General features: G+C 36.5%; 1 protein-coding gene across 1 annotated transcript; it reads right to left on the bottom strand.

Annotated features, from left to right (window-relative positions):
• Positions 1 to 21,033: 21,033 nt before the first annotated feature.
• On the bottom strand, positions 21,034 to 56,519 carry mge (translocase of outer mitochondrial membrane 22 homolog mge). Its single transcript, XM_090415477.1, has 3 exons — positions 56,173 to 56,519; positions 33,428 to 33,670; positions 21,034 to 21,299 (listed from the first exon to the last, which is right to left on the bottom strand). Exons 1-3 carry the CDS (start codon positions 56,305 to 56,307, stop codon positions 21,186 to 21,188), a joined length of 492 nt encoding a protein of 163 aa, XP_090271603.1. The 5' UTR covers positions 56,308 to 56,519; the 3' UTR covers positions 21,034 to 21,185.
• Positions 56,520 to 59,297: the final 2,778 nt, after the last annotated feature.

Below are 59,297 nucleotides of genomic sequence, written 5' to 3'. Positions count from 1 at the left end.
ATTTTATTGTATTTTATGAAGCAGACGAGATGATTTCAATTAATTCACAACTGTTGACAGTTGTCAATTAATTGTTGACAACTGTTATCAATTGACATGATAACTTCAATGCTTTACGTTGAAGTTATCATTCAATCCTCGATTATTTAAATATCGAATTTCGATGCTCTAAATGTCTTCATGTTTCAAATGCGTTGCTGTTTCAAAATTATCAAAAATGTCACTTCCTGGATAAATCCTTAAGGATAAACACCAGAAATGACGATGGGTGAAAATTTTTATTCTTTGCTTGGACACCTTGAAGCTATGAGCCCAGGAAAACGTCTTCTGAACTTTCATGATTTTTCGTCTAGCATTTGAAATAACGCTAACACACATCTGGCTGTTAAGCCGTCAGTGATTCTCCATCTCGCTGATGAATGGTCCCCTTGTTTCTACCATCAGTGTGACACTAAAGTAATGAAGATGACATTGAGTACAGTGCAAAACATGCAGCACATCCCACCTTTTATTGCCAGATTTATGCAGACACTCCCTGAATATTTGCATTGCATGTAAGGTGTCCAAATGCTTTTGTCACCATAGTGTAGAATAAATACATACAGCATTAAGTACACATCCATTTTGGAAAAATCTGAAATGCCAGGAGTTAATGTTTATAATATAATATTAGCACTTCATGCAAATTATAAATATCAGCTGGATTTGGCAATGATTAACAGCAATAAATGAGGTAATATTTGCATAAATAGTATTCAAATTAAATATCTTGATGTAAAGCATAGCTCTTTATAAATCTGTCAATATTAAGATTTAAGTTCTTTAATATTAACTTAATTTAATTTATAATAATTAACTCATAGCCTCACAGGTACAATGTTACCTCAAGGCTTCACACTAGGATGAATCTACTCTAGACTGCAAAGGAACATACTGTGACATGATAGCTTCTTATGATACTATATATATATATATATTTTTTTTTTTATTATTTATTTATTTATTTATTATTTTTTTTTTTTGTGATGGAGAAAAGGGCAAGTAAACTTTCCACAGCAAAAGGAACTGCTAAACTTAAATATGTTAAGAATTGGATTCTAGAAAAAATCATAACATGTGGAAATTTTCTTAAACAGAACTTAAAAAAAAAAAACAGTAAATATTTTCAATTACATGTTTAAAGATAGCTCATATTTTAAACAATTCATCTACTGCTAATTCCAGAAATGAGATAAACATTTATTTCTTAAAACACCTCTGAAAAAACAGGTGATTATGAATGAGAATAAAACACATTAGACACAGTATATAGCTATACTAAAAATTAGCAAACAAATTAGTTGGCTAGTTTTCAATCAGTGCAAAACAAGATTCAAAGAGGACTGGTTAAGTATTTGATGTGATCCTTCTAAATTGTGAAATTTGTTGTTATTGGTAACCAACTGTTGTGTTTATCTTATATTCTCTTTTAATACACATAACATCCAGTTAACCTACAACAAGTGCCACAAGCTAAAAGGATCAAATAAATTACTAATAATCAAATATTTATATAAATTAGAATCTCTCAAAATTTCAGAAGGCAATGATCATCACACTATCATCGAATTCCTGATATATACTCTCAGGGGAATGTACAAGTTATGATAATACTACATGAAAAGTTACATTACAAACTTCTTATCTTCTGTTATCGGTCAAGACTAGAATATTATCAGATATTCAATTTCTCTTTTCTAGGGCACTTCTTACTGTATCAGTCAACCTAAATCTTGGTCTTCCATTGGTTCCCCCACACCCCACCAGAGATAACCTGCTTTGCTAACCTTTGCTCACTCTCTTCCATTCTGTTTAAGTGACCTGACCTGAATAAGATCTGAGATTAGCTCTGCTAATATATCCATGAATGCTACAATGTCAAGTTTTTTTTAATATCCTCAATACTGCCATATGTTTACTCCCCTAATCTTTCTAAGAAATCTCATATCTGCAGTCTTTGATCAAGTGTTTTTTTTTTGCTCCCCAAACCTAGCTCTCAGATCTGTAAGTTAAAACTAGTTTAAACACCTTGTACCATATATATTTATTCAGTTGATAAAATACTATACCATCTTTGTCAATTCTGTTGTCTATTTCCATATTAAATTTGTTATCTTCACTAAAACTGTGCCTAGATAGCTAATATGTTATATTTGTTCCACAGGTTCTGCATTCAAGATGCAGTTAATGTTCCCAATGTTTCTGAATATTTAATCGTCTTTTTATTGCTGATTTTCGTAGAAATTTTATTACAATAGTTGCTTAGTTTGGTCAGGGAATCCTGCAGACACATACTGGATTTATTTAGGAGTATAACATCATCTGCATAAAGTAAAGAGCTCAGATTAACATTTCAATTTTAATATCAGGTTTAATATTACTTTCCTTCATAATGTGATCCATACAGATTATGAATAACACTGGAGATAATGTGCAACCTTGTCTCAGATGTGATTTAACACCAAACCATCTTGTAACACCTTCAACTCTAACTGATGACTTACAACTCAAATATATGTATTGGCCAATATAATGTCCCTCACACTGTAGCATTCTGGCAGCTTTTCTCTTGGCACCTTGTCATATGCTTTTTGCAGATTTACAAAATCCAAAAATTGTTAAATTCTTTTCTAAATCACTTAGGGAATTGAACAATGTAGATCCAAATATAAATTAAATTATACGTTAATAAATATTTCCGATATTAGCAGAAATTAACGAAGCTATTCGTGCTTTCGAAGATAAACTTTCATGCACTTTAAATCACGAACTCTGGTCTATTTTACATGACATCTCGTGTACCGCTGCAGACAAAGAATTTGAAAAAATATGAGGCCAACAGATGAAAAAATTTGAAAAATTAAAAAAGAATTCTACCGTCAATCTGAAACTTGCTACCAACACCGTAATCAACCTTTCTTCAGTCACCCTGAAGCACTCAACGCGCTTGCATGTGGCCACAACTTCGCCATTGCTCCCAGAAAAATACCCAGTGAGGATATTATGATCCAGATCGAAAGGGGAATCCGCCACCTTCCACATCAAATCGCCAACAGTGTAAGACTGGATGTAGCTTATGTCCTTTCCAAAGCAAGACCACCAAAAACCAACATATCCAACAAGGAATTTAAAGCTCTACAGGAAATAAGGAATAATAAAGAATTAGTTATCACCAAAGCGGATAAGGGAAATGCAACTGTAGTACTTAACCAAAAGGACTACAAAGGTAAGCTTAATGCTCTTCTATTAGATTGGGCTACTTACCTCCCCATCGAATATAATCCCACCAACTCACAAATCAGAAAACTTCACAGGCTCCTTAAGAAAGTTACTTCTTGGCCTGTAGAAGTTACCAACAGATTAAAGCCGTTTAACTCTATACCCCTCGTATTTACGGACTCCCAAAAATACATAAAGAAAATGTGCCATTACGTCCCATAGTGGATGGCATTGATTCCCCCATTTACAAATTAGCTAAACATCTGGCCAAAGAGCTCACACACCATCACACACAAAAAACTCAGCCCACTTCAAAGCCAGCATACAAAACCTTACACTCCAACATATTGACCTAATGGTGTATGCTTTGACGTCTCCTCCTTATTCACAAATGTCCCACTCAAGGAAACTTTAGAACTAATCCAAGCTAAATCCTGATATCTCAGCCCTATTTCAGTTCACAATGAACTCAGGCTATTTCGTTTGGCAGGGAAAATTCTACAAACAAATAGAGGGGACAGCCATGGGTTCAGCACTTTCCCCACCCTTGGCCAATTTCTTTATGGAGACCTTTGAAGAAAAAGCCTTAGCCTCTGCCCCACAAAAACCAACCATATGGCTCTGCTACATTGATGATGTGTTTCCTATTTGGCCACATGGCTCTGAAACACGCCTCTCCTTCCTTACACACTTAAACAACCAACACTCCAGAATCAAGTTCACCCTGGAAAAAGAGGAAAACAACAGCCTTCCTTTCCTAGACACACTAGTCACCCACCAGCCTGATGGAACCTTGGTTTTCTCAGTTTATAGAAAACCCACCTATACAGGCAAATACATTCACCAACAATCCCACCCCGCCCCCTCACAACAATATGGAGTGGTGAAAACACTATACAACATGGCAAAACTGATCTGTTCTAACGACATGGCCCTAAACATTGAACTAAATCACATCCTCAACACTTTGCAGCCAATGGCTACCCCCCCCCCCCCAAATCCAAAAAATATTAAAACCTACAAACCACAGGCCCCCCCCACAACAAAGATTACTCTAAATCCATCACCATTCCCTGCATCCGAGGCACCTCGGAAAAAATTACCAAAATTTTTAAAAAAAACATGAACTCACCTCCTGTTACAGGCCTTACAGAAAATTGGCATCCCTTATCCGCTCCACCAAAGACCAACCACTTCCCCTAGACCTACCTGGTGTATACCAGGTCCCGTGCAGTTGTAAACTGTCATACTTTGGCCAAACAGGCAGGACAGCGAATATCAGAATTTCTGAACACAAGGACTACATCCGGTTTCACAAGTACAACCATTCTGGTCTTGCAGACCATGCTCTGGATACACGCCACAGAATATGGTGGAAGAAAGCTACACTAATACACCGTAGCAAATACAAATTTGAAAGACTATTTATGGAATCAGCCTCAGCCCTAAGAAACTCCCCAAACCTCAACAAATTTGGTTCTATGCGACTGCCTCAAATTTGGGAGGCATACATCAGCAGACCTTCAGCCCAACGGCCAAGAACACCTACTTAGCCCACTAGAGGGCACCATCAGGACTTCTAGGAGAACGACAGCTTCATACCTTCATTCTCATTTACTGTATTGTAGTGCCTGAGTGTACGTGCCTTTTTGTAAGTTCCTTTTGAAAATGGCATCGTAAAGTTGTCGAAATATCGGAAATATTTATTAAAGTATAATTTAATTTATATTCTGATCTACGTTATTCAATTCCCTAAGTGATTTAGAAATGCATAACCAACATATAAGCCTGTCTACGAGAATCTTTGTTAAATTCCTATGATTTCTTAACTATTCCTGACAACCTTTATTTGGCCTGACCAAGCTTGTTCTTCTCCAAGTTTCTCTTCAACAATTTTTCACAATGTTTTCAAGAATGCTTGTATAAATCTTACCTAGAACACATAGAAGATCAGAATATAATTTAATTTATATTCTGATCTACGTTATTCAATTCCCTAAGTGATTTAGAAATGCATAACCAACATATAAGCCTGTCTACGAGAATCTTTGTTAAATTCCTATGATTTCTTAACTATTCCTGACAACCTTTATTTGGCCTGACCAAGCTTGTTCTTCTCCAAGTTTCTCTTCAACAATTTTTCACAATGTTTTCAAGAATGCTTGTATAAATCTTACCTAGAACACATAGAAGAGAAATTCCTCTGTAATTCTCACATTCAGCTTTATTCATTTTTTTTTTATAGATGGGAACTATGATAGCTCTAACTCCAATCATCAGTAATTCGACCGACCTTCTGAATGATGCAGTATAACTACTGCAAAACTTATTAACTTTTATACTGATCCCATATCTCATAAATTCGCAGTTCACACCACAGCAGTGCTAGGGGGGGGGGGGGGGAATGAGGACTAAAATAGAAGCTTATTGATGATTTATATCTCCATATATTTAAGAATTTCTGATTGAATCAGTTTTTTTTAATAGATTTTTCTACCTCATCATCAAATTCCTGCCATGTACCCTCAAGGGGTGTACAGGATATGATAGTACTACATGAAAAAAATTACATCATTATTAATTTCCTATCTACAATTTTCCTCCAAATCAGTCTGTTACTTGTCAAGACTCCAACATTATCAGATCTTATATTTCTATCGTCTAAAGCACTTTGTACTGTATCAATCCACCTATATCCTGGTCTTCCTCTGGATCGTTTTGCTGCCAACCTGGCAGAGAACACTTGTTTTGCTAATCTTTCCTCTCCCATTCTATTTAAGTGACCATACCACCTGAGATTAGCTATGCTAACGCATTCCTGGATGCTGACAAAGTCAAGTTCTTTCCTAATATCCTCGTTTTTAATATGATACTGCCATTGATGCCATCTGTTCACGCCTATAATCTTTCTCAGGACTCTCAATATCTGTGGTCTCTAGTCTTTGGTCAAGTGTTTTACTTTTGACCCAGCTCTCAGATCCATAAGTTAAAACTGGTTTGAACACTGTCTTGTATACAGCTAATTTAGTGTTCCGACTAATTTTTCTCTTATTCCATATGAATTTATTCAATTGACTTCCCACCATACCAGCTTTGCTGATTCTGTTGTCTATTTCTATATTTAATTTACCGTCTTCAGTAAAAATCGTGCCTAAATAGCTGAAATGTTTTACTTGTTCCACAGGTTCTCCATTCACAACACAGTTGACATTTTCAATGATTCTGCCTATTTTCATTGTCTTTGTCTTTTTATTGCTGACCTTCATACCATATCTATTACAACAGCTATTCAATTTAGTCAGAGAATCTTGCAGACTTGTAGCAGATTTATTTAGAAGTATAACATCATCTGCATAAAGCAAAGAGCTGACATTAACATCTCCAATTTTGATATCATGTTTAATACCACTTTCCTTCGTAATGTGATCCATATAGATAATGAATAACAGAGTGGATAATGTACATCCTTGTCTCACACCAGATTTAACATTAAACCATCTTCCTGTACTTCCTTCAATTCTAACTGCTGACATACAACTCAAATAAAGACTAAGTATTGCTTGATATAATGCCCCATTGACACCATATAACTGCAGCGTATTGAATAGCTTCTCTCTTGGCACCTTGTCATATGCCTTTTCCAGATCGACAAAACTTAAATACAGATCTTATGCACATTGTACCATATCAATCCACCTATATCTTGGTGTTCCTCTGGATCGTTTTCCTGCCAACCAGCCAGAGAACACTTGTTTTGCTAATCTTTCCTCGCCCATTCTGTTTAAGTGACCATACCACCTGAGATTAGCTCTGCTAACGCATTCCTGGATGCTGACAATGTCAAGTTCTTTCCTAATATCTTTGTTTTTAATATGACATTGCCATTGATGCCATCTGTTCAAGCCTTTAATCTTTCTCAGGATTCTCATATCTGTGGTCTCTAGTCTTTGGTCAAGTGTTTTACTTCTGACCCAAATCTCAGATCCATAATTTAAAACTGGTTTGAACACTGTCATGCATACAATTTTTCTCTTATTCCATACGAATTTATTCAATTGACTTCCTACCATACCAGCTTTGTTGATTCTGTTGTCTATTTCCATATTTAATTTACCATCTTCATTGGATGGCAGACCGGCACGAGTCTTGCATGAAGCGGCTAAGGAATTATCAGTGCCTTTGACCATGTTGTTTAATCTGAGTCTCGGGTCTGGTTTAGTCCCGAAGGAGTGGAAAGACGGGAAAATAGTTTCACTGCATAAAGGGGGATCCAAGACTATGGTTGCAAATTACCGACCGATCAGCATATCAGGAGTCATTGTCAAGGTCTTGGAGAAAGTAGTCAAGTGAAAAATACAGGAATGGATTGATGAAAATGAGATACTGTACGGGGGACAGTATGGCTTTGTGAAGGGTAGATCATGCCTCAGTAACTTGCTCAAGTTTTATAAGGTGACGGCTGAACTGGATAAGGGTAATGGGTTTACAGTGATACTGCTGGACCTGGCAAAGGCATTTGACATGATACCACATGGAATTCTAATCCGTAAACTACCACATATGGGAATGGATATTGGGTTGGTGAGATGGATAGGTACGTGGTTAATGGAGGGATATCAAAGAGTAGTTTATTCAGGAGTAGAGTCCAAAAGACGGCCTGTGACTAGTGGTGTGCCGCAGGGTTAATTTGTTCAATAACGATATAGGGAAGGATCTAAGAGGTACAGTTCATTTGTTCGCTGATGATGCAAAGTTGGGTAGGGCGATAGTGAATGCAGATGATGTTAAAATCTTGCAGGATGACTTGGATTGATTGGAGTTCTGGACAAAAGAGAATGGATGTCAATTTAATGTGACAAAATGTAAGGTTATGCATTTTGGGGTGAAAAGATTAGCAGCAGTATACCACATTGGTGGAACTGTACTCCAGGAGATTGATGAGGCTAGGGACTTGGGGATGTTGGTGGATAGGGAGATGAAGTTTAGGGGGCACATTGCAAAAGTAGCTGAATCAGCTCATCAACTCACTTCTTCTGCAGCTTCTCCCACTTAAGTGGGGTCATTGTTTGTTATGAGTCTCCTCCACACCTTCCTGTCTTGGGCTGTCACCACATCCAAGTTCCTCATCTTCAAGTCCTCTTCTACCAGCTCCCTCCATCTCTTCTTTGGCCGCCCACGCTTCCGCCTTCCTTGCACATCCATCTGCATGACCCTTCTTCCCACATATTCATCCTCCCTCCTCATCACATGACCAAACCATCTCAGCCTTGCCTCCTGTATTTTCGCTCCTAAGTTCGCAACTTTCACTGTTCCCCTGACATAGTCATTTCTCAGATGATCCTTTCTGGTCACACCGCACATCCACCTAAGCATTCTCATCTCTGCTACTTCCATCCTGCTAATGTTATTTTTCCTCAGGGCCACAGTTTCTATAGCATATGTCATAGCTGGCCTCACTACTGTCCTATAAATTTTGCCTTTCAGATTGATCGGCACCCTCATATCACATAACACTCCAGCCATCTCCCTCCAGTTCCTCCAACCTGCTTGTATCCTGCATCCCACTTCCTTCTCACCTCCTCCTTCCACTGTCGAACCTAAGTATCTAAAGTCTCTCACCTTCCTGATGACATTTCATTCCAGCTCCAGGTCTGTCTCCTGGCCACCGCCCACTGCGCAACACATATACTCTGTCTTACTTCTGCTCAGTCTCATACCTCTCTCTTCCAGTACTTTTCTCCATCTTTCCAGTTTAGTTTCCGCTTCTTCTCTTGTATCTACACACAGCAAGATGTCATCTGCATACAACATTGTCCAAGGTGCATCTTCTCTCACCTCCTCTGTTACCACCTCCATCACAATATTAAACAGAAACGGACTTAATGCTGACCCTTGATGCAAGCCAACTGTTACTTGAAAACTTTCTGTCCCAAACAGGTCCGAACACTTGTCTTCACATTTCTGTACATTTCCTGCACCAACCTGACATATTTATCCGGCACCTTCTTCTCCCTCAGACACCTCGAGACTTCTTGCCTAGGTTCCTTCTTGATGGGAAGGAGGTGGAGAGGATCCAGATGCGACTGACTAAGATGATAGCAGGTCTATGGAATGAACCATATGAGAACAGGTTGAAGATTTGTGGGTTCAGAAATTAGTTGATAGGCAGAAAAGGGGAGATATGATTGAGACATTCAAATTGTTAAATGGTTTCTATAGGATTAATTCCGAGGATATTTTTGAGATAAGGACTAGTGGTGGGAGAACTAAGGGACACCTATGGAAGCTGGACAAGTGTGTGGTTAGCAGGGGTGTTAGAGCTGGGTTCTTTACTTTTTGGGTGGTAAATGAGTGGAATAAGCTGCCAGAGTCTGTTGTGGGTGCTATGACGGTGAGTGAGTTCAAGGCAAGGTATGTTAGATACAGCGAGAACGTTGTATAGTTGTGTGGAAATGATGTTTAGGGCCTCCCTCGATGAGTCTAAGGACTCCCAGGAGTCACCCGTAATAATAATAATAATAATCTTCATTAAAAATCATGCCTAAGTATCTGAAATGTTTTACTTGTTCCACAGGTTCTCCGTTCACAAGCAGTTGACATTTTCAACGATTCTGCCTATTTTCATTGTCTTTGTCTTTTTATTGCTGACCTTCATACCATATCTATTACAACAGTTATTCAATTTAGTCAGAAAATCTTGCAGACTTGTAGCAGATTTATTTAGAAGTATAACATCGTCTGCATAAAGCATCATCATCAAATTCCTGCATTGTACCCTCAAGGGGTGTACACGATAGGATGGTACTATATGAAAAATTTACATCACTACTAACTTCTTATCTACAATTTTCCTCCAAATCAGTCTGTTACTTGTCAAGACTGCAACATTATCTGATCTTATATTTTTATCATCTAAGACACACTGTACCGTATCAATCCACCTATATCTTGGTCTTCCTCTGGATCGTTTTCCTGCCAACCTGGCAGAGAACACTTGTTTTGCTAATCTTTCCTTGCCCATTCTGTTTAAGTGACCATACCACCTGAGATTAGCTCTGCTAATGCATTCCTGAATGCTCACAATGTCAAGTTCTTTCCTAATATCCTCATTTTTAATATGATATTGCCATTGATGCCATCTGTTCATGCCTCTAATCTTTCTCAGGACTCTCATATCTGCAGTCTCTAGCCTTTGGTGAAGTTTTACTTCTGAGCCAGCTCTCAGATCCATAAGTTAAAATTGGCTTGAATACGGTCCTGTATACAGCTAATTTATGTTCCAACTAATTTCTCTCTTATTCCATATGAATTTATTCAATTGACTTCCTACCATACCAGCTTTGTTGATTCTATTGCCTATTTCCATATTTAATTTACCATCTTCACTAAAAATCGTGCCTAAGTAGCTGAAATGTTTTACTTGTTCCACAGGTTCTCTGTTCACAACGCAGTTGAAATTTTCAACGATTCTACCTATTTTCATTGTCTTTGTCTTTTTATTGCTGACATTCATACCATGTCTATTACAACAGTTATTCAATTTAGTCAGGGAATCTTGCAGACTTGTAGCAGATTTATTTAGAAGTACAACATCGTCCACATAAAGCAAAGAGCTGCATTAACATCTCCAATTTTGATATCAGGTTTAACACTACTTTTCTTCATAATGTGATCCATATACGTAATGAATAACAGAGGGGATAATGTACATCCTTGTCTGACACCAGATTTAACATTAAACCATCTTCCTCTACTTCCTTCAATTCTAGCTGCTGACTTACAATTCAAATACAGACTAAGTATTGCTTGATATATATATATAATGCCCCCTTGACACCATATAACTGTAGCATATTGAATAGTTTCTCTCTTGGCACCTTGTCATATGCCTTTTCCAGATCGACAAAACAGATCTCTGTTATATTCCCATGATTTCTAAACTATTTGACGTAAAGTGAAGATCTAACTCTGACAGCCTCTATTTGTGAATCCAACTTGTTCTTCACCAAGCTTTTCTTCCACAATTCTTCTCAACCATTTCTCAAATATACTGTCATAAATCTTACCAGGAACACTCAGTAAGAAAATACCTCTGTAATTCTCACATTCAGTTTTATTTCCCTTTTTATATATGGGAACTATGAGAGCTCTACTCCAATCATCAGGAATTTGCCCCTCTGAACTATGCAGTGCAGCCACTGTAAGACTTATATATCACCACTCTTCAGCATTTCTGGCCGAATATCATCTACTCCTGAGCCTTTCCTCATTTCAAGCCTTTGATGGCTTTTTCTACTTCAAGTATGGATATGTATTGCTGACTGTATGCCTGTTGAGTGTTTTTTACCACTGTACTATCACTGCTTGTTTAGTTTAGCAATTTTTCAAAGTAATTACTCCAAACTTCAAGGATATCTTTTTCTGCTGTTTTCATGTCACCTTTATCATCTCTAACTCCTTTTACAGCACTCTTTCCTCCATTTCTAAGCTTCTTCATTAACCTCCAGAATATTTTGCCACCTTCTTGATATTTATTTTCTATGTTCTTGCCAAAGTCCTCCCATGACTTTTGTTTAGCTAGTTTTACAAAGTGTTTAGCTTTTTTACATTTGTCTCTGTATTCTGTAAGAGCACAAGCTGATTTATTTGCCAGGAACTTTTGATATGCTTTCTTCTTTTCCTTCACTGCCTCTTTAACTTCCTGTGTCCACCATGGAGTTCTGATTTTTCTATCTTTGCAGACAATCTCACCACATGCCTCTCTCTCTGGCTCAATCAATGAGGGTTTGCTTCAAGGCTTGCCACCAAATCTCTAAGGTTTGGTTCCTGTTCTCAACCTCTTTCATTTTTTCTTCAATAATCTTTGTGTATTTTAGTCTACAGTTCACATCTGAGAGCTGCTCAACTTTTGTTTTTTTTCTACCTCAAGTATTGATATGTATTCTTGTCTGCATTCCTCTTGAAAATGTTCTAGAGGAATGCAGACAAGAATACATATTAATGCGTTTTGACAATAACTACTTCAGACATCTAGAATATCCTTATCTTTGGTTTTTCATATCATCTGAAATGAAATCTTTATCATCTTTGATTGCTTTTATATTTTTTATTGCTATGAACCCAGGTCTTAATATAAAATATTAACAGCAATATTTTATATTGCTCTTATTTATTGTTCCCAACCTTTTCACAATAGCCTCCAGAACATTTTGCCACCTTCTAGTATTTATTTTCTATATTCTTACCAATGTCCTCCCAACGTTTATTTAGCTACTCTTAAAAATTAACATTTTTTCTCTGTATACTTTTAGAGTCTGCAAACTTATTTCTAGGAACTTTCAGTATGCTTTTTTCCTGTCCAGAACCACTTCTTTAAGATCTCATGTAGACCATGGTGTTCTTACTGTTTCTATCCTTGCAGACAACTTCACAACATACTTCCCATAACTAATCTACTCAGTAGTAAGTAATATCCATTTCAAAGCCTCCGTAGCACAGTCGGTACAGACGAAGCCCTTTGGTCAGAAAGACTGGGTTCAATTCCTGTCAGTGAAGTGAGAAACCTTTATCTGGTCTCTTATGAAAGGCGAGTTAGTTAGTCTCATACAAAAGTAGGGTTTTTTACTCGGAAACTCGAGATTTTCATCCCCCGCAACAGACAAACCGGCCCAGCGAACACACAGAGATATACAATCAAAAAATACATACTTAATCCATCATTAGTAGGACTCAACCAGTCCTAAGGGATGGTGGAGGAATGGGGAAACCCTATACAAATAAATAAAATGGTCACTTCAAAACTTAAATCCAGTGTACACCGTTGTATCCTGAAGCAGCATGAAGATATCACTATCAACAATGACAGTCAATGAGGCTTTTATTTTTTACAACTTCTCTCCATGGAAACTTGTGCATACCTTTGCATTGGAACATGGTGTTAATAATGACTAACTTGTATCCCGAGCAGAAATCCAGCTGATACTATTATTAGCTTTTCCCATTTCTCTAAATTTTCTCTAAACATTCCTATATGCCTGGTGAGATTAATTTCCTACTCTGCTGTTCAGTTCTCCAACAATGACCACTTTTCCTATTTTGTTAACTGCCTGCTGCTCTAATATCTTGAAAAACATTCCCACACCTTTCCTTAGAACCTGCTGTGCAACTATAGGCACAATCAGTTTCATTGTCCATTTCCCCATTTTGAAGCGTGCCCACATAACTCCACTTGATACTTGGTGTTGAATGCTATCAATGCTCTTTTCTTTCCTTGATCATTTTTGCCCAAATGTAACATCCTAAACTTATTACTTAGTAAAATTTCACCTGTTTTTGTCTTAGTAATACCAATTATGTTCATATGATACTTTTCTATTTCTTCTGCAAGTTTAATTTCCTTTCAACTATATTCCTTACACTGATGGTTCCTATCTTCAGTTCTTCTGATGATTATTTTTATTCTAGATGTTGAGTTGGAGTTTCAGTAGCTGACTTTTCCCTGTTTGCTCTAGTTCCCTGACAAAAACAGTGAAGGCCCTGTTTAACTGGGTGATGCCTCAGCCAGCATATGAAATCACATCATGCTGTACCATCGTATGTATTTGTGGTTTAAGCCAGTAGAGAATACAATTTATTGGCTAGGTTCCAAATTGCCAGCCCATCCCCATTCACTCATTACCCATTGGATACCTACTGTTAGATCAGAAATGGGAAACTCTATTCACAAAAGAGTCACCCATACAGGATCTAACAGGATGTGCTTAACTGAATAAACATACTTGCCCCTTTTAGCAATTAAACTTAAAATTCACTGAGGAAATAATATCATATTAACATAGAAAGAATAAGATAAAAGAAGAAGTATTAAATCTGAGATCTTATGTAATTTAAAATGATGTAATTGAATTAATGTAATTTGAAAATATGTGAAAACTTAACCATTAGAATTAAAACTGTGCATGTAAGAAGGTTAACACACTGCCAACGAAAGGTCAAAGGTTGCCGAACTACCACGGTTATGACGCAACAACGGAGGCTGAAGAGTTCGTGGAAAATGTTCGGGGGCACGTGTTCCTGAAAATACAAGACTCCGTAAGGTGGCCGAATGACGTCACCCAGTCAGAACGAATGAGGGGGCTTCCATGTGTGAATTTCGAAGTTGAAAAGAGGGCACTGAGAAATGAAATAAATACGGCAGCGCAGGTCAGAATCCTTCCCGTTTATTTCTCTGTTCCAGCGATCTCACCATGCTAAGACGACGATGTCGAGTCTATACGTTCCTGTAGCTGATTAGCATAAGTTCTGGCAAGACGATGCACCAATGGCAGATTCAAACCATGGGCCTTCGGCGAGAGCAAGCTGATGTTAGATAGCAAAGACGAGTGCCAGATTCGTATTGTGCATGTGATTCCCATGTGGCAGCATGTTGTAACAACAGTGAAATTCCACTAGAAGCGACAGACGAAAAGATCTCGATGCGGACCTAACAGTGTAGATGAGTACTGTGAATTTCTTATTACATTGTTTAGATATTTGTGAATGGAAGAAATTTAGATCCTTTCTGAAGGGAAGTGAACTTTGATGACTTAAAATAGTCAGGGACACTCGAAAATCTCATTGGACTGTTTGTCTGAGAATCCTAGTATTGTGTGATTACAGCAGTTATTTTAATGAAACTGATATTAGAACTTATATGATCTAAGAACCTGAATAATGTTTTGTGCCAAATACGCACCAGAGAATGTATAATTAATGTAGAATTGCTTAAATGATTCTTTAATGCAACAATTTGTATATTTAAAGTGAGAGAGTTGTGTGTGAGATTCTAAACAATTCTTTAGTTTAGCATTGCCATTGTGTTTTCCTATGTAATCTTTAGTTGTAAAATAAACGTTTTCTAATTTATACTTGTGTGTGTTCTGAGCATGTTGACTGACTTCACCACTCATAAAATATCGAACCTATGCATGCGGGGAATATCCATAGTAAATTAAGAGTAAACGGCTACGGCCGCAAAGCTAAGGTATCCGCAGCTCCCTGATCTAATTTAATATTATTGGTGAAATACTTGATCTCTGTGAACTTTCCTTAGGATAAGGTATTTCTATCCTTAGAATTAGGCTGGCGCAGCAATAATCAAACAAATTTGCCTGAGTTAAAAGGGGGACGTCTCACAGGAATCAAGTAAAGAGATAACCTTAGAGGCCCTATAGAGTGAATAAGATAGATAAATTACAGAAGGTAATTACGTAACACTATTAATGGGGCACATCACATGTAGGTGATGATGGGACATTAGGTCAGAAGCCCCAATCAGTTTGCAGCATTCCTTAAAGACGATGTGGAGGTCTACTCCCAGTTTGGCTTAGGAAAAAATAATAAAAATAGAAATGAAATAATAATAAAAAAATCCAAAAAATAATAAATCACACCAAACAAAATTATCTCTAAAGCTCAAACTTTTTTTTCTCATTGCTATAGTTAAGCAACATTTTTCCTCCACTCTGGAGGAGGAGGAGGGGGGGGAAGAGTACAGGTGTACTTTTTTGCTCTCTTTCTTCATTCCAATTCACAATCTGATTAGAAAACTAAGCAACAGGAATTACCTCTGATTCTTCTGCTGTTTTTCTCCATCTCTCTTATGTGGCATGCATCTAAACGTTTGGTGAAAATTTTCATCAATACTAGATATATGATTGGTATAAACGTGTGTAAAACTCGATGTAGCTTAAAAACACCAAAGTGCTTTACATCGATTTTTACAGAGGTCAAGTCTCATGAGAACTGTTACAAAAATAACCTTGTTTGTCTCTATGTATTTTATGTTAAATATTAATGTAAATAACCCTATGGGAATTGATTGTATTTACCGTTTTAAACTGAAATTTCTAGAATGTCAAAAACAAAGGCAATGAATGCCTTGCCATCGGAACTTTGTATAATAGCTATGTATAAGAGCACAAGAAAGTTGTTTGTAAGCTTGCGCAAAGGGGTCCGCTAGTTTCAGAGAAGTTTCCGCTGCCTGATGAGAAGAAAGAACAGGCCAGCCTTAACAAAAGGATCAAGAACTGCCAACTTCTTCGGGTTTACAACCCTTGGTGCAAGGTCCCGAGAAGGCGAAAATAAAAGAGGACTGAGCCGAACATCAGGGGAAGTTTCCAGCAGAGAACCAGAGGCAGTCGAGGTCCAGCTGCCGAGAGAGCAGAGGTGAGGTCCAGTTACCGAAGCAGGAGAGGCAAAGCGCTGTTACTGAAGAGAGCCAGAGGCAGTCGGCGGAGAACCAGAAGCATACTGACCAGAGAAACAGACTTTATGGTGAACCCACACCAGAGGAAAAAAATTGGGAAGTCAACCGAAGCCAGAAGCCACAGAACGATCTTCAAGCCTGTATGTTGAAACTTCTTGCCTGGGCTTTTGATTACCGGGAAAATTGCAGTCCAACAAGCTAATACTCCGACAAAACACACCCCGAAGCAAGGTCTAAGATGAAAGAAAAACCATAGAGACTTTGATGCAACACCTTTGGAAGGTGTCGTGACAAAGAGCCTCTGTAAGTGTGTTCCAACCCTTTAATGTACGTTCTTTTTAATCTAGTAAGATATGTCATAGATGGACTGACAAGAAATAGAAATATCTAAAAGAGAGTCCACTGAATTGTTGTTAACTGGAATATTAATTGTAAGATAACTTGCCATAGCTAGTTAATCTCTCTATAAGTAAATCAGTCTCGGCAATTTGTTTTTTTTTTTTTAGCAGAGAAGTAACCGAGTAATTATATTGTTTAGGGAAAGTTTATTTCTTTATACCAAAAGGATAGGTAGAGAGAGAGAGCAACCATCCTATTGCTTATTTAATGTACTTTGTTTTTAATGTAAATAAATGTTTTAATTATATATCAATAGTAAATTTAGTTTAATTCTTTATCCAAGTGAGAGAAAACAAAGTTTGCACCTGAAAATATTTTCAGGACTGAATATGGTGTTGTACTATCTTACCTGGGTAAGTAGTACAACACCAGGCAACTCATAGCAAAGGTGGAGCAAGCTACCAACACTCCTATCCCAGTATTTCCCATAATGCAAAACACATCTCCTTGCAGATATGTATAATGTTATGCATTGAGATTGGCCACTACCCAGACTAGTTTCAACCTTTATTGAGGTCTCTTCAGTGGGAGCCAGGTCCAGAGTTGGAGATACCAGGCAGAAGCAACAACAAGGTCATCTTTACCTATAGGAGTTGCCAAAAGGTTTGCCACCTTTTTTTTATTAAATTACTCTGGATTTAGAGAAAGATGTTGAAAGTTTATTTTTCACTTGGTTAGACTATAAAAAATTTAGTTTAATCTTTTATCCAAGTGAAAGCAAACAAAGTTTGCACCTGAAAATATCTTCAGGACTGAATATGGTGTTGTACTATCTTACCTGGGTAAGTAGTACAACACCAGGTAACTCATAGCATAGGTGGAGCAAGCTACCAACACTCCAATCCCAGTATCTCCCATAATGCAAATCACATCTCCTTGCAGATATGTATAATGTTATGCATTAAGGGCCACTACCCAGACTAGTTTCAACCTTTATTGAGGTTTCTTCAGTGGGAGCCAGGCCCAGAGTTGGAGATACCAGGCAGAAGCAATAGCAAGGTCATCTTTGAAAATATCTTCAGTCCTGAAGATATTTTGAGGCACAAACTTTGTTTGCCCTCACTTGGATAAAGGATTAAACTAAATTTATTATAGTCTAACCAAGTGAAAAATAAATTTTCAACATCTTTCTCTAAATCCAGAGTAATTTAATAAAAAAAGGTGGCAAACCTTTAGGCAACTCCTATAGGTACAGATGACCTTGCTATTGCTTCTGCCTTGTATCTCCAACTCTGGGCCTGGCTCCCACTGAAGAGACCTCAATAAAGGTTAAAACTAGTCTGGGAAGTGGCCAATCCCTTAATGCATAACATTATAAACATTATACATATCCACAAGGAGATGTGTTTTGCATTATGGGAGATACTAGGATAGGAGTTTTGGTAATGTGCTCCACCTTTGCATTATGAGTTGCCTGGTGTTGTACTACTTACCCAGGTAAGATAGTACAACACCATATTCAGTCCTGAAGATATTTTCAGGTGCAAACTTTGTTTGCTCTCACTTGGATAAAGGATTAAACTAAATTTATTATAGTCTAACCAAGTGAAAAATAAACTTTCAATATATGCCAATAGAATGCCGCCTGATTGTTTATTTTACAATGCACTGTTCCTAAAAAAATTATCCGATTTGTGAGCAGGAAACCAAGTGAGATAGCCGAAGCGTGTAGTTAAGTGTAAACAGACCACGACTGTTTGTGTATAGTTTTACTGAAGGAATTTGTGTTAGAGAAATCAACCGGCCGTATTACTTACCGAGTTTTATGCTAATTAAAAGATATTAGCGGTGCAGACTCAATAAAATAAATTTTTTAGTATCCATAGGCATAAGACTCGCAGTGCGAAAGGTAGATAAACATAGTATGCAATAGTATAAGCAAGAAAGGTTACGAGAGAGAAAGCGAGCACTGCTAATTAGAATAATGGTATTTCAAAGGCAGTAACCAAGCAGGCTTTATAAATAACAAGAAATAGCACCACAGTTTACACGTGTATAGTTCATGATCGATTCAGTGCTAATGCAGAGGAAGGCAAAATGTTTGATTCTGCCAACAACATACTAAATGGTTTGACAATTTCACATTCTTAAAGTCAAGTACACACAAAAAAAAAAAACAATCAAATCTGCTTTGGTTCAACTCTCGATGCTGAGGCCAAATTAAAGTCTGTCAATTTTATGATTATCATCATCATCAAATCAAAATGTAGTGCTAATAAATCCTGATAATAAACATAAGACCAAGCTCAAATTTATTAAAATATATTTTTATTTAGATATTTAAAACATTTTATGCTGAACAATCAGAAATTCTGATCTTTGTTGTTTATAAAAATGTTTTTATAAACATATCCATACTGGTAATAACATCTGCTGCTTGATCTATATTTAGTGAAATGGAGAGAAAGAAAGAATAAGAATCACACGCTTTGACTTCGGATTTCTCTTTTTTATAAGTAGTTGCCAAAAGAAAACAACAAATCAAAATATCCAGCATGATCATGGAGAGCAGATGGATTTGACTACAGTGAAGATAACACAATCGTGTATATGTGTATATTTATGTTTGTGAGCATAACCTGGAGTTAGTTTTTTTTTTTTTTTTTTTTAAAAAAGAATACTACCATTACCTGCAAATGATTCAGCACTAAGTTAGATGCCCACAATAAAAGCATCCCCTCCAACACACACAAACTTTTTTTTTTATCAACTAAGCAACAGAGATCCTGTCATTTATATGTACAGATAATCAGATCATGCTTCAGTGTGGAAAGCAACTGTCTTAAGAATAAGCTTGGTACTATGGCAAATCATAATACTATAAGAGGATATAACATATATGTAACTAATTACTGGCCTGGTAGGTTGAGTAATAGCCCTTTCCACTCTCCAACCAAGAGATCAACCACTTCAAGTTCAACTGCTGGCATGAATGCTTGTAAATGTATTTATCAGAACTGAAGTGGCCTGAAAAATTCTATGTTTGGTCTCTAAAGCAGTTTTTATGGATTATCTAATCCATTATCCAATCCACAGTACTAACACACACACACACATTTTGTGTGCACACTCTTTCACAGATTTGTATTTATTTTTTTTAATGGTTGGACAAATGAATAGTGTCACTCCAATCAACAGGCCATGGGTACAAATCCCACTATAGGAATGGACGCTTGTAAAAGTACTTTAGGAGGGTAGTGATTTTCATTAACTGGTGTGAGGATTAATTAATCATAGTCCAGCTTGTTAGAAGAATGAGTGACTTGAAAAAAGTTCTGTGTTTGATTTCTAGAGCAAGGCTACCAGATTAATCCCAGTCTGCCAAAGGAATAATAATGACAGGTTTAAAAATGTTTATAGATGGGACGTATATTAAAAAAATAAATAGAATAATAATAAACAGATAATCCAATTCTGTTCAGATTAAAAAAACTATACAAAAATAAAACAAAATTATTTTTCACAATATTTGTGAGGCCAGGGAAAAAAATGACATTTTCAAATATTTGCAACTATAAATAAACTTTAAATTAGAGAAATTAATACTATTAAGTATGCAATTTCAAATATATTCATGTGTAATTTAAATATATCCATGTATACTTAATAATATTGAGGAGTTATTTAAAATAACTTTTTTTCATTTATGATGTTATTACATAATTAAAATGTAATTTCAAATGGCATTTTTGCAGGAGCCTTCTCTCTTTTTTCTTAATCCCCCCATTCTATCCCAATGCTTTTTGCTAGACAGAAATTTCTAAGTACCAGGTGGTTGGTTGGTCTACAATTTTGTACATCCATGATATACTTTATATATATATTACAAGAAGAACTAAACTGTTCAAAATCACATTCCAAAAATTGCTGCAAAAGCACTAGATTCTCGTGGATAATAAAATCTTACTGCCCAGGACCTGCTCAGTCTTAATATAAAACATTGTAATCAAGAAATAGTGAATAAACCATGTGTCCACAAAGGGCATCAGAAATGTTTGTCCAACAACTAATTCCTAACCTAGGCAAATGCTGCTGAACTATCAGTATACCATTAATACTTTTTTTTTTGTACCCAAGCTCATTTATTCTGTAATCCTGAATTTTAAAAACATTTTACCATCCTGAAGAACTTCCACAAATTAGCAATTTTATTAACAATTTATACATATCTAATGAACAATGTTATAGCATCTTTAAACTTAATATATACTTGTCACTAACACAGTTCACAGTGATACCAATATTTTTGAGAATGCACAACCAGATGCTGTTGAGGGAGTATTTAAGGTGTACGTTGACTAGGACCAGGACCTATAGGTGCAGGAGCTAATCCCATAGGTGATGGCATTCCATGAGAGCCACTTCCAGAAAGTGCAGCACTTGGCCCAAGAAGAATCTGAAAAATGTAAAATGTCAGATTTAGTTATTAGGAAAACAATACTTACAAATATAAATTCAGGCATTTGAGAGAATTCCACCTTCAAGGTTGTTACACAGATAGCAGAGTGGCTGATGTACAGGTCAGAAAGTGACATATGGAGGTATTCGGGGGGGGGGGCTTATATATTAATAATACACTGGAGGGTGATATTCAGCAACCAGCTGAATATCACCCTCCAGTCCAAGACAAAGGATGCCGAGACAGCATTCTTATCAATGGAAATTTGTTGTTCCAAGTAGTCCATGATGACAGATTAGGGAAAGGGGAGTTTACAGTGTGTGTGTAAACTTTAGGGACCACACAGCTAAGATGGTTAGGTCATCAAATCAGATAACTGCACTGTTAAAGAGAAAACTAACTTGTAGGAATAAAGAAGTTATTCTTCCACTATAAGTTTTGTTATGATTATATCTAAATTAGTGTGTGCACAGATATCATCATCATCATCAAATTCCTGCCATGTACCCTCAAAGGGTGTACAGGATATGACAGTACTACATGAAAAAATTACATCATTACTAACTTCCTATCTACAATTTTCCTCCAAATCAGTCTGTTACTTGTCAAGACTCCAACATTATCAGATCTCATATTTCTATTGTCTAAGGCACTTTGTACCGTATCAATCCACCTATATCTTGGTCTTCCTCTGGGCCGTTTTCCTGCCAACCTGGCAGAGAACACTTGTTTTGCTAATCTTTCCTCTCCCATTCTATTTAAGTGACCATACCATCTGAGATTAGCTCTGCTAACGCATTCCTGGATGCTGACAATGTCAAGTTCTTTCCTAATATCCTCATTTTTAATATGATATTGCCATTGATGCCATCTGTTCACATCTCCAATCTTTCTCAGGACTCTCATATCTGCGGTCTCTAGTCTTTGGTCAAGTGTTTTACTTTTGACTCAGCATTCAGATCCATAAGTTAAAATTGGTTTGAACACAGTCTTGTACACAGCTAATTTAGTGTTCCAACTAATTTCTTTCTTATTCCATATGAATTTATTCAATTGACTTCCCACGATACCAGCTTTGCTGATTCTGTTGTCTATTTCTATATTTAGTTTACCATCTTCAGTAAAAATTGTGCCTAAGTAGCTGAAATGTTTTACTTGTCCCACAGGTTCTCCATTCACAACACAGTTGACATTTTCAATGATTCTGCCTATTTTCATTGTCTTTGTCTTTTTATTGCTGACCTTCATACCATATCTATTACAACAGCTATTCAATTTAGTCAGAGAATCTTGCAGACTTGTAGCGGATTTATTTAGAAGTATAACATCATCCGCATAAAGCAAAGAGCTGACATTAACATCTCCAATTTTGATAACAGGTTTAATACCACATTCCTTCATAATGTGATCCATATAGATAATGAATAACAGAGGAGATAATGTGCATCCTTGTGTCACACCAGATTTAACATTAAACCATCTTCCTGTACTTCCTTCAATTCTAACTGCTGACTCACAACTCAAATAAAGACTAAGTATTGCTTGATATAATGCCCCATTGACACCATATAACTGCAGCGTATTGAATAGCTTCTCTCTTGGCACCTTGTCATATGCCTTTTCCAAATCGACAAAACTTAAATACAGATCTTTGTTATATTCCCATGCTTTCTCGACTATTTGTCGTAAAGTGAAGATCTGATCCTGACAGCCTCTATTTGGCCTGAATCCAGCTTGTTCTTCACCAAGCTTTTCTTCCACAATTCTTCTCAACCGTTTCTCAAGTATACTTGCATAGATCTTGCCAGGAACACTCAGTAGGGAAATACCTCTGTAATTCTCACATTCAGTTTTATTTCCCTTTTTATATATGGGTACTATGAGAGCTCTACTCCAATCATCAGGAATTCGTCCCTCTGTCCAGGCTTTCTGAACTATGCAGTGCAGCCACTGTAAGACTCTTATACCACCATACTTCAGCATTTCTGGTCGAATATCATCTACTCCTGCTGCCTTTCCACATTTCAAGCCTTTGATGGCTTTTTCTACTTCAAGTATGGATATGTATTCCTGACTGCATGCCTTGTCAGTGTTTTTTATCACTGTGCTGTCATCACTGCTTGTTTCATTTAGCAGTTTTTCATAGTAATTACTCCATACTTCAAGGATATCTTTTTCTCCTGTTTTCATTTCACCTTTATCATCTCTAATTCCTTTTATAGCACTCTTTCCTCCATTCCTAAGCTTCTTCAACAACCTCCAGAATATTTTGCCACCTTCTTGATATTTATTTTCTATATTCTTGCCAAAGTCCTCCCATGACTTTTGTTTAGCTAGTTTTACACACTGTTTAGCTTTCTTACATTTGTCTCTGTATTCTGTAAGAGTAAAAGCTGACTTATTTGCCAGGAACTTTTTATATGCTTTCTTCTTTTCCTTCACTGCCTCTTTAACTTCCTGTGTCCACCAGGGAGTTCTGATTTTTTTATCCTTGCACACAACCTCACCACATGCCTCTCTGGCAGAATCAATCAATGTTTCCTTCAGAGTTTGCCACTGAATCTCCAAGGTTTGATTCCTGTTCTCAAACTCTTTCATTTTCTTTTCAATAATATTTCTGTATTTTAGTCTACAGTTCACATCTGAGAGCTGCTCAACTTTTATTCGTTTTAAAACTTTCTTACATGTTATTCTTTTCAATATGAAATTCAATTTTATCCTGCTCAAGACTAAATAGTGATCACTTCCAATTTCAAATCCTCTGTACACTCTGGTGTCCTGCACCAGGGAGAAAACATCACTATCAACAATAACATAGTCAATGAGACTTTTCTTATTCCTAGCCTCTTCTCTCCATGTGAATTTGTGAACATTTTTATGTTGGAACATGGTGTTAGTAATAACCAGTCCATGTCCTGAGCAGAAATCCAACAGATATTTGCCATTATTATTAGCTTTGCTCTTTTCTCCAAATTTTCCCAAAATATTTTTGTATGTCTCACAATCATTTCCTACTCTACTATTTAGATCCCCAACAAGGACCAACTTTTCCTTTTTCATTGTGTCAGTTGCTTTTTCTAAAGCCTCAAAAAATTCATCCACTTCTACCTTAGTAGAACCTTCTGTGGGACCATAGGCACAAATAAGTCTCATTGTCCAGTTCCCCATTCTCATATTTGCCCACATTACTCTACTTGAGACTGACTGCCATTCAAGAAGATTAGCCTCGTATTTTGTGTTGAATACTATGGCTACTCCTTCTTTTCCTTGAATAGCACAGATATGGATATTATTATTATGTTACACCTCCAGGGAGTCCAAGGACTCATCTAGAGAGAGAGCACCTACTCTACAACTACTCCACCAACTATCCCATCTACTGCCCACTATCACCACTAGTATTTTCAAAGACGATCACAAACATCCATGCCCAAGGCAGGATTTCAACCCGCAGCCTTTTGGGTGGAGAGCGGATATGCTAACCACTCGGCCAAAGGCCGGCATATGGGGAGACAACTGTAAAGTTAGGTAACAAGTTTAAAACTGTACATTTGAGGGCAGATTAAAGGAATGCAATTTTAGTTGGAGGAACAGAAGAATGAGAGAAAATATGCCAGAAACAAGTTAGGGATACTTACAGTATGAGATATTTTAGTTTATGGCTGGGACAGGCAGAATTCAGGGTCATCCCTGGAAAATGGTTAAGGATGTGACTAAGAAACATGAACTGTCCAGACTGTTTTCATGACAAATGGCTTATGTGGAACAAACATGCTAATAAATGTTGAGTTCATCTTCAACAAATGTGTTCAAGAAAAGAAGGTATTATGATAAGTAGCTGAGTACAAGTGACTAAAATGGCATTTCCATCTGAGTCTTTTGACTTCCTGAAAGAGCATATATAATAATTTTTCTCAGAAAATGTTCATATCTGTGATCTCCAGTCAACTGAGCTATGAGAAAGCAACCAGAGGGCGGATGGGTGAGTGTGTGTGTGAGAGAGTAGTTCATCTGTTATGTAGACTATCTTTGTCTGAAGAGATCAAGCATTCTTTTGATGCACTACTCCATTTGCAGAACTGCATTCTAAGTTAGACATATTTGGGATTTATAAAGTACTAGAAATCATGCAGATGGGATGCAGCATTTTGAAAGAGAACACGAATTTTTTTTTGGAGGCTAAGGACTAGATGATTTCTTAGTGTTGGGATAGACAAGATGAGAAAATATAGCCTATCCCAGCATAAATCTAGCAACCATAGAAAAATTGATGACTGGAGATGAAATATTATCACATGTTAAGATCTTTTTTCTGAGAAATAAGACTCGTCAGCATCGTCAACATCATCAAATCCCTGATTTGAACCCTCGGGGAGGAAGGGATATTTTAATAGTACTATATGAAAAACTTACACCATTACTAACTTCTGATCAACAATTTTCCTCCTAATTAACCTGTTATCTGTCAAGACACCAATGTTATCACTGCCTTCTTGACAGATAACAGATTAATTGGGAGGAAAATTGTTGATCAGAAGTTAGTAATGGTGTAACCTTATATTTCTGTCTTCTAAGGCATATTTTTACTGTATCAATCCACCTATACCTTGGTCGTCCTGAGGATCATTTTCCTGCCAACCTGGCAAAGAACACTTGTTTTACAATCTTTCCTCTACTATTCTGTAGAAGTGACCATACCATCTGAGATTAGCTCCGCTAACAATGTCAAGCTTTATCCTAATATCCTCATTTTTAATATGATGCTGCCACTGATGCCATTTGTTCACTCCACTAATCTTTTTCAGAATTCTCATATCTGTGGTCTCCAGTCTTTCAGTCTAACCTAATCCTACTGGAGAATATTTCTAATCCAGCTCTTGGATCCATACTTAAAACTGGCTTGAACACTGCCTTGTATACAGCTAATTTAGTGTTTTGACTAATTTCTTTCTTATTCCAATAAATTTATTTAGCCGATTCCTACCATACCAGCTTTACTAATTCCATTGTCTATATCCACATTTAATTTACCATTTTTCACTAAAAATCATGCCTAAATAGCTGAAATGTTTTACTTGTTCTATAGGTTCTCCATTCACAATGCAGTTGATATTTTCAATGTTTCTGCTTTTCATTGTTTGTCTTTTTATTGCTGATTTTCATACCAAATTCATTACAACGGTTATTCAATTTAGTCAGGGAATTTTGCAGACTTGTAATACGTACTGGATTAATTCAGAAGTATAACATCGTCTGCATAAAGTAAGGGCCTAAGATTAACATTGCTAATTTTGATATCAGATTTAATACCCTTCCTTCATATCATGATCCATACAGTTAGTAGCAGTGAAGATAAGACTTTTGTTAGCATTAATATTCAATCACCTTTATCCTACCAGAGAATAATGAGAAGATCCATATTGAAGTGGTTATGGAAGATCCCGAAGCTTGAATATGAATACTACAGTTTCTCAAATGAAGAAAAATGGATTAATGACCTGGCTAACCTTAAATCTTAACCACTGTTTAGCCATCAGCAAAATTATGGTTAGGATTTAAGGTTAGCCAGAAGGCTATTAATAAATTTACTCCCATCATCCTAATGTGTCAACTTGATGCTGGTGCCAAAAGGCTGTTAGTATTTTCTCTTCAAAATATAATTGATGTTAGATTTTTCACCCTCATTGTAACTACAAACTTTTATTTTAATAAAAAAAAGTTTTTGGAGCTTGTATGCTTATATTACTTCAGAGTTTCTAGCCTGCACAGGAAAGGAGCATTGAACTCATCAGAATTAAGCAGCATCATGGTTGCACCACACTTATCAACTTGCAACCCCATGCTGAAATGTTGTATTGTCTCTTCTAAAATATATAAATCAGCTAGCAATCAGTTAATGCCTTTTATTCTCTTATGAGGAGTAAGCAAAACCTTTTAATCTGATCTAGCTTTTGGAGACTGAGTGGGCAGATGAGAGATGGCTGGCCCAAGACTATCACTAATTATATGCAGCAACCAATGAAGAGACTGAAAAATAAGTGCTGTCATCTCTTGGTACCTTACCCTAGCAGGATACGTTATTGTCTGAAATAGTTGTTTCTACAGTTGATTTTGAGTTTACAGGATGAAACATCCAATTGCCAGAAATCACTAACTTGGGGAACCAGTCAAAGAAAGGCTTCGAAGAAGATCCTCCAGTTAGCGACTAGACATGAAATGAAGTCCATCTTCAGATGGCCTAACGAATAGGATTCAAGAACCACTTCCATTGAGCTACACAGACATTTTCCAAAGCATATAATTTCTGTTATATTTTTCACTATGCCCATGTACTTTACAAACTTTTTAGTAAAAGAATAAGAAAGTTATAATCTAAAAATTAAAGATGCCAAGAAATAATATTCTCAGTTTCATACTTTATCCAAAGGTAAGCAAACAAAGTTTGTAAGTGGAGTCACTTCACGACTGGGTTACTTGTATATAGAGGCTAATGACGTCACCTCAGTTGCATTAGTATCCCATAATGCAATGCACATATCATTACAGATATGTGTAACTGTAGAATCTACTATGCATTATGGGAAGAGATACTACCCAAACTGATTTTGACCTTTATTGAGGTCTCAGTGATACCAAGGATGAAGCAATGCAGTCATATTTCCTTATACAAGTAACCAAAAGGTGTCACACCTTATTACTAAAATACAGCAATACCTCACATAGTCTGGCTTCATTCACTCCGGATTCACTATAGTCCAGTTTTAAATCCTAAAAAATAAGTACACAAAATTATTTTTTTATACATAAATGTTCGTTTTTTCCCCTTTATACAGTCAAGTCTCTTTCTGTGCGGTTTTAAAGTTATGCGATACGAAATTTCAATTTTTTCGGGGATTCCCCGTTGTAAATATATGTATCTAGAGTCACCGAGAATGTAAACACGGCATTATGTTCAACGTCTTAATGTGTAAGCTGTGCATTGTACGAGTAAGCAGTGGACGTTTATGAACTTGAATGTTGAATTAACTTCTATCAGTTTTCGATACGGAAATCTACAGTAAAGTTGATTTGTGATAATTAAATTTTAATCCCATTTAAGAAAACTACATGATGAATTCAAAAAGAAAATGTGAAAGTGATTCTGTTGCCAAGAAACGTAAATGGCTCACTTTAGAACAAAAGCTCGATATAATCAAGCTTCATGAAGAAGGTACATCCTTTGCTAAGATCCTAAGCTGTGAAAAAGGAATGGACGAGTCATCAGTTCGAAAACTTATAAAAAAAAAAAATCAATACAAATCGTAAGGTATGGCTACGGCTTCTTATTTATCAAAAATAGTGACTAAAACCAGAAGCACTTGAATGGTAAATATGGAGCGGCTTAACTCAAAAGAGAGTTCCGCTTAGTCAAATGGAAATTCAAGCCAAAGCATTAAGTCTTTACAATGACTTGATGACTATTGATGATCTAGAAAACGAAGGTGAGTGAACTAGTGAAAATTTTACGGCAAGTCGTGGGTAGTTTTTTCGTTTTAAGCAACAAATTGGTATTCACAATGTTCGTATTGTTGGCGAATCTGCCAGTGCATATAAAGAGGCTGCTTTAAGATATCCAAAGGAATTGAGCGAAATCATACAAAAAGGTGGCTACAAAGATGAAGAAATATTTAACGTTGATGAAACGGGATTATTCTGGAAAAAGTTGCCGTCGTGCACTTTATAGCAGTCAATGAAAAGCCATGCCCTGGATATAAAATTTCAAAAGAATGTCTCACACTGTCATTAGGTGGAAATGCAGCAGGGGATTTCAAATTAAAACCGATGCTTGTGTACTGTGCAGAAAATCCTAGAGCTCTTAAAAATGTATCAAAAAATAATCTCAGTGTTGTGACGTTCAAATAAGAAAGCACGGATCACAAGAGTTTTATTTGAAGATTGGTTCACCAACTATTTTTGCCCTACAACAGAATGTTATTGCAGAGAAAAAGGATTAGATTTTAAGATTTTATTGATCTTAGATAATGTCCCCCGGTCATCCGACTGGTATTTGTGATTTAAATGATAATGTACAAATAACTTTTCTCCTACCAAATACAACGTCGATGATCCAACCAATTGATCATGGCGTCATTGCAACATATAAGGCCTATTATTTGCGCTGCACTTTTCGCAAGCCATAAAAGCTACAACAGGAGAAAATACGCCTACTTTAACGGAATTTTGGAAGAGCTACAACATCAGAAACGTTATCAAAAATATAAGCGAAGCATGGCATGAATTAACAGCAAGCAATATGAGAGCAGTATGGAAACATATCATACCACATTGCACAAATGATTTCATTGCTTTTGAAATTCATTTTGCTGAAGTCACTAATAACATAGTGGAAAGTGGACAACAACTTGCTTTCAAAGAGTTAGATTCCGTCAACGTAATTGAGTGCATTGAATTGAACACTAATGAACTGGATAACGAAACACTTATTAACATGGATGAACAATGAGCTTATGAAGAGTGGGAGGACAACTTAAACGACGACGATTGTGTTGAAGTGCCTGCACGAGAATTAGCAGCTGAACAACTATCAAAAATTATTGGAATGGTTGAAACCTTGTCAGAGCATATTATGGAAGTTGATCCCAATATTGAACGTAGCCTTACAATTCGCTGAACGATAAAGAATGCAATTCGTTGCTACAAAGAAATGTATGAAGAGAAACAACTCAAAAAAAAAATATACACACATTGATATTGCAATTTTTAGAGAATAAAAAATGAATTACAAAAAACATGTATTTTTTGTTTAATTATTTTTGATAAAGACATTTGAATTTATTAATCTCATTTTATTTACTGAAAAACAGGAAGAATATTTTTTTTTTTGGAACCAATTATCATTTTTTGTATGTACAGTATTTAGTTCCTAGATTAGTCCGGTTTCAAACGGTCCGGGATATTGGTGGATCCGATTACCCGGATTATGCGAGGTATTGCTGTACTCCAGATTAGAGATAGATGTTGAAAGTTTTTTCACTTGGTTATACTATACATTAAAGATGCCAAGAAATTATATTCTTGGTTTCATCCTTTATCCAAGTGTAAGCAAACAAAGTTTGTACATGAAGTCACTTTACAACTGGGTTACTTGTATATAAAAGGCTAATGACTTCCCATCAATTGCTTACACTTGAATAAAGGATGAAAACGACAATATAATTTCTTGGCGTCTTTTATTTATAATATAACCAATGGGAAAAACTTTCAACATTATCTCTAATCCTGAGTATTTTAGTAATAAGGTGTGACACCTCTTGGTTACTTGTATATGGAAATATGACTTCTGCAGTACTTCAACCTTGGTATCACTTCTGGGCATGGGTCCCACTGATGTTTTTTTTTTTTTTTGCTGAAGTGGTTGCTTTTCCTGAGATATGTGCAGCTCTGCTCAGTGGAAGGGTGAGCCTGTCACTGATTGGAACTACTGCTGAGTTAAATGATCCTTCAGATCACTCGTTCTTGAGTAATCTGAGGGATTGCACAAGTTTTTGGAGAGGTATTCCTGTCCTTAAACATACCTCAATAAAGGTCAAAAATGGTCTGGGTAGTGGTTCTTCCCATAATGCATAGCATTATACATGTTTGTAAGGATACATGCATTGCAATATGGGATATTAAGGCAATTGGCGTGAAGTCATTAGCCTCAATATACAAATAACCCTGTCGTGAAGTCTTTAATTGCACTTTAATCCACATGCATCTTTAATTTATAGTATAACCAAGTGAAAAAACGTCTGGGTAAGTGCAGAATCAAACACTGAAATATACAGCTGAAATGCTTCACTTTGGCATAAGATATTAAAATGAAGGATACTATGGGTCAATCAATGTTTTATAGCCAATATAGAAAGAACGTAAGATTTATTTTGTTGAATTTTTTCTTGACAATTATTCATAAGACTATTACACTTTTTTATAAAATCTTTATCAAGTAGCTTTATTTTGTATTCCCTGAGGATGCCAATAGAAACAGATTGACGAAACATGTAGGAGGATAAAAATAAAGCTACTCGATAAAGATTTTATAAAAAAGTGTAATAGTCGTAAGATTTATTTTTTTTTATTTTTATTTTTTTTTAAAATTTACTATACAGATTATGAGAACATAACTTTTGGCATCAGGGTTGCCTTGGTATGCACTACTTTGACACAGGATTGCTAAGGTACTGAATGCAGAGATTTTGCTCTCTGATGAGAATTAATAGTTAAAAACATCTGCCAGGCTAGTGAAACTTATTTATGAGCATTAATGCATACTAAAGCAACACTAATGCTGAAGGTTATATTATCATAAGCAAACTGGTACATTTCAAAACTTAAATTTCTTTCTATATTTGGCTACAAAATATCGATGAATCCATGATATCTTTCATTTTAATCTTACTCATGCCAAATTAAAGCCTTTCAAGGCTATATAGTTTGGTAACAGAATTTATGCTAAGCGATAATTACTGAGACAGCATGTAATGGAGGAGACATGAAGTTCGAGAGTGTTGGATCTGGTCATACCATCACAGTACTCAACAGTAACCAATCTAGCTATGCTACCTTCACTTAGAGAGAGTGACTGTATTGCCTTCACCTGAGAGACTGCCAAACATGCAGAATTTTCTGTTAAGAAAGAGGGGACATGATAGAAACATATACAAGGGTGATCTGAAAAGTGCTCGGCCTCGACCATAGATGGCAACACTATCAGCAAGAGATTTTTTTCTAAGTTGGTACATCTGTCATAAGCATCCATGTGAAATTGCAAGTCATTCTATCAAGTACTTTGTTTCATACAGCTGTTGGAAGCAAAAGTGTTGTCTTGTATCCCTTGAAATGGATAAAATTGAGTATTGTGCAGTTATAAAATTCTTTCTAAAAGAAGGTTTAACGCCAAAAGAAATTCATTCGAAGTTCACAAAAGTTTATGGGCACTCTTCTCCTTCGTTTTCGACAATTAAGAAATCAGCTGCCGAGTTTAAACGTGGCCATACCAACCTTGAAAATGATCCACGTGAAGGACGTCCAAAGAGTGTAACAACACCAGAAATCATTGATCAAGTGCACGATATGGTATTGGATGACAGGCGAGTCAAAGTGCGTGAAATTGCTGAGACTATAGGCATTTCAAAAGAACATATAGGATATATTTTGCATGAAGAATTGCAAATGAAAAAGCATTGCGCAAGATGGCTGCCACACTTGCTCACAGCAGATCAAAAATGCACATGCATGAAAATCTCTTAACAGTGCTTGGAACATTTTAACACTGTTTTGTGTGTCGATTTATTACTATGGATAAGACTTGGATTCACCATTACACATCAGAATCCAAACAGTGGACAGAAGCCAGTCCACTGTTTGGATTCTGATGTTCAGTGCCAAAGTCAGTTCCATCAGCAGGAAAGGTCATAGCATCGGTGATTTGGTATGCTAAAGGCATTTCGTTTGTTAATTATCTTGAAAGGGTTAAACAATAACTGGGGAATATTATTCCCGATCTTTTTACCAGACTAGACGAAAAAAGACCCGGTTTGCAGAAGTAAAAAATCATCATTCATCAGGGCAATGCACCTGCCCACAGAGGTGTTTTGGAAATGGGAAAATTAAGGGACTATGTTTTTATTTTTATTTTGATGTCAAGTCAAGATGTTTTAAATTTTTTTTTTTGTACTAGTGTCACGATTTTTTTTAAAAATAAAATAAAATTTGTGACACAAACAAGTAAGTACACTAGTACTTTAAATAACAGTGTTATTTAAAGTTGCTGTTTACCAAGCTATTCAAATAACAGAGTTCACTGTATTTAAATCAAAGAAAATCAACCAAACTTAAAATTAAGTAAATGCTACAGTACCTTTTTTATAAGTGTATGTGCCGTTTTGTTTTTTTTACCATTCCAGTGAGAGAAAGATTATATAACCGAATTCAAGATTTGCTTACAACAAAAGAGCATATCATAAGCAATTATCAAATACTGCATTGGAAATTCCTAAAACTTCATAGAAAAACACAAAACTTCTATAAAAGAAAGAAAAATATATAAATGCCACTAACTAGTTTCTATTTATCATACCAACCTGTCTTTGTTGCTGTTTTTGCATTTCATCCAACTGCATTCTTTCCATTTCAAAGATAACTGGAGCCATAAGAATAGCAGATGAGGAAAAAAATATCCACAAAGCAGAGCAACTAAAACTGTACAAATGTTTTAAGCTTATCATTGAACCTGAAACTAGAGTATGGACACCACTTCGAATGGTTTCAGGAAACATTTCCGAAAGACCCCACAGCCGTTCAGCAAGAGTTTCATCCATCTCATCCTGTGAACAGTGAGAGACAAGCTATCTTAATAAATAAAAACTAAAGTTTTTGTGCATTTATAAATATATAAGGCACCAACAAGAAATTCATTTTTTGAAATTTAGGTTATTATATAAAAAAATTGCAATCATCAAACATGATACAGGAGAAAATAATGTTAAGTATATTAATATAAAAACTATATCAAACTAAAACAGAGATATGTTGTTAAAAACTTATTTCACACAAACACAGTAATAATCATCATATCCAAGCCTCTAAAAACAATCATCACTAAGTTAATAAAGGTGGCAAGGAAATGTTTTGCCTCAATCATTAAAGAATTTGATGTAGCTTAATAATGCCAATAAAGCCTTACATCAATTTGTACAGAAATCAAGCCCTGTAAGGATGATATAAAAATAACCTGTATATGTTAATGTAAATAATCCCATAGGGACTGTCTGTACTTACTGCCCCAAAAAGGAAAATTCTAGATTGTATTACACAAAGGCAATACCGTGCCTCCAGAAAACTTCGTATGTCAGCTCCTTATAAGGATATGTGAAAGTTGTTGGTGAATTCCGATTGTAAACACTCAAGGTCAGTGTCAGACAAACTTCAGACGCACTTCTGCTGCCCGAACAAACAGGATTAAAGAGTGTGGTAGAAGATCAAAGAAAGGGTCAGTGTCAAGGAAAGAACAAGGGATCACACCGAAATATTCAGGGTCCCATATCTTCATGCAGGTATCTGAAAGAAAGTGAATAAAAGGCGTTGGCTGGAAGATCAAGTATCGGTTATCCATAGGTCGTCACTGGTACCCCAGTGGTTGTCCGTCGAATGTAAGCCATCGATGACGCGACTTCAGGAGAGGTCATGCCAGTGGTCTGAAAGATAAAGGACAGAAGCCGGTCTGCCAGGCAAAGCATTGATCTGATGACAAACTTTCACCAGGAGCTATTATCCAAACAGAGGAATTTTCGAGCGGGAAAGAATTGCTCCGTTAGTTTAACACGCATGCAAATACTCCTCAAGCCGAAATTTGAGGACAGCATCCCAGCAGAAGCCATCAGTAAATCTATCGCTGGCATAAAAAGGGAGAGAAAACCTGATACAGGAGGAAAAGGTCAGGACTCCAATCCGTAGCCAGGGAATGAGAATACGCAGTGGGTAGCACCCCTAAAGTGAGTTCGATTTTTTTCCCTACAATTTTGTAAATTATAGGAGAACTTTATTAGAAGACTGTTAAGATTAAACTGCTGAATTTGAGCAAAGTTAATGGTTGGATGTAAAATGTTTAATAAGTAATAGAAGATTGTGTGTAACAGTCAGAGAGTAACAGTTTGTTAATGGTTCATTTTGCCTAGAGTATTATCTTAGTATCAGAAGGATCAAACTTTTATGTGTAATGATATTCTTGTGCGTATAACAATTAAGGAGCAACAGTTTGTTAATAGTATAATTGCTTAGAATAGAAACTTGATATTGGAAAGGAGTGGATATTTATGTGACATGATTATCATAAATTGAAAGGGAGAATCTTAACATAATTGTGCTAAATTGTGCTATTTAGAGTTAAACTAAGCATTTTTTCCCCTTGATGAAGTAATAGTGTAAATTGTTTTATGGTAAATAAATGTGTTGTTTAAATGTTAATAGAGTGTCGCCTGATATTTAATTTTTCAATGCACTGTTCCGAAAAATATTAGAGCCTATTAGCAAGAACCCAGGAGAAAGGATAGATAGTAGACCACGACTGCAGGTATTAATTAATCAGGAGTAATTTGAATATAATGGGAAAACTACTGGCAAGTGCGGAAGGCAGTTAGAATAAGTAGAAAAGGTGTTATTTGCATAAAGAAGGCATAAAAGGAGATAACCCCCCTGCATTTACATATTTACAATTGCTGAGTAGGTAGAGAATTTCAACTGTATTTTTGAAAAATACAGTTGAAATTCTGATCATATCAAGATTTCAACAATATAACTGTAATCGTGTAACCACTATGTACATCTATTTTTAATATTGTATACATGTTGTGAATCTGTACCTTAGTGAACATACTAAGGAAGTTAAATATAGGGATACAACAAATTATGATTCTGCTGAAGTATGCTGAATTAAATTTTATAAACAAATGAAAAAAAAAAACCAATACATACTCATTAAAAAAGAACAAAAAAATTTATTGTTTTTTTTTTGTTGTTGTTCATAAAATTCAATTCTAAATGCTTAAAAGTTACTTCAGTATGCTTCAAGAGAATATTCTGTAATTCAACTAATTGGAGAATAAAGAAAGATTGAAAATATGTGTAGTAATATTTCACCAAACTATGTAACCACATGAAAATGCAAAACGAAAGAAAACCATCCTCCTTATTTCATAACTACATATATATTTATATATATGTAGTTATGAAATAACGATGGTTCTTTTTATTTTTGCATTTTCATGTGATTACATTGCATTCACACACACACGCACAAACACACACACACACACACACACACACACACATAAATTAGTAATTTCACAGAACAGCCTCAGTCTTCTTATATATATATGGTATGGTATATGTATATACCATAACATAACAGAGGATTTTTATTGTTTTCTGTCTGGTCTATGACAGGACTACTTTTATTGAGCTGACGATAATTTTTAAATGAATTTTGTAACAGAAGCATGAAAGGGTAATGTTAAATGTGATGCAGCCATGTCCATTCATTTTGCATATGGTACTGTATATTGCAACCTCATCACTGCTCACAACAGTGTTTATATGAGTGTCTTGAGTGCTAGGAATTCTCCCAGTTGCATACATCATGAGTTTACATTTATGAATATTAGTACATACTTGTTTATATTCAAATTCTGTAGCTTGGAAGATTTGGGAGAGGGGAGACAGGTGATTTTTTTTTAATTACCATTATTGGAAGTACCCATCATGTAACAAGTTATGAAAAGAAAACATTTGTAATGAATTGTGAATTATTTCATTATTGTATTAAAACAGCATACCATTGTGCTTATTATGCAATGCCACTATAGTGCACTACACAGTAATATTCTGTTAATCAAATATTGTGTAAATTCTGTCTTCTATCTTATATAAGAACATAATCTCCTCAATTTTACCTCTTTGCACATGAAGCCAAAAATATTTTTTATCAAACCTTGACCAGAAAGACTGTTGACCTCCTATTCTATGATGAGAGCAAACAGTTCGAAACCTTAATCAATGCACCATTAAAAGGCAAAGGTTTGTGTCTTTTAACTATAATGCAAACCAAAGCAACTTCTATGCCAATGGTTATGTTCTCAAATGCACTCTGGTGTTTCTTTATAAATTTAGCTATAAAATATGGCTGGATCCATAATATTCTCCATTTCCATATAATAAAACTGTCATTTAGTTTGGTATGGAGTATTTATATAGAAAAACAATACAGGACAAAATGTCAGAACAAATATTGCACATATTTCCTCAAATAACAAAAAATATTAACAGAACACTGATTTTAAATTGTGAAATATAGAGAATAATTAGTTATTAATCATAATAAATTTATTATGATGAATTATGTATGATATAGAAAAAAAAAAATTTTTTTCAGTATTTTGAAGAGACGCCTGTTTGGTTTCTTCATTAGCCTGTTATCCAATGCAATTCATTTCAGCCACAGTGGCAAACATAGAAATTTTGCCTGTTTGTCACATTGTAATTTTTTTTAGATTATTTCTTAATGTCAAATTATTTTTGTTGTTTTAGTGAATTTACTTTAGATTCTGACTGCTTACTTGCTCTTGCATTGTAGTTTGATATTTCAGTTTAATTTTTTTGGCATATTCATTGCAATACTTATGTTTTTACATGATTAATCATAGATATGTACTTCCTTTTCCTGTGTTACCTAGATATTTTGTTTGCATAATTAACATTTTCAAATTTCGAATGTTTGCATAAATTTTAAAACTTCCAATTAAAACTGTTTTTTTTATTATTATTTATAGCCAAAACTGTCTTTTTTTGTAATATTTTAAGACAAATTATGAAATATTATCTTAACTTCATAATATAAACAACTTTTAAGACTGCATAACAAATTAAATAAAAACACCAAAGTACCCATGTATAACTGAGAGGAGACCTCCACATAGCCTTTAAAGGAATGCGGAGAACCGACCAGGGCTTCTGACCTAATGCCCAATCCTCACCTTCTCGTGGTGCACCCTGTTGGGTATCTACTTTGATACTGAACGAACGAGGATGGGCTAGCAATTTGGGATTTAGCCGACCAAATTGTATTCTTATTGGTTAAACCAAAATAAAAAATGATGGTACAACTTGACAAAATTTCATGCCGGCTGGGGCGTCGCCCGGTTAAACAAGGCCCCCGTTGTTTTCGCCAGGGAACCAGGGCGAACAGCGAAAAGTCAGCTACTGGAACAAATCTGAAAACAAACCCCAACTCAACATCACCAGAGTTAAAGATCGGTACTATCAATGTAAGAAGCCTGAATGGCAAAGAAATGGAGCTAGCTGAGGAATTAGATAAGTACCAGATCGACATAATAGGGGTGACTGAAACAAAAAAGACCAAAACTGGTGAGATCTTTCTGAGCAATAAATACAAAATGTTATATTCAGGCAATGACAATCAAGGAAAAGAAGGAGTAGCCATAGTATTCAAGACAAAATACGTGGCTAATCTTCTTGAATGGCAGTCAGTCTCAAGTAGAGTAATGTGGGCAAATATGAGAATGGGGAACTGGACAATGAGACTTATTTGTGCCTATGGTCCCACAGAAGGTTCTACTAAGGTAGAAGTGGAGGAATTTTTTGAGGCTTTAGAAAAAGCAACTGACACAATGAAAAAAGAAAAGTTGGTCCTTGTTGGGGATCTAAATAGTAGAGTAGGAAATGATTGTGAGACATACAAAAATATTTTGGGAAAATTTGGAGAAAAGAGCAAAGCTAATAATAATGGCAAATATCTGTTGGATTTCTGCTCAGGACATGGACTGGTTATTACCAACACCATGTTCCAACATAAAAATGTGCACAAATTCACATGGAGAGAAGAGGCTAGGAATAAGAAAAGTCTCATTGACTATGTTATTGTTGATAGTGATGTTTTCTCCCTGGTGCAGGACACCAGAGTGTACAGAGGATTTGAAATTGGAAGTGATCACTATTTAGTCTTGAGCAGGATAAAATTGAATTTCATATTGAAAAGAATAACATGTAAGAAAGTTTTAAAGCGAATAAAAGTTGAGCAGCTCTCAGATGTGAACTGTAGACTAAAATACAGAAATATTATTGAAAAGAAAATGAAAGAGTTTGAGAACAGGAATCAAACCTTGGAGATTCAGTGGCAAACTCTGAAGGAAACATTGATTGATTCTGCCAGAGAGGCATGTGGTGAGGTTGTGTGCAAGGATAAAAAAATCAGAACTCCCTGGTGGACACAGGAAGTTAAAGAGGCAGTGAAGGAAAAGAAGAAAGCATATCAAAAGTTCCTGGCAAATAAGTCAGCTTTTACTCTTACAGAATACAGAGACAAATGTAAGAAAGCTAAACAGTGTGTAAAACTAGCTAAACAAAAGTCATGGGAGGACTTTGGCAAGAATATAGAAAATAAATATCAAGAAGGTGGCAAAATATTCTGGAGGTTGTTGAAGAAGCTTAGGAATGGAGGAAAGAGTGCTGTAAAAGGAATTAGAGATGATAAAGGTGAAATGAAAACAGGAGAAAAAGATATCCTTGAAGTATGGAGTAATTACTTTGAAAAACTGCTAAATGAAACAAGCAGTGATGACAGCACTGTGATAAAAAACACTGACCAGGCATGCAGTCAGGAATACATATCCATACTTGAAGTAGAAAAAGCCATCAAAGGCTTGAAATGTGGAAAGGCAGCAGGAGTAGATGATATTCGACCAGAAATGCTGAAGTATGGTGGTATAAGAGTCTTACAGTGGCTGCACTGCATAGTTCAGAAAGCCTGGACAGAGGGACGAATTCCCGATGATTGGAGTAGAGCTCTCATAGTACCCATATATAAAAAGGGAAATAAAACTGAATGTGAGAATTACAGAGGTATTTCCCTACTGAGTGTTCCTGGCAAGATCTATGCAAGTATACTTGAGAAACGGTTGAGAAGAATTGTGGAAGAAAAGCTTGGTGAAGTACAAGCTGGATTCAGGCCAAATAGAGGCTGTCAGGATCAGATCTTCACTTTACGACAAATAGTCGAGAAAGCATGGGAATATAACAAAGATCTGTATTTAAGTTTTGTCGATTTGGAAAAGGCATATGACAAGGTGCCAAGAGAGAAGCTATTCAATACGCTGCAATTATATGGTGTCAATGGGGCATTATATCAAGCAATACTTAGTCTTTATTTGAGTTGTGAGTCAGCAGTTAGAATTGAAGGAAGTACAGGAAGATGGTTTAATGTTAAATCTGGTGTGAGACAAGGATGTACATTATCCCATCTGTTATTTATTATCTATATGGATCACATTATGAAGGAATGTGGTATTAAACCTGTTATCAAAATTGGAGATGTTAATGTCAGCTCTTTGCTTTATGCGGATGATGTTATACTTCTAAATAAATCCGCTACAAGTCTGCAAGATTCTCTGACTAAATTGAATAGCTGTTGTAATAGATATGGTATGAAGGTCAGCAATAAAAAGACAAAGACAATGAAAATAGGCAGAATCATTGAAAATGTCAACTGTGTTGTGAATGGAGAACCTGTGGGACAAGTAAAACATTTCAGCTACTTAGGCACAATTTTTACTGAAGATGGTAAACTAAATATAGAAATAGACAACAGAATCAGCAAAGCTGGTATCGTGGGAAGTCAATTGAATAAATTCATATGGAATAAGAAAGAAATTAGTTGGAACACTAAATTAGCTGTGTACAAGACTGTGTTCAAACCAATTTTAACTTATGGATCTGAATGCTGGGTCAAAAGTAAAACACTTGACCAAAGACTAGAGACCGCAGATATGAGAGTCCTGAGAAAGATTGGAGATGTGAACAGATGGCATCAATGGCAATATCATATTAAAAATGAGGATATTAGGAAAGAACTTGACATTGTCAGCATCCAGGAATGCGTTAGCAGAGCTAATCTCAGATGGTATGGTCACTTAAATAGAATGGGAGAGGAAAGATTAGCAAAACAAGTATTCTCTGCCAGGTTGGCAGGAAAACGACCCAGAGGAAGACCTAGATATAGGTGGATTGATACGGTACAAAGTGCCTTAGACGATAGAAATATAAGATCTGATAATGTTGGAGTCTTGACAAGTAACAGACTGATTTGGAGGAAAATTGTAGATAGGAAGTTAGTAATGATGTAATTTTTTCATGTAGTACTGTCATATCCTGTACACCCCTTGAGGGTACATGGCAGGAATTTGATGATGATGATGATGAAGTACCCATGCAAAACACAACAAGCATCTGTTTGCAGCCAAACAGAAAAAGCAGGGCTTGCTTGATTGGTTGCATGTAACAGAAATTTTTCTGCTTTGGCCAGCTGAATACTGAATCTTTCTACTGATTTGGCTGAAGCCAAATATCTGAAAAACAAATCGAACTGGCCGAATACTTAAGCAAAACTGAATATTCAGTGCATCCCTAATTAAATGCAGATTAACAGTATTATCAATCAAGCTTGAAACATTTTTGACATAGGTTTTAACATCAATGCTGCTATTCAGCAGATTAGTGTCATAAGGCAACAACAGATCACGGACATCACATTCCTTCAACATGCTACACAGATAAGCATCACGTGGCATGAGGTATATCTGGAGGAAAGGGTCCATTTCTCTTGGAATAAAGTGCTTTCAGCCAGCATTATCTGTATGAGTTAAATTGTCACCAGCTTAGCAAAGACTAAAAATGTTTTAAACAGTTCCTGAATGGTATCACATACAAATTATTGCTGTAACGTGAACAAGTCACACTACAACAAACAATCTATGTGCGTTTTCATATTTTAACATCCCACTCTCCCCCACTGGAGAGAGAGACAGAGAGAGAGAGAGAGAGTGTGTGTGTATGAGTGAGTTGAGAAAAAAGTGGCACCACAGCAAAAACCCCATTAATGAGAACAATGTGAAACTGTGCATAGAGAGATGATAGTATTAGAGTTGTGCATCATTCTATTACACATTTATGATTTTGACCATAACAAGTGCAGGGTTATTTTTATTTTATTTTTTTAAATGTGTATTCTACTCATGAAAAATGTTCAAATGCAGGCAGAAGGCAGACATAAATTTAGTGATCCAGAACAATGTTCACAAATCACAGTTGAATAGTGAAATTTTAATGTTGTCAGATGCATGTGATTCACATGAAACCCATGGAGTGGAACCACAGTGATAAAGAACTGTTTGATGAATGAAAATAGAGTGTTGATTTTATGACTGCAATAGTACTGATTGATGAATCTTGTACTAGTCAAATTTTCAAAAGAATATAAAGTATGCCCGCTCACTTCCCTACAGAAAACTGACAGAAAGTGGACAAATTCCAAGCTGAGTCTGAAAGTTAGGAAATGCAGACAAAGTGAAAATAAAGTACTCTGTTCATTTCCTATTTCCATCAGGGCACAACAATGATAAAATAAAAGAATCTTATCAGAATACAGAAGACTATAGTAGGATCCCCACAAACATGTGTGTGTGTGTGCACTCTTATAAACTAAATGGTTCTTGGTAAGCAATGGTTAAGCTAGCCATAAATTAAACCCTAATTTACCACAGTTCAAGGTTTAATTCCTGAAAATACAGTTTGAACTATAAAATATCATACCAAAATAGTAATAAAACTAAAATACACAACAATTTTTCTTCAAATCAATCTACTACTTTTGAGCACTCCAATATTGTAATATCTAACATTTCATAAAGGTGCTTATGACTGAATCCACCTAGACCTTGGTCTTCCTCTAGGTCTCTTTCCTGCTATTTTCACATCAAAAAACTGTTTTGCTAATCTTTCCTCACCCATTCTATTCAAGTGACCATATCACCTTAGGTTAGCTCTGCTGACACATTCTTGAATGCTAATAATGTCTGAGGCCACATTGTGATTGATCGGTGAATTTAGAGTTCACGTAAAATCGAATTTTGTTTAATTGTGGTTTTCCTTTAGAAAATTAGTGTTTTATAATATATTGGTGTAGATTTTCATGTTTTTAGTGAATTTAGTGTTTCATAACATATTTTTGTTAACATGTGCAAACATGTCTACATGTATAAGGCAACACAAAAGAATAACAATCTGCAAATTGTCCGTGTCAAGCAGACTGCAGGCAAGAAAACAAAAGAACATGCAGGTAGTATGTCTCTACACAAATGCTAGGAGTATCAGAAACAAATGGACAGAGTTTGTTGCCTTGGTTAATATGTTGGGACCTCAGAATGTAGGCATTAGTGAGACCTGGCTAAAAAAATCAGACTTACTGGCTGGTATCGAGCGTAAAGGGTACACTATTTTTAGGAAGGATTGAAAGGATAGGAGAGGAGGGGGTGTGTGCTGCTAATGATATCGGACGACTTGAATCCAGTTAGAGTTGAGACCTATGATTGTAGTACTACTACTCAGTGGCATAGCTAGAGGGGGGGGGGCAGAGAGGGCAGCACTTTTTTGGGGATTTCAACGTGAGCCACAATTTTATTTTTCGATGATTCTTTTATGTTAACTTAGTCATTTTTATTACTTAATTAATAATTAGTTTTTAACAACTATACTTACAACTAAAATAAATAAAATATAACAAAACTGTTACATTTCCCTATTATACTATAATTCAAATTCTTAAAAATAAAATAATAAAACGCATAGCACGGCAATTGCTTTAATGCTTACACTGCGGCGGCCGCATCTCAGCAGCGGGACCGCACAGTCAGTAAGCATTTGAGAAAACATTGTTTTTTTCCTTCGAATTTTGTGTGCAAAACTAAGGCCATCGACAGGATTTTAGGGCCGCGGTAGCAACAATTGGAATAACTGATAAAAAGGAACAAGAACAAGTTGAGAACGAAATGAAGAAGTGGAGAGAGATACTTCCAAGATTGTTGGATATCATCAGATTCCTAGCTAAGCAAAATTTGGCTTTACGAGACTGACAACGAACCTGAATAAACAGGAAATTTTTTAGAATTAGTTCATTTGTTGGCAAAATACGATCCAGTGCTATGTGAACATATTCTAAGAATTAAGCTGGAAAAAAAGTTTGCTAAATCCTATATGTCACATACTATTCAGAACGAGTTTCTAGAAATTTTGGGAGAAAACATAAGAAACAAAGTTATGGAGCAAGTAAAAGAAGCAAAGTATTTTTCTATGATATTTGGCAGCACCCCTGATATTTCTCATAAAAGATCAAAAGATCCAAGTTTTATGTTCCTTATGATCGACAGAAATAAAGGGAAGGTTGCATAATCATTTGTTGATTTCATTGAAACAAAAGGTAAAACCGCCAAGAATATTTCAACTATTTGTGATGATGTGGGGATAGTCATGGATCGTCGGTGTAGTAAGAAGAAACTGATAGCAGGTGAAGAATCACAAGATGCTGAACTGTCATATGAAACTGAGTTGAGGAGGGAAATGCTTTTTTTTTTTTTTTTTCAATGGACAGTGATCCAAGAAGTCACCATGTCATTTCAACAGCATCATGTTCTTGCTGAAAAATATGCCTTCCTTACTCCATCGAATCTTTTGAATGATAAATACAAATGTCAACTAAATTATGATCACAATGACATTAATAAGGAAGAGGTCCTCGTTGAGAGAAAAAGACTTCAGAGTTTTATTTCTGTTGCTGCTACTCAAGACGAAACAGAGACGTGGAAGGACGGCCCCCTTGAATTTTTGCAGTTTATTCTAAAATACAGTCTCGAGAACTCAGTTCCAAATATTATAATACTACTGCAAATTTTACTCACAATTGCTGTAAGTGTTGCTAGTCATGAGAGGAGTTTTCTAAATTAAAATTGATTAAGAATTACCTAAGATCTACAATGAGTACCTTGCATTTAAGAAATCTTGCCACAGAACAGCAAATGAGTGATGAAATAGACTTTGCCAATGTCATCAACGATTTTCACTAAATTATTTCAGGAAATTACAACGTACTAGGATATACATTAAAATAAATTTTAATATATTTCGGCAACGTCACGCTGCCATTTTCAAGAACTTAGGTACAAGATATGTGCACGCAGGCACAGCACAAACAATAAATGAGTAAGAAGAATGAAGCTAATGTTTCTCCTAAAGTCCTGATGGTGCCCTCTAGTGGGCGATGTTGGTATTCTTGGGCGATTGGGCTGAAGGTCTTCTGATGTAGGTTTCCTAAATTTGAGGAAGTCTCATGCAGCCAAATTTGTTGAGGTTAGGCTCGTTTTTTAGGGCTGAAGCAGATTCTATGAAAAGCCTTTCATATCTGTATTTGCTACGGTGTATTATCCTGGCTTTTTTCCACTGTATTTTATGGCAGGTATCCAGAGCATGGTCAGCAAGACCAGAGTGGCTGTATTGGTGAAACCGGATGTAGTCCTTATGTTCTGAAATTCTGATATTTGCTGTCCTGCCCGTTTGGCCGAAGTAGGACAGCTTACAGCTGCAAGGGACCTGGTACACACCAGGTAGGTCTAGGGGGGGAGGTTGGTCTTTTGTTGAGCGGATTAGGGATGCCAATTTTTTATATGGTTTGTAACAAGAAGTTAAGTTATGTTTTTTTTAGGATTTTTGTGATTTTTTCTGAGGTGCCTCAGATGTAAGGTATGGTGATGGATTTAGAGTAATCCTTGTTGTGAGGGGGAGGGGGGGGTTGTGGTTTATTGGTTTTAATATTTTTTGGATTTTTTGGGGGGGGGTAGCCATTGGCTGAGAACGTGTTGAGGATGTGGTTTCGTTCTGTGGTTAGGGCATTGTCATTCGAGCAGATAAGTTTTGCCCTGTTGTGTAGTGTCTTAATGACTCCATATTGTTGTGAGGGGGGGGGGGGGATTGTTGGTGAATGTATCTGCCTGTATGGGTGGGTTTTCTATATACTGAGAAAACCAAGGTTCCATCAGGCTGGAGGGTGACTAGTGTGTCTAAGAACGGAATGCAGTTGTTTTTTTCCTCTTCCAGGGTGAATTTGATTCTGGGATGTTGGTTGTTTAAGTGTGTTAAGAAGGAGAAGAGTGCATCGGAGGGCACTCCTCTCCTTCTTAACAAAGAATCGTCTCGCCTTCCAGAGGAGTGCAGCTGTCCTACTTCGGCCAAACAGGCAGGACAGCAAATATCAGAATTTCAGAACATAAGGACTACATCCGGTTTCACCAATACAGCCACTCTGGTCTTGCTGACCATGCTCTGGATACCTGCCATAAAATACGGTGGAAAAAAGCCAGGATAATACACCGTAGCAAATACAGATATGAAAGGCTTTTCATAGAATCTGCTTCAGCCCTAAAAAACGAGCCTAACCTCAACAAATTTGGCTGCATGAGACTTCCTCAAATTTGGGAAACCTACATCAGAAGACCTTCAGCCCAATCGCCCAAGAATACCAACATCGCCCACTAGAGGGCACCATCAGGACTTTAGGAGAAATATTAGCTTCATTCTTCTTACTCATTTATTGTTTGTGCTGTGCCTGCGTGCACATATCTTGTACCTAAGTTCTTGAAAATGGCAGCGTGACGTTGCCGAAATATATTAAAATTTATTTTAATGTATATCCTAGTACGTTGTAATTTCCTGAAATAATTTAGTGAAAATGCATAACCAAGGTCTAAGCCTTTCCACGAGCATCAACGATTTTGCTAACAGAAAAGCAAGAAAAATAACATTTTAGAATGTTGGAATTAAAGTTTTACTTCAAAAATAAACACAGTGTTTTAATTTATTTCCCTATACATCGTTTTGACTTTTTGTAGTATTTTTGGTGTGTATTGAGAGGGGCAGCAAACTCAGGGATCACCCTGGGCAGAAAAAGCTCCAGCTATGCCACTGCTACTACTAAGAGTATTTCATGTGGCAGTGAGTTTGAAGCTATCTGGTGTGAGATAGAATCTAACAAAATCAATTACATAGTGGGATGTTGTTACAGACCTGGTGGATCGATTGCTAGCAATGAAGAAATGCATCACCAAATAGAAAAGATGAAAGTGAAAAGAGTAATCATAAGAGACTTTAATTATCCAAATACTGATTGGGTAGTAAAATCTGATGAGAAGAAGGAAACAATTTATTGAGTTGTTGCAAGACAACTAGCACATATAGCATGTGACAGAAGGAACTCGAGGTCAAAGAGTGCTAGATTTGATTAGTGTCGAAGGGTATTTCATTTAAAGATGTAACTATTCTGTGTACGGTTGGTGACAGTGATCATGCAGTGCTCACTTGGGAAGTGACTAATTTTATGAATGTTCCATTCAGAAAAGGTTACATGCTGAACTTTGGAATGAAAATATTACAAGGGGTTTCTGGAAAGTAAGGTAACACCTTTTTTTTTTCCCCTTCTTAATAATGATGAAAGGGAATGAGATAAAACATAACATTCAAAAAGACTGGAATTGCAATGTGGTGCTATTGCGTGAGTGTGGTCCAAAACAGATGTCCGTGAAGTTATTCATTTTTTTGCAAGCAAAACGGACTTAACCAAGTAATACAATGATATTCACTGTGAACTGGTTGCTGTGTATGGCAAAAAGGTGATGTCAAAGAAGCAGGTGTGTTTTTGACACAATAAATTTAAAGGCAAGCTGTGGTGACATTGAAGATCGGCATCAGGCCTTCATGGAGCAAGACAGAAGACAACATTTCATGCATTGACATAATTTTTGAAGACTGGTAAGTGAAACTGCACAAGTGGTGAATTTAAGTCCACTATTTATGAAATTGTTCACAATGTCCTTGGTTTTCAAAAGGTGTGCTCCAACAATTGTCAGAGGAGCACAAAGCAACATGCATGGGGATGTGTCTACAGAATCTGTTGCAATACAGTGACAAAGGTAAGGATTTTCTCACTCGCCTAATCACAGGAGACAAAATGTGGGTTTTCATCACTTTGCTTGGAAAGCAAACAAGATTCCATGACCTGGAAACATCCACAATCTCTTGCAAAAAATTCAGAACTCTTCTCACTGTCCAAAGTCATGGCCACAAATTGCCAAGGCATCCTGTTGGTGGATTTCTTGCCAAAGGGATGAAAAATCAATGCCAACATTCAAAGCAAACAACCAGGACTCCTGACAAGTGGTGTGATATTGGTGCATGACAATGCTACTCCATACACTGCACACACTACTCATGAGTGGTTGTGTCGTAATTGTCGAGATCCTCTGCCACATATCCCCTACAATCCATACATAGCGCCTTCAGACTTCCTATTTGTTCAGGCCCCTCGCAAAACTCCTTTCCAGAAGGCATTTCACTACAGACTAGGAAGTTCATCAGGTGATGTGATGTTGGTTACTGGGTGTGGGCATGGACTTTTTCAGTACTGGTATTGATAAACTGTTCTATCATTGGGACAAGCACATGAATAAATTTGGAGACTTTGTGGAGAAGTAGTGCATTTTCACTTATTTCTTGATGTATAATTTCAACTTCCTATTATTAAACATCTTCAAGGAAAAAATGTGTTACCTTATTTTTCAGAAATCTCTTGTATATAATGTGCAATATATTGATGGTAATGGATTGTAGGAATTTAATGAGGTTAAGGATTTAAGAGTGATAGCAGACAGAGTTGAAGTTCAGAGAACACATTGCAAAAGCTGGTAGAATAGCTTAAAGAGTTACTTGGATGCTGAAGAACACACTGACCAGAGACAGGGAAGTTATCCCTTTTTCATAAGGTTATAATAAGGCTACATCTTGACTACTATGCACAGATTTGATCACCCTAGTTTCTTTTGGATGAGGAGGTGGTAAAGAGGATTGACTAAGATGGTGACATGTCTGTGGAATTGCTCCATATGAGAATATATTAAAGGTGTGTAGGTAGCAAGTAGTAATTAAAAAGTTTTATGTTTTCAAAGAAAAACACCTGGCATAGAGATCTAAGAATCACTCTTGAAAAAAATCATAATTCAGATATTTGCTATCTGTCCATGCAAAATACCTAAGGAATATTTTGATACTCTGCTTAAACAGAATGAGTTGCCATGTACCCATCTCCTCAAAAGGTTAACTTAGCACATCTTACTTTTACAGTGTACTATGATAACCTAGTATACTGCAAAACTAATGATTAAGATTATCCTTGTAAAAAGAGCATGCAGAAGCAGAAAAAGGGGTATGGACCTACTATGTAAATCTCTCTCTCTCTAGAGATAAAAAGGAATGCAATAACAATACAGAAAACACTGAGCAAAAATAAGCAAATTACTTCATACTAACACTTATTTAAAATGAGAACATGATTCTACACGAGGCAAAACCACATTAATAATCTACTCTAAAATAACATCAAAATTCATAAACAAAACAAGACTAGCTGGCAGATCTCTTTGTCCACTTATTCTCTATAGTATGCCCACAGATATGAGACCCTTCGACACTTCTGCGCATGTCAAAAGAAGGAGAATCCATTCCGATAATAGGGTAATCAATTCGTATTGTGGGATGAGTGTTTATTATTACACGTCAGAAAATTAACTTCTCTTTTATGATCATTGTAGTTTTTAAAGTGGTAACTATTTTGCTTGTATAACAGTTGAAAAATTTTACATATAAAGCACGTGATTTCGTATGTTGGTGACCAATTCTTACATCACCTTATTTCTTTCTCCCTTTCAATATGAATTGACTCTTCTTGGCAGTCTGCCATTGATAGCTCTCGCTTATGTGGTCGGACTATAACTATAAGTTCCCAAACTTCACCGGAACCAGTTGTCAAAAGTATTAACTCTCATACAATGTTTAAAGATTTAGTGAGATCCCAATGACTAAATTCTTTCTTTATATTAATCCCACATGAGGTTTAAGAAACTATCATTATTATTATGAAACAGCTCCAAGGACTCATCGTGAGAGGGCACTATATTCCACTCTGCTACACACATCTCGAACAGTCTCCCTACTTAATTCTCTGGATACATGCAACTATAGTTCGCCCACCGTTTGTAGGTCTCTGCTTGGCATCTTGCCAAGAATAGTCAACTCATGCTGAAGGTAAGAAAGAAATGAAGGACGTACGAATTGGTCGCCAACACATGAAATCACATGCTTTATAGGTAAAATTTCCCAACTGTTATACGAGCAACTATGTTGCTTGTATAACATAAGCTTATATGTTCATTGTATAACATAACAGTCACTTGGTGTCACACTGATTAGATAGTCGGCTTGTTGAGAGCTCCTGAAAAGATTAGTAGTATTTTATGTTAACATTTGCAATTTTATTGGAATTTTAAGTAGTATTGTTTGCTTTTTGTTTCTTGGTGTGTCTGTGCAATTTTTGTGTGTTTTCTGTTATTTTAATTATTATTTTTAAGATAAGATAGCGTACATATGGCACCGATAAAGAAAAAAATGGCGGCCAGGTGGCCATGTTTGTTTAAAAGTTTTGATGTAAACGAATTTATGCAATGTGCTGTCTGTGAGATGTATGCTTTGCAAAGAGCGGTGGGAGTCTGGTTAGAGGGTGATAGTGGAGTTAATGTGTAGAAAGTGTAAGGAGAACGAGGATCTCAAGCATGTTTTGGGTGGCGAGAGTGATATCGTTAACGATAGTCAGAATGTAGAAAATGGCGGTGTGATAGAGAATTGCGTAGTAGTGCCAGATAGTTGTGAGAGCGTCGTTGAAAGTGTAAATGAAGGTAGAAATACAGAACGAATGGATGATTTGATTGATAATGAAATGGTGAGATAAATGTGAGTAGTGAAATTACGCATTTGAACAGTGCGATACACAGAGCAAAAATGCAACTGGAACGTATGGAAAAATGTGATCTGAACGTACCGACTAATAACCGGCGAAAGTCTGTGACGACAAATAATAGAATGTTCATAAACGTCAATAAAATGAAGGAGCGAGTGCTGTATGGGGATTCGCTATTAAGAGGTGTGACAGTTGAGAGTTTGACGAAGTCGTACCAGCTGGGTGCGAACATAAAGGACATCAGCGAATCTATTCGAGTGCAAAAACAGAGGGTGAAAGAGATGATAATCGTGGCAGGAACAAATGATTTGAAAGAGGACAAAATGGAAATGAAAGAGGATGTGAGAGAATTACTTGAGGTAGCAAAAGAGAAGAGTGAGAGAGTTAGGATGGTGAGTATTTTACCGAGGTATGACAGTGAAGAGTTTAGAAGGAGGGCCATAATTGCCAATGACTTTATGCGTGGGTTATGCATGGAGAGTGGTATGGAATTTGTGGATGTGTGGAATGAGTTCGATGGGCGAAAGGACTTATATAAGATGGATGGGTTACATTTGAATGGAGTTGGTGTACGAAGGCTTGAAAAAGTTTTGATTAATGATGTGGATGTACAGACTCAGGGAAACTAGATTTATTAAGTGGGGGGAAGAGTAGATATGCAGACTTTAGGGAGGCAGTTGAGTGTATGAATGAGTATATTATGCCCTAGCGAGTACAAAGGACAACAAATCAGAATGGGATAGTTAGTATAAGGCATCAAAGTAGGGATGGGACAAATGGGCTTCTGCAATTCATGTACACTAATGCCAGGAGTATTAGGAACAAGAAGGAAGAGTTTTTGGCCTTGGTTGGCACTTCCAGACAACAGGTTATAGGTATTAGTGAAACATGGCTGACAGAAGATGATAAAGCTAGTGGGATTGAATGCGACGGGTATAGCGTGTCCAGGAGTGACAGGGTGAATAAAAAGGGGGGAGGAGTGTTATTGATGATAGCTGATGAGTTGCACCCAAGGAGTATAGAAGTTGAACTGCAGGATAGAGAAAAGAGCACATTTGAGGTTGTTTGGTGTGAGATAGAATCTAGCAGAACAAAATATACAATTGGGTGCTGCTATAGACCAGGTGATGGAATAGATGGTAGGGATACTATGCATAGGCAAATAGAAGAAATGAGTGGAAGGAGGGTAATTATTATGGGTGATTTCAATTATGGTAACATTGACTGGAAAGAGGAGAGGGCACATGGGAGGAAGGAATTGCATTTTATGCGGTTATTAAGGGACAACTATCTGCGGCAGCATGTAGTGGAAAAAACCAGGGGGCAGAGAGTGCTTAACCTAGTAATTGCAACTGAGAATGCGGCTGTAACGAACATGACCATGTTGCCACCAATTGGTGAGATTGACCATAAGGTCATGACCTGGGAGGTGGCTAAAGGAGTGGAATTTACAATTAAGACAGGGTACATGTGGAATTAGTGGGCTGGTAAGTATGACAAGCTTAGGTGTGTGCTTGGCTCAGTGCCATGGCATGTAAAACTGCAAGGGCTAGATGTTGATAGTGCATGGGAGGTGGTTAAGAAGTGTTTGCAGGAGGCAATGGTTGACTGTATACCAAGAGTTCTAATAATAAATCAAGTAGGGGTTAAATGGATGAATAACACTATTAAGCTTGAGCTGCAAAAAAAGAAACATTGTGGAGGGAATTTAAGGAGAAAGGTGACCAGCAGGCGCAAGAACAGCATAAAGCTCAGGCCAGGAAGGTAACAAGGGTGGTAAGAAAAGCAAAAGCGGATTACGAAAGAAAATTGGCCATGCAGGCTAAAGAGAATCCCAAACAGTTTTTTCAATATGTTGCAAGTAAAAGGAAAAATGCTCATGGTAGAATGATCTTAAAAAATGCTGAGAGTAGGGAGGTAACCGAATCAGTCGATATAGTGGAATCACTGAGTGAGCACTTTGCAAGAGTATATCATCCAGGTGGTGACTTTGCAGGAATGGAAGAATCAACAGCTTATAATGGAATTGTGATGAATAAAGTAGAGGTAACTAGTCTATTACAGAACCTCAATGTCAATACATCTGTGGGATTGGATGGTATACCAGCTCGTGTTGTACGTGAAGTGGCTAAAGAATTGTCAGTGCCCTTGACAATTTTGTTTAATTTGAACCTCGGGTCTGGGTCAGTCCCAAGGGGGTGGAAAGAGGGGAAAATAGTTACACTGCATAAAGATGGTTCCAAGGCTGCTATTGAAAATTACCGGCCAATCAGCGTAACAGGAATCATTATCAAGGTCTTGGAGAAAATAGTCAACAGGAAAATACAAGATTGGATAGAAGAAAATGGGATACTGTATCGGGGACAGCATGGTTTTGTGAAGGGTAGGTCATGCCTCAGTAACTTGCTCACGTATTATAACACAGTGACAGCTGAACTGGATAAGGGTAATGGGTTTACAGTGATTCTGCTGGACTTTGCTGAGGCCTTTGACAGGATACCACATGGAATTCTAATCAGTAAATTGCAGCATATGGGGATGGATATAGGGTTGGTGAGATCGATAGGAGGGTGGTTGGCAGAGAGATATCAGAGTGGTTTATTCAGGAGTAGAGTCCACAAGACGGCCTGTGAGTGGTGTGCCACAAGGATCTGTTCTTGGACCACTGCTGTTTAATTTGTTCATTAATGATATAGGAAAGGATCTGAGAGGAACAGTTCATTTGTTTGCGGATGATGCAAAGTTGGGTAGGGCAATAGTGAATGCAGATGACGTCAAAATTTTGCAAGATGATTTGGATAGATTGGAGGTCTGGGCTAAGGAGAATGGATGTCAATTTAATGTGGCAAAATGTAAGGTTATACAGTTTGGGGTGAAAAGATCAGCAGCAGTTTACTACATTGGTGGAAATGTACTTCAGGAAATTGATGAGGCACGAGATTTAGGACTGTTGGTGGATAAGGAGTTGAAGTTTAGGGGGCACATTGCAAAAGTGGCCAAATCAGCTCACCAAATCTTGGTAGCTGAAGAATATGTTGATAAGCAGAGACAAGCAGGTTATTGTTCCTCTGTATCGAGCCTTGATAAGACCCCATCTCGACTACTGTGCCCAGATTTGGTCAGCTAGGTTTCTTCTTGATGGGGAGGAGGTTGAGAGGATCCAGAGACGAGTGACCAAGATGATAGCAGGTCTGTGGAATGAATCTTATGAGAACAGGTTGAGGATTTGTGGGTTGCAAAAATCGGTTGATAGGCAGAGGAGGGGAGATATGATTGAGACATTCAAATTACTGAAGGGTTTCTATAAAATTAATTCAGAAGGTATTTTTGAGAACAAGGCTGGTTGTGGGAGGACTAGGGGACATCCATGGAAACTGGGCAAAAGTGTGGTTAGTAAAGGTGTAAGAGCTGGGTTCTTTACTTTTAGAGTGGTGAATGAGTAGAATGCACTCCCAGAGTGTGTGGTGGATGCTGTGACAGTGAATGAGTTTAAGGCGAGATATGATAGATACTGTATGAATGTCGAATAGTTGTGATGAATATGATTTGGGGCCTCCCTCGATGATTCTAATGACCCTCTGGAGTTGCCCGTAATAATAATAATAAGCTTGTATAACATATAACATAAGCAACATGAACTACAATAATCATAAAAGAGAAGTTAATTTTCCGACCTGTAATAATAAACAACTCATCCCACAATATGGAATGATTACCCTATTATCGGAATAGATTCTCCTTTTTCTGACATGCACAGAAGTGTCGAAGGATCTCTAATCGGTGGGCGAACTATACCATCAACACCATCTACTGCCCATCATCACCAACAACAGCATTTTTTTATCTATAAATTGCATATGTTCTGATCACCAATTTGCCTGTATGCAGGATGAAAAAAACTCAAGTTTCCAGGAGAAAAAATCCTGCTATCTCCTCCATATGATGCCCTTTAGATGGACCAGAGTTCAAATCCCATTTATGATGTAGAGAATCAAGGCCTTACAACCAAAGATGAGTTAGCCAATCTTGTATGGAGGAGATTGCAAGGTTTCCTCTCACAGAAACTAAACGCTTTTGCTTGTTTTTCATAAAACAGGCAAACTGACCAGGTGAGAAAACACAACTGAACATCCACAATCAACTATGTAGATAAGATTAACAGCTATGTTAGAGCATTAATTAAGTTTCAAACAAGCCAATTTACTAGGTAGTGACAGGCCATTGAACATAATGTGAAAGGGAAAATGGGAACAGGAGAGAGAGAGAGTATTAATACATAGGGTAAAACATCCACAAGAATAATTAAACTACCGAAGCTAACATAGCAAAATTAGAAAACAGTGGCATCCTGCTCCTTCCGGATGTCAGACTTGATATTTGGAGTCTAAAAATTACAATATATACAGGACACCAACCAACCTATATGAACAGATATCGACATGCTCAATACCCACATTACACTTCAACAAATTAACATTAGGGGTCTAAACCTGTTACTAATGACAAAACAGAATTAACCAAAGTACTCCCTTACTACATTACAAAACTGTGACGATGATAAAAGAACTACAACCACTGTCCTTCTGCACGCACACACACACACACACACTCAGTTGATGTCTTTTGGATAGATCTCGGTTCAATTCTCTGTGTAGGATACTAAGAACCTTCAGTATGTTTCTGAACTGAGTTAGCCAATCTCATATAGATGCTGTAGAGTTTTCTTCCAAGAAACTCAGAATTTTTCATCCTACAAAACAGGCAAAAAAAATTTAAAAAATAAACTATAACATATACACACACACACACATAATGCTGGACTCATAGCTGTAGTTACTTCAAATATACCCCAAGGTATATTTCTCTCCAGTACCTCAGATCAATTACAATTAAGTTAGTAAATTCCAATAAGAATTCCAAAATCAGAACCACATTCATGATAAGCAACCTATCAGTTGATTTGTGAACATCAGCAAGCTGTGAAGACAAAAATATAGCCCGAAAAATATCCACTGTTCACCACCTTTAGTACAATTACAACATGATCAAACAGAAAAGTGTACAGAACATGTTAAAATCATCACCATACCACAGTTACAGCCAAACCCATGCTATCCTCTGTGAGCTCCAATGACAACAATTCACAAGGGATACTGGAATATGAACATTAAAAAAAAAAAAAAAACGGGTATAACCTAGGAGATGTTAACTGGATACAATTCCACAACTTTTGAGCACATGGCCATTAAAAAAATAATAATAATTTGTCTCTTATAACACACTCATGGTCGGTAATGTCGGTTTACGTAGAGCAGCTTTGAACTGCATTTTTTTAATTTTTTCTCTGTATATTCCACTTCACAAAACTGGCAGTACTAATTTTGTCAGGAGAAATACATTTCCTTTGACCTGAACTACCTACGAAATAAAAAATCATGTAGCCTTAGGAAATCAGAAAACAGATAGGGCTGTATGAAATGTGCATTATACACACAAATGCTCCATTTGTGTGTATAATGGGTATAAGAAACAAGTCTTATTCAAATGATTACATTCCGCTTGAAAAGACCAAAGAAAGAAAAAAAAACTCACATCATCGTCCTGTTCTTCAACACTCTTTTCCATCAGTTCATTGGTATCACCCTTTTCTGATGGAGAAATTGCAAGGGGCGCCAAAATTTCTTCCATGCCGCCGTTCAACTCCACGAAATCGCCTTCTACTTGCATGGCTGAATTTTGAGTTAATGGTTTGAATGCTCACTTCGCAATTATGATTTTCAGGGTACAAAACAATGCATAAAAGAGGGTGAGGAATGTACAAATTTAGTGTACAATATGTAAAATTAACACACTAACAATCTCATTTCGGCAAAAAACCACGAAGATTAACTTCCCTACAGATAATCGCTTCCACACTTGGCACACGAGAACGATGTTGAATGAGAAAGCATATGCTTACGCCACCTGCATTATCAGATTTAAAATTCTTTAACAGAGAAAAGTTCTTTAATAACGAAATTGCTTAATAGTGAATTTATTTTTATTTTTATTTTTATTTTTAATATTATTATGTTAAGTCCATACACGAGAGGTTGGTTAATCAACCTATCGTACGAGAGTACTGTGTATGGATAGTGTTGGAAAAGGAGAAACTTATTTACATCGAATTTAAAAGCCTGTCTGTTGTATTTTTTGGGAAATAAATAAGGGGAACGTCTGTTCCACAATACAGCAATATCAGGGATGAAGGAAGAGGAAAAGAAACTCGTTCTGTGAGTGTCGAGGTGTACTGAGAAGGGATAAGTGGGCGACATCTGCACATGTTCAAACGGACTTAGTGCTGATTGAGGGAATTATTAATGCTATTTCAGATGAACATTTGCCATGGAAATATTGATAGAATGCACATATTGCAGAAACCAAATGCCTGTGCGAAAGTGGGAAGAGAGAGTGGCTAATAGATGGGTTATAAATCAAGGTAATTGCCCTCCTCTCTATTAAGTCAAGCATTCAAATCATCCTGATTCAAAGAAGAGAACTCTCATCCAGGGCCGGCCATCTCGGGGGTAAGATGGGTGCAATGCACCCGGGCCCCACGATCGAGTGGGCACAGTCGGTACACATTTGCGGAAACGTATTTTTTATTTATTTTTTTTCTTCTTTTAATTTTGCTTATAACTAATGGGATTTCATCGACAGGATTTTAGGGCCCCCGGTAATAATAATATCTTTGTGTTTCTCTATTATATTATGGTTTTTACTAAACCCTTTTGATGAATTTATGCAGTGTATAAAAATTAACAAACATGATTTCGTTTTTACCCTAAAATGCTAAAATGCCTGAATCATCATTAGTTTTTTCTAATCTGTTACACATTTATATCATTTGGCTCGTTATCGAAACCGTTGAAAAAATATTTATTATATTCTTTATATATGGTTAGTCTAGAGCAGGGGTGGACAACCCTTAACATGCCTGTCAAATGTGGCACGCCAATGACTTGCAACTCTGGCATGCAACCCAGAGCTCATCTTAAAAAATAATTAAATAAAAAAATACATTTCGAACATCTTCGCTGACACATATTTTAACTTAATATAATAAAATTTTATTAAGTACAGCTATACCAAATAAAAATCAGCTAAAGCCTTTTTATTCCCGTATACGGGAAGTAGGCAAGGCCATTTAGCCCTGTCTAACTTTTGGAGACTAAGTGCGCAGTTCAATCTCCACTGGTACCCAATCAGAGATAGATGGCCCAAGGCTATCACTAATTAAGCGCTACGCAGTGAAGAGAGACGGCTCAAATGTGCCGCCATCTCATGGTCACTAACACAATATATTTAATGTCTGAAATAATGTGGGTTCTACGGTCGATTTTCTTGAGTTTACAGGACGAAAAACCCGAGTTTCTGGGAGGAAAAACCTGCTTGCCCGTGCCAGTTCGGTTCCCGAGTTGGCACGGGCAAGCAGGTTTTTCCTCCCGGAACCAAATAAACTCTACCAACTGTTTCATAATAATAAGTAATAAGAAAATTAGAAAAAACAAACATCCTATTTCCAAGCCATCGATATATCTCCGCGATATACTGATGTACAAGTTTTGTCCAGTTCAGTTGTTACATTATTCGTCAGGCATCGAGACGCGGCATAACTCCTTCACCATCATTTGATATATCTTTTCATGTTTTGTAAAGAACGTAACCGTTTTCTAAAGTGTATTTGGATTTTATTAAATCATAAGTCATTATAATATGGATTGGGAGTATTTATTGTCAATTAATATGTTTAACTTATTAGATATAAAAGCAAATTTCCTTTACATTGATTTTCGGAAACTAAAGTTTTCAGTTTTTTTCGTAAAATCCCCACATATATTGCAATTGCTGTTTCCTGCCTAGAGAGCAGTTTCCTTGTGTGCATCCTACCCAAACAGCACCATCTGCTTTCCCATTATTTCATGCAAAAATTAGCAGTAATTTACGAGACTTGAGATACTTAATGAACAATCCTTCACGAATGACTAATGAACATACAGCCATGGTACTAGGCCAGTAAAGATATGTGAATATGATTGGTGCGGTATTAGCAAAAAATCGCGCGAGTCAAAGATAAAAGTCAGTGGACAATTTTTGAATTGAAATGTTAATTCCCTTCAACCAAATTCAATATCTGAAAGTGCCATAACAATATTCACTATATATTTCCTAATTTCCTAGCTTTAACACGTTTACGAATTTTAATACTTTCTGTTGATTTTTATTGTTGCCCTGCATTTGAGCTAGGGAGACAGACTCCCACACATCTAGTTTTTAGTACATTTTTGGGGAAAGGACATGTGATTCATTAGTTAATGCCATTTTTTATCCCAGCTGTCTCTAATTGCAATATTTGTTGAGAAATATATTACACAGACTGCAAATGTCTGTACCTTATTCGGTATTACAATAAAATGACCTGCTTTTACTTGCGTCTGCAGACGTATTGGCTAGTATGGAGGGTGCGTGGATTGCCATGGGAAGAATCACTATTGCCATGAGGTGAACGTGATTAAACTTTTTTTCTGTGCGAGTTACGCGAAACCTTTCAATTTCTTTTTTTCGCAAAGTAAAATCATGGCTGCGAGTTATACACAAGGACCAGTTATATTCCAGTAAATACAGTAAGTTATTTTTAAAGCTATGTGAAATGTATTATCAATATTCAGGATTATGAA

The sequence above is a fragment of the Typopeltis vanoorti genome, chromosome 3 (genome assembly GCF_054136105.1).
Source record: "Typopeltis vanoorti isolate ZY-2024b chromosome 3, IOZ_Tvanoo_1.0, whole genome shotgun sequence".
Lineage (NCBI taxonomy): Eukaryota > Metazoa > Arthropoda > Arachnida > Uropygi > Thelyphonidae > Typopeltis > Typopeltis vanoorti.
This window is presented reverse-complemented; position numbering and strand designations above follow the sequence as displayed.

What these genes read in the sequence shown, in the direction of transcription:
- mge (XM_090415477.1), bottom strand. Translation starts at nt 56,307, where the DNA reads ATGCAAGTAGAAGGCGATTTCGTGGAGTTGAACGGCGGCATGGAAGAA. An exon ending in TTGAAGAACAGGACGATGAT is followed by an intron (nt 33,671 to 56,172) that starts GTGAGTTTTTTT and finishes CACTGTTCACAG; the next exon opens with GATGAGATGGATGAAACTCT. An exon ending in AAAAACAGCAACAAAGACAG is followed by an intron (nt 21,300 to 33,427) that starts GTTGGTATGATA and finishes TACATTTTTCAG; the next exon opens with ATTCTTCTTGGGCCAAGTGC.